The sequence below is a fragment of the Schistocerca serialis genome, chromosome 4 (genome assembly GCF_023864345.2).
Source record: "Schistocerca serialis cubense isolate TAMUIC-IGC-003099 chromosome 4, iqSchSeri2.2, whole genome shotgun sequence".
NCBI classification, from domain to species: domain Eukaryota; kingdom Metazoa; phylum Arthropoda; class Insecta; order Orthoptera; family Acrididae; genus Schistocerca; species Schistocerca serialis.
The window spans coordinates 833,384,559-833,456,647 of NC_064641.1; the positions used below are offsets into that span (position 1 = coordinate 833,384,559).

Here is a 72,089-nt window from a genome sequence, read left to right on the forward strand (position 1 = left end):
TGATCTGTCAAAGTGCAACAGTGTGTGTCATCTGAAGAAGATGCTGCGAGGGTCTGCTATGCTGCTGGATGGGCTGGAGTGACTGCATTCTTGGTGAATCAATATACTGCTAGCAAAATCCTGTAGAAGTTGGAAATGACAAAGGAAATCAATGCAGAGTGCAGATTCACTGAAATCTGCTACGAGGAAGTTCCATGTGATCACACCTCCAAGACCTAAACTCAGTAAGCGAGACTAAGAGCAATAAATGGTGATCACAGAGTCATTTGGTAAAAGGAGCTGTATAGCAAAACTGCCTTGTGACGAAAGAGGAAGGGCTGGAGATGCAGTACTCATGTCAGAGCCCAAATCGCTGAGATAATATTGTTGGCATGAGTCGTGGAGGACGTAAAGTCTGCTGCTGTTCTGCAGCAATGGCATGGGAGATGATTCATTGCTGTGGTGTGGAATGAGGTGACTTGCATAGCCTCTGTGCTCCAGTGTCCCTATTTTGGACAGTGTGACTCTCTTGGGTAGTCGCAAGCTGAGCGACAGTTTTAGTGTCGCCAGACTGCATGTGAAACCAGCGAAGATGGTCACACGTGGGCATGGTGGCATGAAGGGTGTGGCTGTCAGGTGCGTGAAAGGTTCTTACGATTTTGTGAAGGTTATTTTCCCAGGGCTGAGGCCATGATGTCACAATTGCCAGAGAATTGTTGGGGTTGAGCAGGCTCAGAAGCAGCAAGTGGAAGGGCATGACAAGGCTGGCGCTGCTCCCCATGTGTGTTGGTATTATTGACAATGGCACATGGATTTTTGGTGTTCAGCAAAGATTCTGTCTGCTAATTTGAACCTGTTACCAATGATTCAAGTTCAAAGGTGATCATGGCAAGTTGCATTTGCAACAGAAATTTGACCACCCGTAAAGTCCAGAGCATGTGGTCTGGTATCAGTTGATGATGAACTAGTATGTGTAACCCACACCAGAGCTGTGACATAGTTCTGTTCTCTGTTGTTCATGATACACAGCTCAGTCACATTAACGTGAACACCAACATCAGTGAGCAATGACCACTTGCAGACGGCAGGTGGCACCACTAGCAGTGGAAGGAATATGAAGCGTGTGTCGGAGATGTGGAAAACAGTGCAGTCGTCATTGTAATGTGGAAACTAAGAGATTTATCTGATAGCCAAAAGGGCATGATCACTGGCTTTTGAGCCAAGGGTGACAGCACTTCTGAAATGGCTAAGTTTGTAAACTGTTAGCATGTTGCCTGGCTAAAGTATACTGTCGATAGGCAAATGGTGCTATCCACAACTGGCACTGAGTTAACTGTTGTGCCCCACGTGAATGACAGGAATCAATGATGGCAGCAGAGATGTGTACGGGCAGACAGATGTGCAACTATTGAGCAACTGGCCGCTCAGATGAACCAAGGAGCCACAAACACTGTCTCCTCAATAACTGTTCAACAACAATTTCTGTGTATGGGCCTCTGCAGTTTGACTGGTTCATACATCCATGCTGACTGTTGTTCATCCATGATGAAGACTGGGATTTGCATGCCAATACCGAGACTAGATGCAGATTAACCACTTTTCATGCTCCATGGGACAGATGGCTGTTGACACATACAGCATGAAACGTCTGTAAGCAAACATCCTGTAACCATGAGGGAGTGCTATGGTCTGGGTAACGTTTTTGTAGCATTCCCTTGGTGACCTCATCATTCTGGAAGACACTATAGATCAACACAAGCATGCATCTATCCTTGGGAACCATGTTTGCCTCCACATGTATTTTTTTTCCCTCGATGACATCTATGAGCAGGACAATGCAACATGTCACACAGCTTGCAACATATGTGAATGGTTTCAAGAGCACCATGATGAGTATACCATGCCCCCTAGCCACCAAACTACCCAGATTTAAACCCAATTGAGAACTTGTGGTACAATCTCAATCAGTCTGTTCACGCCTTGGATCCTCAACTGAGAAACCTAGCATAGCTGGCCACGGCACTGGAGTTGACGTGGCCCCACAGCCCTGTCAGTATCTTCCAGAACCTCACGGACTCTCTTCCTACATATCTCGCAGCACTCCGCACTGCAAAAGGTGGTTATTCGAGCTTCTGACAAGTGGTCACATTAATGTGACTGGACCTATGAGATTGTTCCAGAAGGCAGACTTTCTGTCTGAGTGGAACATTCATTCCATGCTTTCATGGGATCTCAGTGGAATCTACAACAAAAAGATCAAATTTCCCAGTATTTGGATGGAAGTTGCAGGGCTCTATGAGAAGATTGTGGGTGCCCTCCTTATGACTAATTATGTGACTAGTAATATATTACAAACAGAGTAAAACGAGTTTGTACTTATGATAGCTGCTTCAAAACAACAAATATAAATGGAGGATAAGCAGCTACTCATTTCCAGATGGGAGGTATATAAGCACACAACTCATCATATGTGAGGTCATGGTTATAAAGAGAAAAGACAAGACACTCAAAAGTCTTGCCTCTTCAATGAAAATGATGATGTGAGATAGTCACAGGAAACTTAGTCCCTAAAATGTCTTTGTAATAGCAGCCTTATAGCAGAAAGATTAACAACACATCAATCTTCCTACATTCATAACAATAAAGGTCTTGTAGAACATGGTGTTAAATATGGATTACTAACTTCTCTTAGTTCTATAAAAATTGTAGTACTTTTTAGGGAAATAATGGAAACAAATGTTAAAAAGGTCCAGAATACTTAGAAAAAAGAAGATATGACAAAGTAAAGACATTACATAAAGAATCAGTAGTGTTCTGGAAAGAAGTCCAGCCTTCACTGTAATTTTTAATTCACTGCACAGTGACCATCCACCTCAAAAATGCTGCAGTAATCAGAAGGAATCTACTAACAACAAACCTCAAGAACTAAATATGGTAATGCATGGGTTGAAGGCTGCATTGAATGACAAGACAGTATTCATAATATGATCATATTGGTTATATCACACAACCAGATGTCAAAACGTCCACACCAAAGTCACTTAGCAAACTGGAAGTAGTGATGGGCTTCAGTGTGGCTGGAGATTTCTCAAGGAAACAGTAAAACTGCTGCTGTCCTCTCAGAACATATGTGAGACACAACTACACGTAAATGACTCTCGCGGTAAGATAAATTTAAGCTTATGAAATATAGTTTTAAAGAATTTACTTTGAGTGCAGGGTCTTTTAAAGTGAATATCCACACAGTTCAATCAATATTAAGGAGAGACTGTGAGTCTTATGCTCCCAGTGTTAAATTATCAAACATTGTGACTCTTGTCTCAGCAAGTTATCAAGGTATCAACTTCCACTTTTCATTAGACAATTAGTGTACTTTTGTGAGTATATTGAACTAGAATTGGAGTAAGAATTTTGTTATGACGTTCGTTAGAATTTGTTTCTGGCAGCATTTTGGGAATAATTAAACACATAAAGTAAATTACATGTAATTTTTTGATAATTCTAGCTCCATGCATGTGGAATATTTTCTTGTCATGCTCTGAAAGTCTGATGTTTTTATATTCAGTACTTTCTGAGAATGCAGGATATTTACAGAAATAAAACATTTCTAATAATTTGAGGACCAAAGTTTCTGTAACATCAAACCACTCTACAGTCTTCTAATTCTTTCATACACTAGATTGTGCTAGACCACAAATTGTATCCTCTTGCACGTTACAAGCACCCAATGCTTACCTTTTCTTCCTTGCTTCTACTATAATTTTCTGAGAAGAAAACTCTGTTCGGCATGCGCAAATTACATCCAGTTGCCCCAGCCTTCTAGCTATGTCCTCCCCTAATCTCATCCTCCAGAATGTTCATTCTTTTTCTTTTATTGTTTCTATTGCAAGTCTGCTTCTTCAACAACACAGTTTTTACTAAGCACAAATTATTTATAAAAAATCATAGAAAGCAATAGCTCCTAACTTCTCTGGAAATACACAAAATGAAAAGCTTCCAGAGGTGGATATCACTTGACTGATACAGTACTCTGGAAGTCTGTTCAGTAATGCAAGCATTAGCACTGTAGAACACTGTAGGTTTGACAGGGAAGCTCTCGAATGTGAACCATGCTCTCTGTGCACCCATATGCCGCTGGTTGTTCACTGAAAACACAACTGTCAGTTGAATAGTGAGCAAAGACAATACTGCATTAAGTTGACAGGCAAGTCCTTCTGCTAGCTAAATGTCAGTGGTAGGTATGAACAAAGTCCAAATCACAGGTCAGGAGAAAACTATATAGCACAGGATCATTGACAAAAGGTGCACCAGGGAGTTTGCTGTAAACATTGGTTGGTTGTGACAATCAAGGCCATGGCAGTCCACAATAGCCCTTAAATCTGCTGTGTCTGTTTTGATATGTGATCTAGCTCTGGTGGATGGATCATTCTAGACCACACCTAGCAACCCCATCATTCATAAGCATAATTATATGGACTGATCCATCAATATGACCAGAGGGATTACAACAGTTTCCTTCTTTAAAAGTTATTATGCCATCAGACACTGCTAACTTCCAAGTACTGGTGGAACAAAACATTTTTACAAACATGTTACCAAACAACATTGTTAAAGGATTCATTCGTATTCTGGTTTCTTCCCATACAAACATTTCTTTCATGTTGAACGGAGGATAGATTGCCTCCATTAATACCAGGCAGAACATTTATGCATAAATGCATATATCTTACCAGAAAATCAGCTTTCCTGGACTTCACCATGTGTTTGGTGGAGGTCAACACAAAGCATGATGTGGCCTTTCATCAGCTGGCTTGCAATGAAGGAAAGTGCTCCACATAGCTCTTTTCATATTCTTTAAATTATCACAGTTTGCTCTACCAGCCTACCAATAATACTCCTGTAAGACATCAACTGCCTTATCCATTAGCCTTCCACGATGTTTTATTGCCTCACCATCAGATAGTTTTGTGGAAGCTTTTTTGTAGGAGCATCATATGGTTTGCTGTTCTGCACTGCAATGAATACCTTGTTATGTCCATCATGAAAATGACCCTCTCTTCTTCTCCGAACATTGATAAATGATAACTGCCACTCTTACTTCCATATTTCCACCTCTCCACAATGATCTTCTATACACTCATCAAGAAGGGGTGTGCTCTCTTGGTTTACTGCATAATCTTGACATACTTACTGAGAACTTCAAAATCCAAAAGTTATGGTGTGGAAATATGATTGTACTTGCATTAACTTCAGTGCTAAAACTAAAGTTTGATGGGAACACCAAAAGTGTTCTGATATTTGTATCACCATAATTCTGAGGAAGAAGTAACCATAAACTCTTTGGCTGCACTATTCGCACAATCTCCTATGGTTTTTTCATAGTTGTTTTGTCAAGAAGGAGGGCTTGGTAAATTCAACAGACCCCAGAGAACTTAAACCAGCATTTGCACCTTTATAGTTTTGCACCTTTATAGTTCCTTTAACGTCATCGAAGAGTGCCACAATAGTGTTACAGATTTCATTACCTGAATTTTTTGATGAAGTATGAAATGATTTTTCACTTTTTGAAAGTTGATACATTAATTTACACACCACAGCTTTGCTTGTTCCCACACCTTCATAGAGTTTAACTTCACCACCATGAAGAGAAAAAGATACAGTATAAGAAAGGACTTGTGAAAGAGCTTCAGCATTGTCTAAAATATCATTGCTTTCGTTACTGTCAATTATTTCTAATTTCAGTTTTCTTTTAAACGCACGATGGGGACATGGACAACTCAGAAACATTCTGGCTATTTACTCTTGCCCCACTTTTTCTGTATGTTTTTGTTGTTTGGCACAAAACAGTACACACGGTATATCCACACAGCAGCTTAGAAACATATTTTAAATGTTTAAAGATGGACTTGGTGAAGTTCACAGACAATGGCAACTATAAAGATAGACATATATATACAAATGCTTAAAATGTTTGGTGATTCAGGCCAAATGTCGACAATGGCTCACCATAATTAGCCAGTAAGACACAATTAAGTCTGGCCAGTTGATGTTAATGCTATAAAAAATAGTGTTAAATGAAAGCAAAGTCATATTACAGCTTCCAAGCAGCCATGATCTCCTGTCTCAAACACTTAGAATGAGTAGAAAGCCACCGACAACAGATATGTATGCAGGACATTTCATAAATAGTGCACAACTTTCTTTTTTATGAACATGTTTTTTTTCCCCAGTACCTCTCTACAGTCTTTAGACATAGCCTCCCTGCTTCTCTAGGACTGAATCCCAACATTTCGGAACCTCTTCTGTTCATCTGTCAAATGGGTCAGGTAACGGTGACAGAAAATTCTTCGAGAGAAAGATAGTGACGTCCACACATAGGTTTTTTCAACTTTGAGAACAAGTAAAAGTCTGGTGGAATCATGTCCAGGCAGTAGGGAGGATACAGAAACACTTCCCATCCATATTCACAGAGTTTTTGCACAGCAACATTGCCAATACGTGGGCAAGCATTTTGGTGGAGAATGAGTGGTGCAGCCTCCAGCAATTAAGGTCAGGTTTTGTGGATTTCTCTGTGCAGGTTTTGCATTAAGTTACAATAATACACTGCTTTGGCACTTGTTCCACATGGGACTATCTCTTATGATGATTCCTTGGTGATCATCATCATCATTTGCTTGAGCTTTGATTGAGTGCGTCGAAATTTTTTTGGACTTGGAGAATCTGAAGCTCTCCACTCATCAGCCGGTGATTTAAACTCCGGTTCAAAGTCTCTAAGCCACATTTCTTCAATCACAACAATTCAATACAAGAATCCTTGACTTTCACAGTTGAATTGTTGTCTGAGCAAGGTTGCAATGTCCAGGCATTTCTGCTTCTCTTCAACAGTCAAACAGCGTGGAAACCATCTCACACAAATTTTTCTCTTCTTCAAATCATTTCTCAGATTATGGAATACTGATGTTTCGGGAATTCCCAAAGCTTGAGAGAGTTCCTCACAAGTTTCACTGTGATCTTCTTCAAGAGCATCAGCCACAAGTTTCACACTTCGTTCATCTGTTGATTTTTTGGCCTTCTAGATCTTGGATTATCATCTATACTCATATGACTATCATGAAAACTATTAAACCAACATAAACGTGTACTATGGTCCACTGTAAACTCACCACAAACTTCACTTAATGCACTGTGGATTTCTATTAAGTTTTTGCCACATAAAGTTTCCTTGATTTATGAGCTCTGGTCTTCAAAAGCCACAGTACTCAATACCCCTGTAGCATACATTTCTACCTCTCACCAATTTTATGTTAGAGTCACAGTCAAAAGACAAAAACATATTCTTTTTCCTCAAGCTCCCAACTACATCTGACGTAATTTTCATTGTTGTTGCATTAAACAATCCACAGTAATACCAATCTGTGCATTATTTATGAAATGTCCCTCATATTATTTAATTATTACCAGTGTGTATTTTATCTCTTCAGCTGTGTAAACATTTTAAGAAATCTTGCAAAGAGTGTTTTCTATCCTACTCAGTATAGGCAGAACATGCTTTATGATCACTTGACCAGAGGCTGATGGAAAAAAGCAAGCAGTTCCAGTGGTTGGTGGCAGTGGAGATAACGACATGAATGGCTAGCCAGAAGCAAAGTCCAGAATGAAGCCAAAGTTATCATAAGTGTGCACAAAGAGTCCAGGGAGCTATACAAGTCAATACACATAAAAACAGCCAAAATCAGTACTCCACTATCAATAGTGTACATCATAGGCTTCTCACAACAGCAACTTCCAGACAAGTGCAGGACCTCAGTACTTATGGACATAGTCACTTTCGTGGACATGCCCACGGTGGTCAGGATGCCCTCTGTGGAAGCAAGCTGCACTCATAGTACGTAACCTGAGTATCTCTGATCTTTCCTCCATATTGATACCAGGGCTGTGTGGGAAATTGAAATCACTGTCAGATAAGAAACCCCTCCCCCTTTTAATTGGCAAATAGGGCCAGAAATGGCCTCACCCTTGCCAACTTCTATTGCCAGGATGAAAAAAAGAGATGCTGGAATCCCTTCCACAAACTCCTATGGTATTTCTTTGTCACAAAAAGGTCAGGATGGCTGGTGGAACTGTCCGTGGAGTTGGCAGCCCATTGACAGTTTCTAGGTAACCGTTTTGTCCTGCCTGCAGGGAGAGCTTGTGCCAGCCACAGTTCAGATGGGGAATATAGTTCAGCCTCCAAGGGCACCTCAGCCCGAGAATGCTCAACCTCCACTGATCCTTTAGTGAAGGAGTCTGGTGTTGGTGGAAGCTGGACATGGCACAGGGGATGGAAGTGGCTCCACCTCTGTCGGCTTCCATCACTGGTCACTATTTATCTGTTGGTGTCTAAAATAAGAGCAGGTGTTGTAGTGGTGCAGGCAGGTTGTTGAGCAGGCTTCTCCCTGGTGTGGTTGCATCAGTCATGCTCTGTCGACTGTTGAGGATCCGAAGGTGGCACTGTGTGTCATTGCAGTTGGAGCTGAAGTCAAAGCCTGACTTCATGCCCCTGGCCTCCAGCACCTGCCACCTTCTATTGCCAACAATGGTGCCTTGTGTCCACTCAGTGTTTCAGTCAACAGTGTGAGCTCATACATAAGGCTCAGGTAGTAATATGGCTGTGTGGATGTACAATGGGTCTGTCAAGTTGGGCACAGCAGGTTGATGAGGTGTGTGGTCTGCACTCAGGCAAAGTGTTGGCCAAACTATATGCATTTACTGGGATGGGAAGGCAGGTTGCGAGAAATCAGTGAGTGCTTTCCCAAAGTCAGTTGTCATCATTATCTTGTGCATCTACATTTTGAAGGTCCTTACCATCAGTTTGGTTGTTGAACTAGATACTGGATGGAAAGGGACATTAGTCATGTGCTCAATAATGTTGCATTTACAAAAATCCTGAGATGTTGATGCCATGAACTGAGGGCCATTGTTGGAAACCAGGAAGGAAGGTGGCCCTTCTATTGAAAATGTGATGGAGAGGGCACAGATAGTTGCTACTGTGGTGGTAATTGCCATCCCTGCCACATATGGAAAGCCAGAATTGGCATCAACAACTAGCAACCACACTGCTCCTCAGAATCATCCAGCTAAATAATGTACTCTTGGTCAGGGTGTGGTCAAACGCTGAAAGGCCGCACCAGGCTGACTGACTGTGGAAGCAGGCCTGGCAGTTACGGAGTATGTTCTACAGTGGCATGAATACCGGGCCAGTACACATGACATCACTCTATCGCCTTAATTCTGCACATTCCTCAGTGTACATGTGGAGCAACTTCAGCATGTGGGGATGGTGCATAGGCAAAATTACCACCCGGAATTCAGATTCAGTTATGGCTAAAAACAGGACACCACCAATTGCATTAAGTTGGTGTCGTAATGAAAAATGTGTACAATGTTGGAGCTGCACCCTTAGGCAGGTGCAGGTGTGTCACTGGTTGATGTCTAAGGCAAAATACAGCACTCTGCAGCTGTCAAACTCTGCATCTGTACCATAGGAGCAAGAAGGAAACTCTGTCCACATTTTAGTGCTGTATGATGGGCCTATAATGGATCTCATAGTTATAATTACTAAGAAACAATGCCTACTGTTGTGATTGCTACACTTTCTTACTGGAAAGTTTTGAGTGAGGACTGAATATCGAAATGCCACACGGAAAACAGTTATCATATGATGAACAAGCAATAATGGACAAGTACAAGGAAATGGATAACTCTAATCGTCAGATTGTCAAGAAGTTGAAGTGTTCAAGTACAGTTATTGATAATTTTGTCACGCTGGGTGCACGATATGGACAGAACGGAAAATTATTATCAAATTAGAAAATTATCTGAGGCATAGGAAGGGTTACTTTCGATCAAAGGAAGGGCCACAAGCCGTTGTTCTTCTCATCTTGTTGCTTATTTACAGTTGCCAGTAACTGCCATGCATGTGCGACAAATTTTGTCACATGACAGACTTGTTGCTTTAAATAACGACTGCACAAACCCGCCCTAACAGCTTAACATAAAACATGCTAGACTGGAATTTTCTGAAAAAAAAATGTGTCATGGACTCCAGAATGGAATAATGTGATTTTCAGTGATGAGAAGAAGTTTAATTTAAATGGGCAGGATAGAACTCAGTATTATTTTCAAGATCTGAGAACAGAGCAGCATGTAACATCGAGCATAAATTTTGATGGTGGAATTTGGGCCTGAAGTCACTCAAACATCTGCAGATTTTGCAGGTGCTGCTCCCACATTTGCCCAGTAGTCATTTAAATAATTAACACAACTGGGGATAATAGATATAAAGTTCTTCGAATGGAACATGGTTGAAATTAGATTGACTTAGTCTTGAATTTGGAAATCACAATGCATGAAAACAGTTAAGCCAAAAATGTTAGTTGACATCCAAGAGTCTATTCTCAACTGGGTTAGTTGTCAAGCTATATTTTTATACTTATCTAGGACTATGATCTGATCCCACAAAAGGAAAAACTTCCCATTTTATATCATCAAGCTACCACTTGCTTTGAGACATATCAATGGCAAACAAAGTGCTTCTGTTTGTGAGCATCTACCAATAATGAGGGTGGTGGATCTGGAACTATTGCTCGAACTACTGAATCCTGCTTCCCTGCACTACCAAACAATTGGGTACTTGGTGAATCAGATGAAGACTTTGTTTGGTTGCCATCCATTGATTGTTCTACTGCTACTGCTGCTGCTACTAAGAAACTTGACACTAGCCGTATTGTGGAACACAGCTTGCACTGATGTTGTTACTTTGTGAGCTTTGGAAATTTTTAGCTCATCACTCAAGGTTAGGTCAGATGACTCTAAAGCATTTGCATTAACTGCTCTATCAGGAAATGGATGTATAATCACATCACAGATTAATGATTCAGCATACACTGCACCACACTGTTTATAGGTTGGTAAGCCTTACAAGTAAGCAGCCTATGCTGTAAGTGGTTGCTTAACAAATTGATTAAATTTGAGCCTAGTTGTGACTAAATGGGTTTGGTGGCTGCCATAAAACCACAAACATCTGAAAAGCTCAAAACAGCTGGGGTCTAAGAGTGGTTGTGGTTTCTGCACAAATTTCAAACAATTTATTACTAAAAGACAATAAGAGTGCACTCTGAAATTCTTGGTCAGCTATGTGATAAGCCATGTACAGAAGAACTGAACTCTGCCAATTGATCTCACAATGCTCATTTTCCTCATCAAAGCAAGCAAAGGGCTGAGGGGAGATGATGATGATGCTGCTGTAGCTGCAGGTAGTTGGAACAGCAAGTCCTTCTGTTGCTGCTGCTGGAATTCTTTCTACAGCTGCTGCTGCTGCTGCCACAACTTTAGAAACTCAGGATCCATGCTTCACATTGGATAGTTGCAATGTAATAAAATCCTTGCCACTACTCTTCTATCATATCTGGCATAGGCAGAACACAATTTATGATCACAAACACTGGCAGTGATGCGGTGACTGGTGGAAAAGACAGACAGTTCTTGTGGCTGATGACAGCAGACTTCACAAAGTAAACAATTAGCCAGACTCAAAGTTTAGGGCATAGTGAAAGTCACTGTAAGCACAGGCAAACAGTTCAAGGACCAATTCGAATTGAAAAATGCAAACACAGGCAAGGCCAAGAGAATGGTGAGAACTGTGTGACAAGTGCAAAGCCGCTATGTTGACAGACACTCTTACATCAGTGGATGGGTCCATGTGACATGCTTATGAAGGCATTCTCTGCAAGAGCTAGCTGTGGCCAAGGTATGAAGCTCAAATGGAGTAATGCATGTGCGTACCAGAGGGTGCCTCACACACTCTCTCTCTCTGTGTGTGTGTGTGTGTGTGTGTGTGTGTGTGTGTGTGTGTGTGTGTGTGTTACAGTTCTTTTTGTATTTAATTGGTTCCTTCTGAATGTTACTTAAATACTGTGTTCAAGTTGTTAATGCTTCAATGGAATAAAGCTGTATTCAGTCTGTTGTACTTATAACTAAATACAACAACAAGCACCTTTGACTTTTTCTCCATATAGATATGTGGACTGGGCAGGGAACCTAAAACACTGTCAAGACACTGAGGATTGCATAATTTTATCTCTGTTGTTATTTTTTCACCTGGCATCTTAATTGATGAAATGTGTGTCTACCCAACACAAACTTCTATTTTGTTTTCTTCATGCCATAATTATTTGCAGTTATTCTCTTGCCAAATTTTCATTGTGTCTTCTCACATCCAATTTTGTTTCATTCAGCATATTCTATCATGTTACTGTGTGCTAGAAACTCTTACCTTCTCTTCAGTAGCTGCCTTGTTCCACTTGAAAACATTTCTTTTGCTTTCTTCATATCTGAAAAATTGATTGTGTACACTACTGGTAATCTTAATTGTGTTTTTTTACCTATTTATAATCCACTCTTCTGCTTTAAAATTTTCAAATCAGCTTTCTGTGAATTATTTGCCCCATGGCCCCACAGCTTTGGTTTACACTGCTCTCCAGTTCCTGCTAAACTGAAATTACAATTAAAACTTATGTCACTAATGTTCAGTACCTGAGGAAGATGCTGAGAGCCTGCACAGGTTCTGTACATTGGTTCCTTGACTTAATTTGTTAAATACTGACTCTTTTTCATTCTGCACAATAAATACATTATCAACATATTTACCACTGAGTGCTGGCTGTAACAACAAAACTTGTATCAATTTATAACTGAAATGTATGTACAATATATTCTTGATACTATTTCAAATTTGCTTCCATGTGACATTCTCTGTCGACTCCTCGTTGCACCGTCTCTTAATAACTGCATATCATCGCAAGGGTGTCATTACTATGTTGGAGAAGGTGGTCGTGGGTGTCCCTCAAGTTATACCAGATGAGAGTAATATTGACTGACTGAAATTTAAGTTAGTTTTAATTAGCCACAAATCACTGATTACAAGAATATATAAATTTTAAAAACAGCAGTGCAATTGAAAATATACTTCTTGCTGTTTTCGACTTTACAGTTCCTGAACACTACCTCAAGACAAGCATTATGAAGATTATTCCATCAATTCCATGGAATCCAATAATTACTTCATCTCATTTACACAGTAATGATAAGCATCTGATGTCACTAGCAGCCTATTGGCAAGTACATCCTATTTCTCAACTGTCCTCCTGAATCTTCTGAAACCCTTAAATCTTTGTACCCCTTTATCATAATCAGTAAATTAAAAAGAAACCGATATTCCTGGGAATCACAATCATGGTCTATGACAGTATTCTTCATATCTGCAGAAAACTAAAGTGAAAAAGGTCTTACTGAAGGTTCCTTCAGCATCTGACTACCTAGTTTGATCCTGATCAGAATCTTTCCAAATCCCAAATAAATGCAACTGCTTAAGCCACAGAGCCAACTGCTTCATGTTTGACTGATAAGCTTTCCTCTACTGACTTTTATATAAATGATACTAAATTAATTTTCAGAAGACAATCACTAAAACTGAAGCAGGGGCCACATTACAATAAAAAGTCATTTAGGGTGGTATATTTTAAGTTGAAAAAAAAAAGCCCAGCTTATTCCTGTAAAATATCACTTTACTATATTACAAATAATTACACATCAGATACAAATTCTGCACTATTAATCTAGGTAATAGGTTTAACAACAAGAGAGAAGTGACAATGGACAACAAAATAATCACTTTTCTAACTTTAGGAGACTACCCTTTGGTTTGAGTTTACTGTTTATAATATTTTTCCTATATTCTTCCTCCTCCCTCTTCAATCTTTCATGACGTTCTACAGCAAAATCCATTTCTTGGGTCAGCTTCACAATTTTTTCCTGAAAAGTGAAAACATCAAAAGTGCAGTAACGCTCATCCTTTTCAGTGAAAAGTTAAGGCAAAATTGTTAGTAAGATGTGAGGAACAACAGACAATGTAACAACACAATAAACAAATTCTTGTCCAGAATAGCCCTGGTAGTGTTTGCATGATATGCTTGTGCATTAATTATTTCTATTTACTGTAAACAATAATACATTATCTCTCTGCAATACAAATCATCTTCTTACCTGAACAGAAACGATAAAAATGTTTCAAATCTAAAACAGAAAAACTAGCAAAAAGATTGATAAGTATGTATACTGTATCAAAAGGAAAATTAACTTGAGAATCTATAAAAGTATGAGATAGAATTGCTGACCATTACCTACCTATAGGGGGTGAAATATTTAGTTCTATTAATGTGTATATATAAGCATACATAAAACTCTCCTAACTTTTGGAACTATTAGTTCCTCCCTTGGGATGAGAAGAGGTACAGGCCAGGGATGATTAACAGGACACAGTCACATCATTTAAATATATGGGCATAACATTGCCACATGACATGAAATGGAACGAGCATCTAAGGGTTTTGGTAGGGAAGATGAATGGTCAACTTCAGTTCATTGTGAGAATTCTGGGAAAGTGTGATTCATCTATAAAGGAGACTGCATACAGGACACTAGTGCGACCTATTCTTGAATACTGCTCAAGTTTTTGGGATCTGTATCAGGTCGGATTAAAGGAAGAGGCAGTTAGAGGCGGGCTGCTGGATTTGCTGCCAGTTGGTCTGAACGACAAGCAAGTGTTAGAGAGATGCTTCGGGAACTCAAATGGGAAACTGTGGAGGGAAGGTGACATTCTTTTCAAGGAACACTGCAAAGTAGTGAGAAAATTTAGAGAACTGGCACTTGAAGCTGAATGCAGAAGGGTTCTACTGTCTCCAACATGCATCGCACATAAGGACCACAAAGATGAGATACAAGAAATTAGGGCTAATTAGAGGCATATAGATAGTCATTTTTCCCTCATTCTATTTTCGAGTGGAACAGGAAAGGAAATGACTAGTAGTGTTATTGGGTACCATCCACCATGCACCAAATGGTGGATTGCAGAGTAGTGATGTAAATGTAGAAGGGCAGGTCATTCAGGTCCCAAAATGAAACGGATCTCATGTGGGTCAAATTGACTTACCCTTCCTTTTAATCTTACTCAACCCATACCATTCTCCTCCTCAAGGAAGGAACTAATATTTCTAATAGAGCTACAGCGATGAATGTAATACAGAAGCCACAACTGTTGAGTAACATAGAGGACAAATGCCACTGTGATGATTTGGGACAGTATACGACATAACTTGTAATCTCAACACCTATGTACTGAGGGCAACTGGAACAGCAATTGCTACACGCCGTTCAAGGTGGCTAGTGGAGTGTAGATGTAGATGTATGGATGTCAACAACAACAACAGGCAGTTTTTAGAGTCAGAAGTACCACTTCTCGTTCAAGGTGACCGACATGGAATGTTTCAGCAGTAAAATATGTATTGACATTTGGGGCGGAATGTGTAAGCATTTTCTGAAGTCTGACAGCTATTGCTATCAACCTGGTCTGCCTCTCAGCTGACCCACAATCCACTGGATGCCTCTGTGATTTGGTTGGTTGTTGTATGTCACAGTCATCTGGTAAATATTGGCTTTCTTTTGTGGACACACACACACACACACACACACACACACACACACACACACACTGCCTCTTCCCACAATATGGAGAGCAAAGAGCTTGCAGTAGAAGAGGTCCACTTTCAGAGATATCAGAATGATTTTCGCTTACAACTTTCAACTCGGTCATTTCCACACCAGAGTCCCTTCCCTTCTCTATCATTCCCAAAAGCTTATATCATCATCATAGAATCACACTGTATCAATCACTTTCAGCTGCAATCACACCACTAAATCTTAATATCTGGAAGCACAATGTGAGAAAAAGGTTCTCTTGATGAGGGTCTCACTGATAGGACTGATGCTGGATGAATATATTAGTGTTATTACGCATTTTATCTAGAAGCAGATAGTACTGGCATGAAAGATGACAAGAGAATCAAGCTGCTGAGATACAGTTTGTACAGCTCATGACTGGTAAGACAAGAATTAAGAATGAAATAGTGAGAAAATCTAGTACAATTCAAAAGTAGGAAATATGTGGGAGTAAAATCGAATTTTACACGATACAGTACAACTGTTCACAACTTCACATCATATGGGTATATGTCATAAATGAATGTTGACTGACTTTCTAGAATACTGCAGTTGGACAATCATAGACCAAGAAGATGACCATGGCTGTGATTTAGTGACATAATGATGAATAATGAGCAAATGAGAGGGAGCAAAACTGGAAAAAACATGGAAGGAATGAAGGAAGGAAAGACAATGAAGATTTACTGTTTCTTCAACATTATGGTTATTATGTAGAGACATAGCACAAGGTTGGATGAGCAAGGAAATTGCCACCCACATGAAGTGAATTAAGGAATACTTGGAGGAAACCTCAATATGGATGACTGAATGGGGATTTGAACTGTCCCCCCGAAAATTTGAACTGTCCCCCCGAAAATCTGAAGTATCCTCCCAACTACGAGGCCAGTGTCTTACCACTGCCCCACTTTGCTCAATAGATGGAAAATAAAGACACAGAGGTAAAAGTCACTAGACAAGCTTCATTTGCCACTCTCTTGAATATTGAATGAATGGTCTGACCCAGAAAAATAGTATTTATTCTTTCACTTATAACTCCAACTGGTATTTCATCCTGACAATAAATGCAATCAACCTTCCAATGTAATACACTACTTAGGATTTCACCTGAAAAATTTTCACCCTTCATATCAGCATTAATTATTTTCAGCTTGATATACTCACTCCTTACATACTTCCCAAGATTCCTCATCTTTAATGTCCTTCAACAACAGTCTTCAAACACAATAATACCACAAGACTAAAACTTACGTGAGAATGATAATCATAAGTGTAGTGCCACCACCAAATGTTACAATGTAAACAAAGTAGCTGGCAGAACATTACTAGTAACCACTATAGCACCACTACATAGATGGGACTGATCCTCAGGCATGCTCTCTGATGGGCTCTAACCACACTCTGGCACGCAAGCCAGTGCAGGGCTGGAAGGATACTCTTCTATGTGTGTTATGATGTGAGCAGTAGTGCGCACGCCATGAGTGTTATTGAATTGGCTACTGTGTTATTCTGGTAGACTCTGTCTGTAATATCCAGAACTCTATAAGGCTTGGACTAGACTCTGCTTGGGAATACGGACTTAAGGTTTCTGAATAGTATCTTGTATAAATATCAACTGCTGTCAATAAACTGTGGTAGACTGCCATTTTACAAAAGTGGCAACGACTTGGGACCTGTGATACATGCAAATCGGACCTTGAACAATTTTGTAATTGGTGAGAGTGCAGATTTTCAACCATGGAACATTTACAACATCAACAAATGCCATTTGTGCAGGGTTATCAGGAGCTAATGACAGCTATATTACAGGCACTGTAAGTGTTACCGACTAGGCAGGAGTGTGATGACTGCAGTTATAATTTTCATTTTGTCAAATTTCCAATATAGAAGGACAAAAAGTCATATTCTTGACAGGAAACTCCAAACTGTATCATCCACTGAAACTTCCAGGCAGATTACAACTGCCTGCTGGACCAACACTCAAACTCGGGACCTTTGCCTTTCACAGATGGGGTACTGGCGGAATTGAAGCTGTGAGGGCATGTCATGAGTCATGCTTGGGTAGGTCAGATGGTAGAGCACTTGGCCGTGAAAGAAGTAGGTCCCAGATTCGAGTCCTGCTCTGGCACACAGTTTTAATCTGCCAGGAAGTTTCATATCAAAGCAAACTCCACTGCAGAGTGAAAATTTCATTCTGTGTCATCCACTATAAGACATACAACCATTAATAAATCCAGCATAACATATGTTGCCTTGAAGGCGTTTTTTTAATTGCAAGAACATTTCTCAATGAAGATGTACGCTGAAGCACAAAAGAAACTGGTATAGGCATGCGTATTCAAGTACAGATATATGTAAACAGGAAGAATACAGCGCTGCAGTCAGCAAAACCTATATAAGACGACAAGTGTCTGGGCAGTTCTTAGAGCAGTTACTGCTGCTACAATGGCACATTATCAAGATTTAAGTGAGTTTGAATGTGGTGTTATAATCGGTGCATGAGCGATGGGACACAGCATCTCAGAGGTAATGATGAAGCGGGTATTTTCCCGTACGACCATTTCACGAGTGTACTGTGAATGTCAGGAATCCAGTAAAACATCAAATCTCCAGCATCGCTGTGACTAGAAAAAGATCCTGCAAGAATGGGACCAATGACAACTGAAGAGAATCGTTCAACGTGACAGAAGTGTAACCCTTCCGCAAATTGCTGCTGATTCCAATGCTGGGTCATTAACAAGTGTCAGCATGCAAACCATTCAATGAAACATCATCAATATGGGCTTTCGAAGCTGAAGGCCCACTCGTGTACCCTAGATGACTGCATGACACAAAACTTTACACTTCGCCTGGGCCTGTGAACACCAACATTGGACTGTTGATGACTGGAAAGATGTTGCCTGGTTGGACAAGTCTCGCTTCAACAGCAGGGGACTGTTCAAGCTGGTGGAGACTCTGTAATGGTGTGAGGTATGTGCAATTGGAGTGACATGGGAGCCCTGATACATCTAGATATGACTCTTGACAGGTGACACATGTGGAAGCATCCTGTTTGATCACCTGCATCCATTCATGTCCAATGTGCATTCCAATAGACTTGGGCAATTCCAGCAGGACAATGCGATACCCTACACGTCCAGAATTGCTACAGAGTCGCTCCGGTACACTCTTCTGAATTTAAACACTTGTGCTGGCCACCAAACCTCCCAGACATCAGCATTATTGAGCATATCTTGGATGCCTTGCAACATGCTGTTCAGAAGAGATATTCACCTCCTCGTACTCTTAGAGATTTATGGACGGCCCTGCTGGATTCAGGGCATCAATTGCCTCCAGCACTATTTCAAACATTAGTCGAGTCCATAGCACGTCATTTCGCGGCACTTCTGCATGCTCACAGGGGCCCTACATGATATTAGGTAGATGTAACAGTTTCATTGACTCTTTAGTGTAAATTATTGCAGCCAGGACAGAATTTTGCCAGCAAAGAAGGAGCCCAAGCAACCACACTCAGACTGGGCTGCTGACCTACACAGATTAAGTAGAAATTGCAATTTTACATGTTTGTGTGGTCACAATTATGTGGACACACTAATCAGGGATGTGTTAGCACATTTAACTCTGATCTGAAACGCAGGGACCACTAGTTGAGGTAATCACATCCATCCCCAAGGGAATGTAAGTGAATAACTCAAGCCTATGAAACTGGCAACATGGGCCTGAGTTATTTTATGATGGAGAAAGACACTGAGACAGTCAGCTCTCTGACAACAGTCACACAGTATGTCATGCCAACTCTGTCGGGGGCCCCAGCTGTCCCACAGCCCCGATGACTTCGTAAACAACCACACCAGTGATGGGCCACATCAGCAGCGGAGCCACGTCCACCTGTAAACACTGTTTAATTCACCACACATTGTAATAAAACTTGCTGTGTTGAAATAAATGTACTAACCAATCTTTGATCACATGAAATGACCGATTCCCAAGTTGAAGACTCAATATCCAAAAATAGACAACCATATAGCTATACAAAAATTTATAAATGTCAACATACATAACACTTAGTGTAATTATTATGATGATTATGGACTTCTTAAAAAGAAAAGTAATGATAAAAAATTATTTGTACTTTATTTTTGAAATGTATATCACAAAGATAATTAGTACTTTCTTTGTTATATGTTGTTAGAGGTAAATCTTTGCCTTTGGGCAGTTAGTAAAGCGAGTTTGAAGTACGAGGACAGAGTGCAAGTTATGTGTGTTGTGTTAGCATCATGGTTGATGTTGATTTCTACTGTGAAGTGAAATGATTGAAAATATATGTGTTCAACATCAAAAAGTCCACCAGCATTCATATATTTAACAAAATGAAGCTGAACACCCTCTTGACCAGCCTAAAAAGTTAAATTTCAGAATGGACTCTGAGCTTACAACTTACGACAAAGAAGAAGAACAAAAGATGAGTCTTAAGAAAATCGTTTATGCAAATTTTAGCATTGTTTCCTCTCTCTGCAGTGTGTCACTATCTCAGCATGCCAAGTGCTATAAAAATGTGACCTGCCACCCAGATTATTAACTTAGTTCAAAATTACTAAATCAGCTTTGGGCTACAAGAATGTGGTGACAGTCAGAACACACAACACGTGCCCCCACTGTGTGCAACATACCACTGGCTTGGCAAACAAAAGGACACTCGCAAGCTAATGGAGATACTAGCTCTGCAGATGAATAGATTGAAAGAACGAATGATGAAATAAAAGAAATTATTCACAGAGTTAAAGGACAGGAAAATTTAATTGTGATGGGTGACTGGTATTCCATAGCAGGAAGAGGAAGACAAAAATGGTAGGGGTATATGTACTAGGGGAAAAGAAGAAGTCACCTGGTAGAATTCTGCACACAGTGTAATTTAATCATTGTCAGTGCTTTGGTTTAAGGATCATGAAATAACTTGTATATCTGGAAGAGACCTGGAGACACTGGATGATTTCAGATTATATAATGCAAAGACAGAGATTTCGGAACAAGATTTTAAACTGTAAGACATTTCCAGGGGCAGATGGGGATTCTGATCCTAATTTATTGGTTATAAGTTGTAGATTAAAACTGAAGAAATTGGAAAAATGTGGCTAATTAAGGAGACAAGATTTGAATAAGCTGGAATAACTACAGTTATTTAGAGTTTCAAACACAGCATTACGCCATGACTGACTGAAACAGAGAAATGAATACAGTAGACAATGAAGGGATAGCTCTGAGAGATGAAATAGTGAAAGCAGCAGAGGATCAAATAGGTAAAAAATCAGTGCCTAGCAGGAATCCTTGGATATTACAGGAGATACTTAATTTAATTGATGAAAAGAGAAAATACAAAAATGCATCAAAAGAAGCTGGTGAAAGGGGATAGAAATGTCTAAAAAATAAGACTGACAGAAAGTGTACAATAGTTAAGAAGAAGTAACTAGAGTAAAAATGCAAATCTATAGAAGCATGTACATGTTGGCAAAAGATACTGCCTATGGTAAAGTTAAAGAGGCCTTTGGAGAAACAAGAAGCCAATGCATGAATATCAAGAGCACAGCTGGAAAACCAATATTAAGCGAAGCAGTGAAAGCTGAAAGGCAGAAGATATATATAGAGGGGCTATACAAGTACAATGAAATTGAGAAGTCAGTATTTTAGAAATGGCAGAAGAAAGATAAGACAGAAGATATAATACTGTGGAAAGAATTTGACAAACTAATGAAAGATCTAACTCAAAACAAGGCACTTGAAGCAGACTACATGCCGTCATAATTATTGAGATGCTTTGGAGAGCCAGTTGTGAGAAAATCATTCCACCTGGTGTGCAAGATATATGAAACAGGCAAAACACCATGAAGAATGTAAGAAAAAAAAATGGTGGTGACAGGAGTGAATATTACCGAACTATCAGTTTAATATGTCAAGACTGCAAAATACTGACAAGAATTATTTACAGAAGAATGGAAAAAATGGTAGGAACTAACCTTGGGGATGGTTAGAATGGGTTCTGGAGAAATGTTTGAACACACAAGACAATACTGATACTATGACTTATCTTAGAAGATAGGTTGCTGAAAGTCAAACCTATGTTTATAGCATTTGTAGATATCTTTTGACAATATTGACTTTAGCAGATTCTTTTGAATTTCTGAAGGTAGCAGAAACCAGACAGCAGTTGTAAGAGTCAAAGGGCATGAAATGAAGGCGGTGATTGAGAAGGGAGTGAGACACGGTTGCAGCCAATCCCCAATGCTATTCAGTCCACTCACTGAAAAGGTGTAAAAGAAAGCAAGGAGAAATTTGGAAAGGAAGTTAATGTTCATAGAGAAGAAATAAAATGGCATTGCAATTATGTCAGAAGCAATACATCTACATCTACATCTACATCTACATTTATACTCCGCAAGCCACCCAACGGTGTGTGGCGGAGGGCACTTCACGTGTCACTGTCATTACCTCCCTTTTCTGTTCCAGTCGCGTATGGTTCGCGGGAAGAACAACTGTCTGAAAGCCTCCGTGCGTGATCGAATCTCTCTAATTTTACATTCGTGATCTCCTCAGGAGGTATAAGTAGGGGGAAGCAATATATTCGATACCTCATCCAGAAACGCACCCTCTCGAAACCTGGCGAGCAAGCTACACCACGATGCAGAGCGCCTCTCTTGCAGAGTCTGCCACTTGAGTTTGCTAAACATCTCCGTTACGCTATCACAGTTACCAAATAACCCTGTGACGAAACGCGCGGCTCTTCTTTGGATCTTCTCTATCAACCTGATCTGGTATGGATCTCACACTGTTGAGCAATACTCAAGTATAGGTCGAACGAGTGTTTTGTAAGCCATCTCCGTTGTTGATGGACTACATTTTGTAAGGACTCTCCCAATGAATCTTAACCTGGTACCCGCCTTACCAACAAATAATTTTATATGATCATTCCACTTCAAATCGTTCCGCATGCATACTCCCAGATATTTTACAGAAGTAACTGCTACCAGTTACAATAAAGGATCCTTCTTTCTATGTATTCGCAATACATTACATTTGTCTATGTTAAGGGTCAGTTGCCACTCCCTGCACCAAGTGCCTATCCGCTGCAGATCTTCCTGCATTTCGCTACAATTTTCTAATGCTGCAACTTCTCTGTAAACTACAGCATCATCCGCGAAAAGCCGAATGGAACTTCCGACACTATCTACTAGGTCATTTATATATATTGTGAAATCACTTGGAAGAGCAATTCAATAGAATGGACAGTATCTTGAAAGGGGGATATAACATGAACATTAACAAAAAACAAAAAAAGAGTAATGGAATGTAGTCATGCTAAATCAGGTAATCCTGAGGGAATTAGATTAGGAAATAGGACAATAAAACTGTACATGAGTTTTTGCGGTTTGGGCAGTAAAATAATTTAGGATGGCTGAAGTAAAGAGGATATAAAATGCAGAATGGTAATGGCAAAAGAAGCGTTTCTGAAGAAGAGAAATTTGTTAACATTGAATATAAATGTAAGTGTTAGGAAGTCTTTCCTGTAGGCATTATCTGGAGTGCAACTTTGTATGGAAGAGCAACAAGGGCAATAAACAACTCACACTAGAAAAAAAATAGAAGCTTTTGAAATGTAGTGTTACAGAGGAATGCTGATGATCAGATGGGTAGATCACATGACTAATGAGGAGGTACTGAATAGTATGGGGAGAAAATAAATTTTTGGCATAATTTGACTGAAATAAGGAATCAGTTGACTGGACATATTCTGGGACACCAAGGAATCGTCTGTTTAGTATTGGAGGAAATTGGGAGTGGAGGGTAAAATACACATAGGGAGACCAATAGAGGAGCATACAAAGTATGTTCAAATGGATGTAAATTGCAATAGCTATTCAGATATACGAGGCTTGCACAGGATAGACAGTCTTTGGACTGAAGAAGAACACGACAAGAACAATGCAGATACATCCCAACCTAAGGAAGTGTACCAAGTGCGATAAATCTATGAAAGTGCAGACTTTTCATAGTGCAAAAAAGAAAATGTAAGCTTTTTGAAACAGATGCTTTTCACCCTTTTGGATTTATAATCCACAAAAAGCAAAAGGATTAAAATGATCTTTGTGCAAGTGCCCTTTCAGGCAACTGCCAGTGACAGATTTGGGATTCAGCCTCTCAGCAAATGGACTGAACAAGCAGAAGATTATGTCACAGCTGCCGCCTACAAGGAAGTGATGTCCAATTACGGCACTAGCATACCCTGCGATCTTCTAGTAACTTGCACGGCTACACTGTCTGAAACTTGAAGCCCGGTGGAGAGCTCAACGGCTGCACGTCACCCCATCCTCTTGGATGTTTTGCATCTACCAATGGTGCACGTCATCACTGAGGCTTCTCCCTTCAAGGTGGCACCCTACTGTGAGCCCATAAGCCCGGGCACCTTAAGGTGGCAGTGTGAACTCTATCTACAACAGGCCCATGATGTATCCTGTGACATCTGTCCACAGACTTCTCCAGTGCCATTGAAACCAATTTTGCCTCAGTCATTCTGGGCAGCAGCCACCTGCTTCTCCTCCAATCCTGTGGATACTCTAGCATTTCCCACTGAGCCTCATCCCACTTCTGTAATGCCAGTGAATGTTGATCCACAGGCTTCCTCTTTATGGCTCCTCTGGACCACACACCACATGGATGAAGGGAAACAGTAGGGGGAGGGGGGGGGGGGGGATTTTGTGCTGCTACCCAACTTTACCATGGTAACCAATTAACTGGCACAACATGACTACTGACCACTGCAGTGCCATTACTCAGATAGAACTTATCCTCAGTTGTGGCCTCTGATGGAATCATACCAGACTCCATCATATAAACCACCACAGAGCTAGTCTCACACTCTTCTCTGTATGTTATGATGTGAGCTGTGAAATGCATGACCCGAAAGTCATTGTACTGGCTACAGTATTATTCTGGTGGACTCTATTTGTAACAAAACTTTGTACAAAACTTTGATACATCACCATTTCCGAATAGTATCTTGCATATGTATCACTTCCTGGGAATGAACTCCAGTTCTAGTGTGAATAGATTGCCTTTTTACAAAAATAACAGCATCCACAAGAGTATCAAACACATTCAAAAAAATAAGAGAAGTCACGGCACTTCTTTTGCCAGACCTGATATTCAGATTTCCTTGTTGTAAAAACTCTGTTTCTGGACTGTGAGGACGGAAACAAGTTCTCTAAAATAGACTAAGTCTATACTTTTACTGACCGCATATTCCTGTTGTTTAAGTAGTCGCTTCTTCTGTCTTACACCCAGTGGAGTTGTTCTTCCATCAAGGAATGTGTAGTCGGGAGAGTTGATTAATGAGAGCTCTTTATTTGGATTTTCAGGTAATCCATTTCTGAAAGCAAAATAGAATGTTTCCACCTTATTCAGAACTTCAATGTGACAACTGAAAAATGGTACTAATATAAACACAGCATGGATATGGATTTAGCTACAAAACTATACAACTGGGTGTAAATTTTAACATCTACATCAACATTAACATCTGAGCTTCAAATGAAAAGAAGTATCACTAGAACTATTCTTTCCATCTATGTTTTTTTGTTTAGTTGAAAACAAGAATGTAACAAACAAAATCAAGCAACCAAGTTATGACTGCACTGTCAATCACATGGAGAGAAAAATGTTACTGAGACAGAAATAAATGTTGAAAGGAAAAACTCATGGTTAGAAATAATTTATAGAATTTGTCAACATATCACTATTTTTATACATTAAAAAATCTGCTGTTCAGTTATTAGGATTGATCTAGAACAGAATTGAGTTATTTGTTATCTGAGAAGCCAATACACAATGAAATCTAACATATTAGGTAACAGAGTGATTTGAAAAGAAATGTCGAAATTCAGAGCAAGCATCCATGCAAGCTATTGTACTATTAGCAGGAAATCAAAATGGATAAACAGGATAAGAAAACAGCAAAACAGAAAGCAGGAATTATGGAAAATGTAGATCAAGGACACCAAATGAATGTCATATCAGGAACCAATACTGGGACAAGAAGAAGTGAAAAAAGGAAGAGGACGATATTGGTGCACGTGATGGATGTCAAAATTATCAGATATCATATCATGGTGTGTCTGCCAAAAAACTGTTGTACATACAAGTCTTATTTCAACAACTCCTGAAGGCAATAAAAACAAAAACTGACATCCTGAAATCATAAATAGGATGTACTGTAAATACTGTGTCTTAAAAACAAAGTTAGAACCATTAAAAATACGAGGGCTGTTCAATAAAGAATGATCACAATTTTTTATGCTCATAATTTCTCACACTAAAATTTAATCTTATGATTTTCTGTTAGCTTAATGTGCAACAAACACACCATAGTAGTTTCATTATTGGGACTCCCGGTTCCCACCTGTGAGAGGCAGGCAAGGTCAGACATGTTCAGTACTGCCTACCGCTGCAATGGAGGTAACACGTGAGGAACAATATGCGGCTTTGAAATTCTGCTTTCGTTTCAACAAATCTTCAACTGAGGCCTATACAATGTTACAGGAGGCCTATGAAAAATGTTCTTCCCTACAGCACAGCTCGAAGGTGGTTTAAAATGTTTAAAGAGGAGAGACAATCAATTTCAAAGGAAGGTGGACCCATTGCTCCAGTTACTGCTCCTACGGAAGAAAACATAAACACTGCTGCTGTCACTGTGAGATAGGATTGACGAATTACCTTAAGATCACTTTCTGAAATACTGAACATTTCACTGGGTGCCACCCACATATTGGTGACTGACAAATTATACATGACACGTGCTTTGGCGCAATGGGTTCCCAAGGCTGTTCATTCCCGAACAAAAGGACATTCGCGTGCAGGTCTTTATGCAGTTAAAGTTGATGTTAGAGGAAGATCCGGAGTTTTTTTCAAGTGTAATCACTGCTGATGAAACTTGGCTACATCATTTTGATCCTGAGAGCAAACAGCAAAGCTCAGTGTGGAATCCCCTTAATTACCAACCCCCAAAACAGCAAAAGTGCTTGATTCTGCTGGGAAAGTTATGGTCACCTCATCTTTTGATATTCATGGTATGGTTTATCAGCATGTTGTACCTGCACACACATCAGTAACGGGACAATATGACAGGGAGTTCTGAAAACATTGTAGGTCCATATCAGACACAAAAGACCACATTTCCATGAAGCAGGCTGGATGCTGCACCACAATAATGCGCGGCCACATATTGCCAATGCTGTTGCTGAATATATTGCAAAAATCAATGTGAAGTGCTTCCCTCATCCTCCCTATAATCCAGATTTAGCCCCATGTGACATTTTTGCTATTCCCTAACATGAAGAAATGCCTTCGTGGGAGCGTTATCAATCATCAGAAGCAGTGGTGAAGGCTGTGGAGGTGATTTTGAAGGACATCTCAAAAAATAGTTTTGAGCATGTATTTGAAGACTGGCAGAAACACTGGGACAAGTGCATCACATTCAAGGGAGACTACTTTGAGAAGGACCATCAAAATTATGAGGATGAGTAAAGGTAGCTTGTCAAAAAAGAAATTAACATCATTCTTTATTGAACAGCTCTGCATAGTTCTAACAAAGTCCATGAAAAAGGATCAAGAATCTTTATAGGAAGATCTAATGCAGTAAATGAAAACTGGCCTAGATTTCTTGAAAGCAATCAATAAATCTTTAAAAGAGGGTCGTAGAGCCTTGAAAACTACTTTGAGAAGGACATCAAAATTATGAGGATGAGTAAAGGTAGCTTGTCAAAAAAGAAATTATCATCATTCTTTATTGAACAGCTCTGCATAGTTCTAACAAAGTCCATGAAAAAGGATCAAGAATCTTTATAGGAAGATCTAATGCAGTAAATGAAAACCGGCCTAGATTTCTTGAAAGCAATCAATAAATCTTTAAAAGAGGGTCTTAGAGCCTTGAAAACTACTTCGGATTCAAAATAGCACCAGGTGAGAATGAACGAAATTAAAACACTCGAAAGTGAATTTACGGAAGGCATTGATGCTTCTACGAGTGAACTGCAATTCAGAAATTAGTGAATAAGGAAGTAAACAAAACATAATAAAATATTAGTAAAAAAGTAGACAAAATAAATAGCAAATGCACTTTCAAGAATTCCTGGAGGACAGAAGGCACTCATGAGAGTCATTAAATGAATATTGTGTAAGTACTTGAGTATGTGGATAGGCTACTTCATATACCACTGTCACTTCTCCCTGCCCCTGGTAACCCACCGCGTGAGTTCATATTTCTATTCAACATTACCTACCTGGTCTTTTCAAGAGATATATGTACAAAGAAGTAGTTATTGGTTGACTTTCTAGGAATGCATGCATTCAGAATTTCAATAGTAAACTACACAAAAGTACCCTTGTGGCACCTGGCAATGGAGCTGTACAAGCATCTCTCTGACACTTTCATGCTTGTTACACAAACCTGGGATTAAATACACTGTTCTTCTTTGTCTTTTCTTTCATTCCTCTATCAATACTACCTGTTAATGGTCCCAGATAGAGAAGTAATACTCAAGTATCACTCTAACGTGGGTTTTGTAAGCTACCTTCTTTTTGGATGGACTACACTTCCTGACGATTCTTCCAATGAATCTCAGTGACAACCGCCTTTCCTATGATCAGTTTTTTCTTGTTTTTCCATCCATACCACAAGTGTATTATCCCCGTAGTCATGCACACAGAGAAAAATTTTTTAATACAAAGAGATGTTTACATGTGAGTGTAGCTCCAAGAAAAATGCACGAACTAAAAATAAAAAAAAAAAAGGTGTCTCACAAGACGAAATGTAGGCAATGATTAAGGAAAATGCATGGGGGAAGTAGGAGGTCAGCAATGAAATGTTAGTAAGTGATGTGACATTTTCACTTAAGTGATGCCCAAAAAGAATAATAGAATAAGAAGTAAAGATCGATTAGAAGAAGAGAAGAAAGTGGTACGTGGGTAGAATAATGCAAATAAAGCACAACACCAGACACAAAGGAAATGGGGGAGACAGAAAACACCACGAAAAAATAGAGGGGGGTGGGGGTGAAAGAACGAAGAGCTATTTTTGGAGGAGAAGAATAAATGAGAAAATTAATAAAAGCAAAATAAGATTAAATTAAAAAAAACATTAAGTATGTTAAAGAGGGGGAGGGGAGGGATTAGGATACTATTGTTCACTATGAAGGCATAATGAGAAGGTATGAAAGTTCTAGAGAACTGTAGAAGATTTTTTGGCCTAACTAAAGCAGCAGCCACAAGGAATATTCAATGAACAGTCTATAAAGATTAATAATCAGGATGGAACTAAGAGACAAGTAGATTATCTGCTAAGTTTAAATACAATTCCCATGAAACAACCTCGGAACTTTTGAAATGCTGGACCATGCCAGGAAATATAAACGTGTGGAAAGTTTCAAGAGTATGAATTTAACCCATTTCAGTGAGAAAGCCTAGTCTCTCAGTCATGAACTTGTCTCTTCACCAATGTCATCAAAGAAGTGTGCAGCAGTTAATGTTGAATTTATAGCAAACACCCCTGTCCCAACTTTCAGAACAACAACAGGTAAGAAATTCAGCATAAGGATCAAAAGTAAACTGCAGTCACCTGCATAAGGCAAAAGAAGCAACTTATTGAAGAAATTGCATTCACTATCACTTACTCCTTCAAGTTCAAGAAAGCTTAAACAGTGTCCACACTGGGAAGGTTGCAGGCTTTGATGGGATATTACCATAACTACTTAAACGTTGTGGTTCAAATGGCTCTGAGCACTATGCGACTTAACTTCTGAGGTCATCAGTCGCCTAGAACTTAGAACTAATTAAACCTATAAATGTTTTGGATCTGCCACTTAGCCCTGGACTGCTTTCTTTTATAGATGCACATTGGAGTCAGATAGACTAACGCCAGTCTTCAAGAACACTAAAATGCTTTCACTGTTGAAACCAGGAACTGATCCAGATCTCTCATAAGTTATAGACCAACTGCACTACACTGCCACATACAGATTACTGGAACTACTGATTCCAAGCAAAGTGACAATGATAATTAAAGTACTAATCACAGACCAGTAAGCTGGATTCTACCCAATCACAACTGCCGTGACCAGGTCCTCCCCTTAATCATCTATTTGTACACTGGCTTTGAGAAGAAAGAAAAAATTTTGACTATCTTCTTAGATTTGTTCTCGGTGCACAGCACACCCTGGAAAGAGGGCCTTTAACTCAACAGCTGCCAGGATACAGGCCACCTCATTATTTGGCAATATGCTGAATACCTGCCTGTCCCAAGTTTACTTTCGCCACATGCAGAGTAAATTTCATGAAATGGACAATAAACTGCCTCAAGGTTCAGTTCTCTCTTTTACGCTTTCAACTTATGTACCCACACAGTTGTCAAAAAAAGTGTCACAAGCTTACATATGTCTCAGAGCCAAAACAAACTATGTTTGACAACCTGTGTGTAATGGATAAGTATTTCAGTAGGCCAATGTTCAAAACAAAACCTCCACGAGTCACAAGCTCCGGCATTCCACTTGAGCAACAGATATGCAAACTGCTGTCTGCAGCTGATATTGTGATGATATATTACATCACACCAGCACTTCAAAGTGTCTCAGTGCCACTTTGCTTAGTTCATTTACCTAAAGACACCAGCTGTAAAAGTGAAAAGCTATCATAATTTATTTCAAAGTCTAATTGGAACTTCATGGGTAGCTGATGCATACACTCTGAGAATGACAGCATTGGCCTTAGATTTTTCATCTGTACTGTTCAACTGAATGCCTCAATATTTCCCACACTCACCTAATGGATGTTCAACTCACAAGCAGTGCACATTTTATCTGGTGTGCTTCCACCTAGATGCCAGTTTCACACCTCCCAAGGCTGAGCAATTTCACATAGGAAGAAACAAGCTTTCATTCAATTATGGACAACGAAGTGGCTGCCAGGCACCCACTTGCATCAGTGATTGTCTGGTAACCAGGCCACCTCTGCTGTCAACTGAAGGAGTAACTGACTTCAACTACCGTATTTACTTGAATCTAAGCCGCACCTGAAAAATGAGACTCGAAATAAAGGGAAAAAAAATTTCCCGAATCTAAGCCGCACCAGAAATTTGAGACTCGAAATTCAAGGGGAGAGAAAAGTTTTAGGCCGCACCTCCAAATCAAAACAAAGTTGGTCCATTGTAATATGAGACCCAATTTGGGTCGAATGAAAGACGATACAGTAGTTTGGTTCGAGTCGTAATCTTAGCAGTTAAGCTTTACCAGGTAGCCATTGCTAAGCGTCAGGCGCTCCATCCGTATTTATATGGGTACCCTTCCTTTTTCACGTGCTTCGTCTGGTTTGAATCGATTGCTTATTTTGCTTTGATCTGATAAGTGCCGTTTTCTTTGTTATAAGTGTTTACGTCATTCTAAGCTGAAAATACATTACTGTACTGCGTCATGCATTGTTTGTCGCATTCTGATAGTGCGTGTTTACGGCATGTCGCCGCTCGCGGCATGGCTTGCTTTTGTGCGCGCTACCGCCGCTTACAATAAAAAAAAAAAAAGAAAAAAAAGGAGAGTAATCATCTCATTAGCGAAACAATGGCAAGAGACTGCTGTTTGTTGTTACTTATACTGCTGCTTTCTTTGATAGTGATCAACAAGAACCAAATAATAGACTGCGTATGATAGAACATGTTCTGAACGAGAGGTAGGCGAAAATTTTTCTCCGTTTGAAAATCTTTGCGGCCGCTTCTTTAGTACATCAAATGCTACACAGAAATTAGTCATCTTACATTTAACAATCTAGTCAGTTGCCGTGCTTCATTTCTGACTGCATCAATATTAGGCATAAGAATAAAACGAATATAAACATGACACGATACGTATATTCTTCCGCACTTGCTGTTGTCTCACTCAAGTTTTGTAATTTATTAGGAAGACAGTATTTAAATGAGATAGCAGCAAACACGAAAAAAGAATACACGGCAAAATGTTTATATTCGTATTATTCTTATGGTGAAGATTATTTTAGACTGTGATAATACTGCATGTGATTCACATTTCATCAGGTTCCTATTAGCAACCATCTCTTCTCACAGGTAGGAAAAAATTCAGAACGTAGAGTTGGCCATATTGACAAGCATCCCTAAAAGTCTTGCCAGTCGGATTTTCATAGTACATTGAAATTCTGCTACATTCGAAGATGAACAATACGGAATTTGTATTTACTTCGCTGGATAATGCATGAAAATGCAGTGGTCGAAACTCGGGGTGGAGAAAAAAAAAAGCTCGTCTTCCACCTTTTTTTTTTAATTTATTTACTGACGCAGAGGTTGTGGCGCCAGTATTTATCTCTGAGCCTACAAAGCATGCCTGTGTAGCGCTACATATATTCGACGGCAGAAGTTAGTTGTGGCGGCACCTACCAATATTTTTCAGAACTTCCGGTTTTTTGCACTCGATTCTAAGCTGCAGGCGGTTTTTTAGATTACAAAGACCGGAAAAAAAGTGCAGCTTAGATTCAAGTAAATACGGTAGTCAGGGACCTTAGCTCCACCAGCTTCTGATTATAAATGTATCAAATATGTTAAGATGAAGTTTTACTAGCTGCAGGCTCTGTCTGAGAGCACTTTAAACCCTTCCCAATGCTGTAGCACTGCAATGGTGGTGCCAACAGAGAATAATCTAATGAACCCATTTTTATACTGGGTAACTAAAAGGCCAGCCAGGCATCAGACCTTTATTGGCTATCTTCACCAGTAGTGATACCTGGAGGCACAGTGGCCAATATCCATGTGTTGCTGTCACAAGTGGTGTCAGAGGTTGGGTGTCAGTAGTGTCAGCCTGTTGACAGTCGCGTCAATGGCTGGCCTGTGCCTGTTCACCATAGAACAAAATTTGGTAACAGGAAGGCAGTTTCTTCAGCAGCAACCAAGCACTAGACTTCCCTGCATTCTAATGAGTAAGTGGTACCTTAGGCATATTGTAACCACTTGTGGATTTCTTATTTTCTTTGTTTGGGCTTTCGTGTGTACATGTTTCCCTTTCCAAAATAGTTTCCCATGGCAAGAATGCCATTGGGTACTGCAGGTGAGATGGTGACTACCCACAACATAGTTCAACATTTATTGGCAGAGGATGCACAGATGTGAGCAAATAATCTTGCTACACATTAAGAGTTAGAAAGATCAAGACAAGAGTGAAGTGTGGGAGTTCCCCCACCCCTCCTTCCTCCTGTGTTTCCTCATCTGCCTTAGGTTCCAGTGCTCCCAGGCTAATTACTCCCTTTCAGGTGAATCAGAGGAGGATGTGATAGCTTTTCTTGTAACCCTACAAACAACCACAACTTTGAACAGCTGGGACTAGGAGCCATTACTCAGTGTGGGTTTTCTGTGACTAGCAGGACAAGAAAGGATATTTGTAATGATTTATTAGAAGTTATGAGAGGCTTGTACTTTGAAGGATCTATTGAAAGTTCTGTTGGAGCCCTCTTAGGGGAAAATACAGTGAGGTATTACTAACAGCAGCTTAATGGCATTATCCAAAGGTGTAGGAAACAACAGAAAAACTTGTGGAGAGAATCAGGAAGTTGAACATAATATTTATGAGCTAATGGACAGCAATAGTTCATAAAGGACCCTCATTCACAATGCAGAACAGATGGCACTGAACACATTCTTATGGAGCTTGCCAGTGGAAATCCTCTGTGAATGTTGTATAACTGTGACAGCCTTGGAAGATATCATTGTGGCAAAAAAGCCTGTACGAAAGGAGGGGAATATTCAGTACATATAAGACAAGTTACCAGTTTGGGTGGTCACACTGAATGTGACTGCAGAGATTCTCAATGTAGAAGTAGTTAAGGTACTAGAAGTGAAAATGCCATAGGCAATCTTCACAAAGGCAAGGCAGTAAAACATGAGGAGGGTTTCACACTAACATTCCATTGTTAAACAGAAACACGAAAGACACAGCATGGCATTCTCTGGAAATGTAAACATGAGAAATCCATATGCAGACTCAAGGTTAGGTCACTGTGTGATTGGTGAATTGAGGGGGACAGCTAGACAGAGGATTCTGGTATCTGCAATATGACAGATGGTACTTGGAGAGGGGATAGATTTGTCACATTAAAACTTACATGGAGCAGTAGAAAGTCAAGTGAATTTTCTTTGTTCAGAATGGGTTACTTTCTGGGTAGGAATGTGCACTCTGCAGGCTTGGATGAAAGCGCTTCCCTAATTGGCAGTAGCTACATTTTTGAGCTTGAGATTTCCTAGTTACACAACATATTAAATTCAATCTAAAATGGCATACAGGGAAGATAGATGGGATATTTTTCTGTTTTGGTAATATTTTTCTGCATTGGTACACTGTTAAAAGTACCAAACCAAGACACCACAAGGTATACTGGAGGTAGACTGAATGAATTTCAGAGCTGAGTTGTCAGTTAATACGTGGTTGAATCAGATATACACAGGAATTTTTCTAAGCAGATAGGCAGTTTCTTGAATCTGTTTTCATGAAATGAATGTGGCAATGACAGGAGATAGTTGTGCACGAATGCTTTGACAGCACTGTCATTGTCAAATGTGTCCTCCGACTGCTTACTTTAGTGGTCCACACAAATGAAAATCGCAGGGTGATAAGTTCGGACTGTAGGCAGGGCATTCTAGTGTGGTCCTGTGGACAGAAAGTTTCTAGCTTTGACAGGTACATGTAACCACTTTTCATTGCAGTTCACAGTCCAGTGCTGTTCGGTTTGGTAGCATGTCAGTGGCCATTTGTATACTTCGAGATGATGAAATTTGTGCTCTGTTGTGAGAAGACAAGGCACTCAGCCTGTGGACATTTTCTGAAATCCGAGGTTCTCAGGAATGTTTGACTGAGCACTACCGTAGCTTACGCCAACCCACAGTAGCAATTTCAGCAGCTGTTATTCGGTAATCATATTCAACAAGCTGACTAACAATGTGAATCTCTCTTCAGTCATGCTGGTCCTCAGATGATGGTAAACTGCATTCTCAACTGTTTCTGGGCCTCATAAAAACTGTTTGTGCCATGCATACATTTGAGTCTGAACTGTGTTGCAAGCCTTTTCAAAATTTTGAATGGTTTAACATCCTCTACTGTGTGAAACTAGATTATAGTTCATTGTGCAACAGATGACGGTAGCTCCTGCTCTGACATTACAACTCTGACTAAAGAAACAAGACAATGTTCTTGCTGTGGAGAATAATCATTGAAAATGAAAGCAACAATAAACAAAGATTGCACAATTCTCCATTTACAGTACGGCGCACAAAACAAAAACTCTTATTTATATTTGATTCATCCTCATACATTTTGTGTGGTGGATAGTTAACCTGGAAATAAGGAGTTTGGTCAGGGTGGTTTAGGCACCAGGGGATATTGTATGTGCAAAGAAGGGATATGTTTGTTCTTTTTGCATTTATTCCAGTTATAGACCACATTTTACATCACATTGTTTATTTAGGTCTATAACGACCATCTCCAGACCTGAGTACAAAAAAATTTTAATACTCAGATCTGAAGAGTATCATCATAGAGTGTAATTAGTAATTTGATGTAAGATACTGTCGTCTGTAACTGGAACAAATATGAAATAGCCATTCCTGGACCACTGTGAAGTTTTACTGTGAACAAATAGCAACTAATAAAAAAAGCCTTAAGGTGTTTGTTAGCACAGCTAAACTTAGCACAACAAAGGAGAAACCACAACATGATGTATTGACAGCAAACTGGAGGTAGTGGACAGAGGAATGTATCATGGAACCCTGAGCCAGGAGGACAACTGCCAATTGAGAAGCATGGAAAGGAAAAGTGTTCCATATAAGAGTTACTGATGGGCAAGAAATGGTGAAGTTATTAGAGGAGTTACGTAACCCTCCCATACTATTAACAGCCAATCCAGGAATGCCACAACAGATTCCCACTGGAAATAAATTATCAGCATACCAGAGATAGTATCCGATTCTGCACTTCCTCCAGCCAGTAATGGAAGAATTCTTAGACCAGCAGCTCAATTATGTAATCACAGAAGAGAATACCAACACTTTGGAGCCTCTCAAGTGCAGATGGAAGCTGGCCAGTGCTACTAGTTTATGATGGCCTTGAGAGGTGGATTCCATTAGTTAGAAGTATCACAAGAGGATTTACTCCAGTCCTTGTTTACTGTTCCCTAGTGGCATCAACAGAACCACAAAATACCATTGGATTAAAGAACATACCAGTGACACGTCTGCATCAGCTGGATGGGATTCCAAGAGGCCTAAAATCAAGGCAGCATATGGTGTACTTGGATGAAATCATTACGTTTTTGAATGACGTTGAGAATATGTGATGCAATCACAAAATATGATGAGTCAACTGAAAATAGTGTGCTTGACAATGAATAGGGAAAAATGACAATTTGTGCTACTTCACGTCCACTATTTAGGTCATACCTGTATTACTGGCCAAGGTAGTGTGCAAATGGAATCCTGGCTTGTGGTGATATCCATACATGAAAAGTCAGTGTGCAACCCCTATTATAGAAAAATAATTGCAATTCTTCTTAGCAGTGGCAAACTTCTATCAGAAATCTGTGTCTGTATTTGTGGGAATAGTGATATCCTTCACGTATCTTCTTAAAAAAAGGAGGGCGGGGGGGGGGGGGGGGGGGGGGGGGGGGGAGTTCTACTGGACCTTGGAGTGAAAAGAAGCCCTAAGTATTGAAGGACTTGACCAGTGATTGTAACTTAGAGTACCAAAATCTGATACCAGCAATCACATCCTAGAATGCATCCTCAGTCAAAAACCTGAGTGGACAGAATGGAGCACCCAACAGCTGATGGTTCCAAGTTGATGAAAGAACCCAAAATAATTATGCAACAATGGAAAGAGAGACATTACAGACACTAAGTGTAACCTATGGCATCACCTAATTATGATGCTACATATACAGCAAGCTTTTTACAGTGGGGAATGGTCATGCCACATTAAAACAGCTTCTAGGCCTAAAAGATTCAACCAGCTGACTTACATACTGGATGTTATGCCTTAGTGAAATTGATTATGAAGTTATGCACTGCACTGGCAGAACACATAGTAATGCCAATGGATTGAGTTGCAAGGTTAACACAACAGAATGCATGAGCATCTATGCTGATGAATGGCAAGCAGTAAAGAGTGCCAACCCCATTGTTAGCAATTCGCTATTCAAGAGCAGTTCTGTGCTTGCAACAAGATTCCTTATAAACATCTGGAACAGTCAATGTACTGTCCTGCCATCCAGTTTGTGCAATAAAGTGTTGAGGCAGCCCCATGGGGCGATACTGGTGGGGCATGGAGGGTAAAATGTTATGGACCAGTGGATTGTGGGACATTACTGTTGAAGTATCCATAAACAAAAATTGGAGCAATAAAAGGAACTAATTGCCTTGTATGCAAAGAGCAGGGCCCAGCTCGAGTGAACACCTTTTCCAAGGTTCAAGATGATTGGTTCAGATACAATAATGCCTGAGTGAACACCATCACGAAATCGCTGTGCCCTTACAATTACTGACCATTTCTCGCAGTAGCTTATGATAGTTATCAACTGGCTGTTTAAATTTGGTACACTTGAGTCATCTATAACAGGTCAAGGATCTAAAACTTATTGGCAGAATTTATGAAGCAATTGTGCTGACTCCTACAATCCAGAAATTATGTACTAGTGAGCTGCAGCAGGGAATGGAAGAGCCAAGTGTGTTTGTGGAATGATAGGCAGAATGTTAAGTCACTAAGTAAACAGCTACCATAATTATTCATGCAAGTTGTTGCCATATATTGTAACAACATTAACTCCAAAGTTCATGAAAGGAAATGACTCACTTAATGAAGTAGTGCACAGGCAACAAATACCCTCATTTTCTACAAACCACCTCCAGGGGAATATATTTCATCGAGGCAAGAAATGCTCTCATCTTTTGAGCCAGTGTTACCATCCTCAGAGAAGGCATTCCACCAGCTTATAATTTTGCAAAAAGAATAAGAGCAGTTCAAAGATCGACCAAGAAGGCAAACATTAAGGCTTTAGAGCAATGGGTGGGAACAATGTGGGGTAAGCTCACACTACCAAAATTTCACACTTGCCTATGGGTGACACTAATAAATATATTTGAAACTAAGTGCAAGATACAGAAATTCATTACACGGTATAAAGGTCCGTATGAAGTAGATGAAATGGCATCATCTGTAAATAAGAAACTTCAGCAGTATATATTGTGTGTGTACAGTATGTCAGGCCATCTAGGGGTGCTCAGGAAGCGCTTCGGCTGTGACAAGCAGCTATAGTAAAGAAAAGGTAGCTTGTTGCCTCCTTTTAGTTCGCATAGCAATCACCAACCTGAACATGGATTACTTGCAGCTGTGACTGTCAAGTCTTGACACCACTCACATGTCTTGAAGGCCAATATGGGTGGTGTGTGTTTCACCCCTTTGTGGTCATGTTGGTAACATTGCATCAATATGTGCTAATACATACAGAATATCATGTTCATAGCACAAAATACACGACAGGAAAGCTCCTACAGTGATGACAGCTGCTGAGCTTGTTTATTGCCATTCAAATTGAATCACATTATACCTCTCGAAGCTAATTCATACCACACCAAGGAATGCATGCATATTAACACAGGTGTTGAGGATAAAACTAGTAATAACTTCCCAAATAGTATGAATACTTTTGGCTTGGCACAAATGATAAACACTGCCATGAGGGGGTCAAAAATTTCAGCTTCAATTTTAGACCATTTACTTACAGATACTGACAGGAAAAATTGTAAAGCATTTATAATAGATCTTGGCATTTTGGATCATTACTGCAAGATAATGAAGCTAAAGATAAGCTTGGTAAAGTTTACAAAACTGCAAGCCTATAGAAGTATTTTTTTGGTACATAAGATATGCACTTGTTATAGGGCATTGGCAAATCAAACCTGGGACGAAATGTACATGGAAAACAATTTAGATGCTAAGGTCTCTAGATTCTGCACATTATTTAAATCAATTTTTGAGAAGACATTCCCACAACTAGCTGCTTCTCTCTCGAAGCGGTTCAATTTTGGAACACAGCCTGCAACCAGTTTACATTAAAAAGCGGTGACATTTTTTGAAAGACCCGAACATCATTTTGCAGGACAATGCTTGGGCATATATGGCACAACTGTGACTGATTTGTTCAATTAAATAGGCTGAGAAGTGCTGTACCTACCACCATACTCCCTGGACTTCAGCTCTTGTGAATTCAGCATGATGCCTAAACTGAAGGAAGCCCTTCACAGCATTCAGTTCAGAACTGTTACAGAGATTCATCAGGCAACAGACTAGGGCTGCTATGACTTTCATATTTCTGGCAACAGGTGAATACTTTGACAGTACAACTTTGAAAAATGTATCTAATTTTATAAGTTGTAAATGAATTAATCAAGAAAGATAAACTAATAAATTACATGAATAAATACAACCTTTTTACAAAAGCACAGCACAGTTTCAAGTGAGGGAGAAGTACAACATCATCCATTACAGGATGACTGTGTTACATGCATTTTCTTGGGCTTGTCCATGGCTTTTGACATTTTTGACCACAAAATACTATGAAGAAAGCTAGAAGTGCTAAGCATAAGAAGAATAGCAAATGATGATTCCAGTCTTATTTAGAAAACAGGGTGCAAAAGTTAGAGGTAGTTTTCACGTCTGCTGAAGATACATTTTTAGTACAACAATTGTCACACATGAAACATATAACCACAGGTGTTACTCACTGTAGTGCATCGGGTTCAATTCTCTTCTTAATCTATATCAATGACTTCCCAGACATTAAAAAACATGGAGAAAAAGTTCTATTTTCCGATTTCAGAAAAGATATAGTCACTGATAAAACACAAGAACTCCTGTTACAGAAAGCAAATGAAATCCTCAAGGATCTTTATGAATGGGAAGTATGTAGTAGATTAACCTTGAACATAAAGAAAACAAACAGTATGCACTTCAGCATAAAGAGGTGAAAAACTCCGTCTCATTAAGCACAGATGAGAAATATATATACAAGCAATGAACACAAAATTTTTAGGGATGGTAAAAGAAAAATACTGATGTCAGCTGTATTAGGTCACTGAAATATTTCAGTGGTGACAAGTGAAAATTTGTGCTGGACTGGGGATCAAACCTGGATTGTTGGTCACCTTAACCACTTCAACTATCCTAACATGCTTCATGTCCAGCTCGAATTCTCAACTTGACACACACTATTTCCGTTGTGCATCCCTGCTAGCCTGGTTTTTAGGCATGAATGCTGATTGTCAGCTGACATGGAATGAAGACACAAAGATACTGTCAAAAAGAATGCCACAGCATGTTATGCTCTTAGGGGTTAGTGTCAGTTTGTAACACTCCATGTCTTGTGACAATATACTACGTACACTCAGTTCTTAGCTATGGGCTTACTTTTTGGGGATGAAGCCAAAAACCATGGACACAGTTTTCCAACTGCAGAAAAAGACCCCAAGAATAATAACTGGATGTAGTATTTGGGCTCATTGTAAAGAACTATTTTAAAAATTGGGCATCCTTACTGAACCAAGTGAGTACACACATCAACCTGTGCTGAATATCAGGGAAAACATTACTAAATCCATCACTAATAGTTATACACATAATCACAGAACAACAACCAGTTTTTAATCACATTTTCCCAGAAGAAACAAACAAAAAACACAAAACAGCTTCCCTCATCAGGGGATAAAATTGTATAATAAAAATTTTCAAATGAAATGAAAAAGGTTACTAAAATACACCTGTTTAAAAAGGCAACTAAAATATTCTTCATAAATAATGTGTAGCACACAATTAAAGTTTACTTAGCTGACTTAGAGCAGTGGGTAGTAATGAAAGGGGATAGCTACAACACCTTGTAGCATTTTAATACATTGTTTACTATTTTCATAAAGAAATTATGTGTCAGGGTGTAAAATGCTTGATCGTAAGATTTCCCGACTTCAGTTATTCAGGTGTACTGAGGTTCATAGTTGAACGCGGTGGGAATGGAGTCTGGAGTTTGTGCAACGGGCACAGCAGAAGTATCCTTAGCATGAACGCATGCCAATTAAGAGCAGAACTATGTTTTATACTACAAGTTACTGGAAAAATCCAGGAGTCATCAGCAGGTCTCCTTAGTGTGTGCAATAATGAAGAAGGGAACTATGTTTTATATTACAAGTTACTGGAAGCAGTTCTGGAGTCCTCAGTAGGTGTTCTTAGCATGTATGACAATGAAGAATGAAATCGTGTTCATATTACAAGTTACTTGACACAAACTGTGAGTAAATCTAGGAACATTATACAACAGAGACTTACTGAATGAAGCAGTGTAGCTGTTATGACATTAGCTTCATATCCAGGAGGATGGAGTTGCTCTCTCTAGCCATCCTGATTTGGATTTTCCATGATTTTCCTACTTGGCAAAGGTAAATACCAGGATGGTTCCTTAATTAAGACCACACCTGACTACCTATCCAATGCTCATAAAGCATGTTACATATGCTGAATGTTGTATATTTTAACCAACTGATTTACTGATTTGCATTGTATTATCTTGACAAATTCTATACCACTGTGAGTTGATCCTTGGATGAATAAAGGTAAGTAAATAAATAACCAAAATAGGAGTTTAGCTTATTTATTGTGGAAAGACTAGTGGACCATTGTACTAGTAAGTTAGAGTCAATAAGCCCTATTATTGTCAAAGGGTGACTCTACATTGGCTGTATATGGTAACTGACACAGTAGTAGTACTTATTATTGCTTTTTAGATCAGCGTATAGAACTGCAGGATAGTGGACTGCTGCTCAATGGGGTCTACTGTGATTTAAATGGCCCCTCTTCCTGCAGCATAACAGGGACCATGCCATTGAACATCTACACTCTTATCAATCTGACCCATCTACTATTCAAAATCCTGCCTGCTGAACATTTGTCTTGCCTGAATGCCACTCTAGACTGTTCTCTTCTTGCTTCGTCTGATAGCAGCTCAGCAGAACTGGATCAGTTTAGAGCACTTACTGCAACATGTACAGCAACAGAGATACAAAGTATCAATGCCAGGTTACTGTTCAGGGTACCACCGCCTCAACAACTGCCATGAGTCCGCTTGTTGCTGATGCCACTTACTACTGCTAAAAATGGTAAATATTTCAAATCTGCGCCCCACCGCTCTTTGATTGCCAGACACCGGCTGCCAGTTTCAGCCAGGACAAGTACAACAATACTGCTAGAGCTGTGGTTCTGTGCTACCTAATGTCAATAGCAGGCTGGTTGGCTCTGACATACCTAGGTCTGATGGTCTTTCTGCAAGAAATAAACTTAGCTCACATGTCCCAGCATGGTATGTATGAGTTTCAAGCAACACCATATAACTGCATAAGTTCTGCAGCTGTCATCACCGTATGAGATTTTCTGTCTCAGGCTACGAGTCAAGTATGTGGTGTGCACATATTTGTGCAGTGTTCCATACAATGCCTTGCAAGGGTGTTCATGTAGTACTCATATTAGCATTCCAGATAGGCAAGTGGTATCCGGATCCGCAACCACAGTCACATGCCATTCACTTCCATAACTACAGTTACTATGTCATAGAAAGTTTATTCTCCAAAGTTGCAAGAAACTACAGAGGCCAATAAGCTCCTTTGTATATACAAGGAATTGTTCCTGAGGCAGTGATAGGACTACTTTCAACCTGTCAACATAATGGATTACTTCTCGCAGCAGAGAAATCTGCACTGGACAACACAGCCTGCTGCATGTAATGCCGTCTAGATTTTGGCCCAACTGAGCCTCCAGGTGCTAGTTATTACAGGTGAGGGATGGTAATGTGGATGTACTGTTAGGACGGCCTTTCATCTACCCAGTAGGTGAAAGGAGGTTTGGAAAATTTTTCTCCAGTGACGACACCAGAGTAATACTATACCATCACAAGGATGGTAGGTGCCAGTCTTTCTTAGCGTGCCAGTCTTTCTTATCAAAAGTTGGTGGAGTTAAGGTCCCGGTCAGGTTGGAGCCAGGTATTCATTCCCCACATTATAAGTTGACAGCAGCTGTGACAGAGAGGGCAGTGGCACTGACATAGCACAAGTTTATACAGATGGCATGCCCAGGAATCAAAGTGGTGGTTGTTGCTGATCACATGACAGTTCCCACACCATCTTTCATGCAAGATGATTCCAGGCAGCTGCTTCCACAAGAACAAAAAACAACCATATCTCTCCCCAATATGCAATATAACTCAACAACATTCTACAATCCAACTGAAATCTTATCAATCACCCTGGTGAACCACTATGAGCCTATTCACCAGTGCTTTCAATGAAACTATTTCAGCACTCCTTGCACCATAGGGCACAAACTGAACTACATGAGATGTGGGTAACAAGAACTGCTGCTATGTTCCTTTTGCATACCACTTGACTGCCTATTTTTTCTTATTGTAATTGTTACTGCACATATTGCAATTGTTACTGTGCCAGAAATGTGCTGAGACTGACCCACTTCATCAAATGCTAAACATAGGAAACATGGTGCTGGCTTGAGTCACATTGTACAGAATACTCAGCGACTGGGTATTATACAGAGATAACCTTATTTCAGGGCAAGATCTGAGAATGTTGTAGCTCCAGAAGAGTAATCTAATGAGGTGTTTGAGGCCTGAGTGGCACTGGATAATGAAGTAAGTGCTTCCAATTTTCTGGTAACCAGGGATATGGTGACTGAAATGAGGAGGCAGATTCGATCCAAGATATCCATGTGTGTGCCAGATGCAGGAGAAGAAAGCTGGTAGAGAGTAGTGGTATAGCTATTGAAAAATTTGCTGTTGGAGCAAATACATTTACCGCAGACACCTAAGCAGTACAGAAGGGAGTGTTTAGTGCGGAAGTGATGGAAACTGTAGAAGCAGAGACATCACTGCTTGTCAGTAGGTCTAAAGTTGATCAGTTCTCAATAACCAGCGTGGCAGCAACTTTTGTCTTTGACAGGATACTCCAGGTGATATGTTGGAGCTACTGATCTACCACAGCTGAGATATGATCTGTTGAGACTATGTATCCTTCCAGAAGGGGAAGGTATTCTGTATTTTATACAGTAGACAGAAAGCACACATGCGCAAATCAGAAAGAGTACGATGTTCTATGGAGAGATACGTCACACCTTTTGGGGGTTTAGAGTTTATGATATCCTGCAGTTCTCTGTGTGTAAAAAGAAATGTGGTCTTTAGAAATAGCTTTATATGACAAAACCCCTATGCAACTATCAAGGAGCATGGTAAGAAAATCTATATCCACAGGGGTGATTATGATATACTAGTATACCCTCTGATCATTTATGGCTTTGGAGTCACCTAGACTAATGGTTATGGTGTTACTTGATATTTTCAGAAGATGACTTTGGGGGCGAGGGGGGAGGATTATTTGGGGTTCACAGTCTGAACTGTTCCTCGTTCTGTCGATGGTCTCTCTGTTGCTTATGGGTTAGAACTGAGTAGTAAATTGCTATTTCCAGTTTTTGTATCTGTACAGGTGTCACAATGCTGGGAAACCATCCTATCAGCACAAATGTCACTACACTAGCTGACAGCAGGTATGCGATCTGGGAGTCAGGGAGCTGGATCTTGCAAGTGGAAAGAAAAAAAAGGAAACACGATTTGTTGGCCAATGTATGGAGGAGCAGAGAATCCGAACACTGCATACAGACTGGCACATAGAAAAGCACAAGACACAAACATAAGGAATAACCAAAATGACTAGCACATGAACCCAAGGGCTTGGTGTGATGCAAACGACCAGGTCTGTGTTAACCACCTCAGCATAAGAACTGCCTGGCCTGGCCTGTTACTGCTGGCAAGAAAACACTTGTGTTAGTGGTTCTGTCTATACAACACTCTGTGTTCACTGTCTGTGATAACTTTCTGCATTACTCTGTCTCAAGACTCATGCCATCTCACCTGTTTCTTTATGTATATCCCCCAGAAAAGGCCACTAGGACCTAAAATGGCCTGATTTCTGCACACAACCTTTGTTGCAAAACCAGAGAGGACATGAGATTCCTTGGCAGTGGGTCGACCACCAAAGTTGGCACCGATGACCTGACTTTGCTGGAATGACAGAAGATTTCAGAAGCTGGCATAACAGCAGGTCCACCTGATCCAGTAGGGGTGAGGACCCATTTACAGGCAGTAGGGAAAGAACAGCACAGGTTCCATCTCTATGAGCTCAGCATCAGGAGTCGCAGAAGCAACTGCTGGAAGTGCCCTATTCTGTGGGTGACAGTAGGTTGGTGCAGAGCATTCCATCTCTATGAGCTCAGCATCAGGAGTCGCAGAAGCAACTTCCATCTCTATGAGCTCAGCATCAGGAGTCGCAGAAGCAACTGCTGGAAGTGCCCTATTCTGTGGGTGACAGTAGGTTGGTGGAGAGCATGTGTTGACGGCAGCAGGTGTGGAAGCTGCAGCATTTGGAAGCGTCCTACTAGGAAAATGCCACATCTGACCCTATCGTAAGGCTGGTATAGAGAGCAACAGGTCGCAAACGAAACTGATTTGAATGATGGGTCAGGAGCTCCCGACCGACATTCACCATGAATATGTCGGCCATTACTGCCCAGCAATACACTCAGCAGCCAGCCCTGTTGCCAGCAAAAAACTGGGCTCAAATGGCACCCCATGAGGGAAATACAGTAGGCCACTATACCAGACTGCACTCATTAAGCAGCGCCACCTGCTATGAGGCTAGGAAGCGAGACAGTGCATCATTGTAGGACGAGGCAGTCATGGACTTCAGCATTTGGATCTTGAAGGTTCGCACAAACCATTCTACTTCTGAATGTAATGGGGCAGTAGCCAGATGTTGGATGCAACTGTGAATGTAAAAATTCCCAAACTCCTGTGACACACATTGCCAACCATCATCAGAGATTAAGGTCTATGAGGAGCCCTCAATGGCAAAAATGATGAACAACATACAAATAGTTGCTCACAGTGTGGCAGGTGATGGATACATACAAGAAATTAGACAATGCATTTACTGCTAATAACAACATGCTTCCCAGAAAGTGACCTGTAAAGGCAACGTGCAGCTTGTCCAAAGTAGGCTCTGGGACTAGCCAAGGGAAAAACTGATGTGGTGGTGCGGCATAGTTCTGCCCACAGGCAACAAAAGCCCATACAAGATATTCACTGCCATAATCAATTAACAGCTAGCAGATGTGCTGCCATGACACAGCCTTCACACAAGACATACTCCACAATGATGCATGCAGCAGCAGAAGTATGCGAGAACACAACGCCAGAGAGACGATGACTCGACAGCTTTGCTCCTCCATGGCAAGCATGATGACCCCCTGGACAACACTGAATCAACTGTGTAGCAGGAGAAACAAACATCATGTCAAATCTGTTCCCAAAGGAGTGCACTTGGGCCATCCCATCTGGATTGCTTAACTTATTTTCTGGGAAAGCGTGTCAGCAGCTGTGGCAGCCACAACCTCCAGTGCTGTCAAAAAAGATTTAGCAATGTCTGCTGCAAGGTTATCATTCAATTTGGAAACAAGAGCCTCCTGTTGACTGAACTACAGATTGGGTCCCATTGGCAGTCACGACAGTGCACATGCATTAGTGTGCTGGGTGATGGACCAGTAACAAATATCATTGCAATAATTGCTGAGAAAAAGTGCCCAACTCTGCAAACAGTGTGCAGTTCTCCGCACGAGTTTAGAACCAGGGTCAAATAACAAAATATGTGCTCATGGTCAGTGATGGATACAAAATTTTCTCTATATAATTAAAAAAATAGATATGCTGAAAATGATAGCTAGTGCCTCCTTTTCCATCTACGAACAGTTACATTGTGCTGTTGAAATATCTTTGATGTGTACTGGGACAAATCAGTGGCCAGGGTTAATGGGTTAGAAACAGTGCCTAAGAGACTGAAAAGCCCGCTGACAGTCCACAGACCACATGAATTTCATGGCCTTTTGATACAGCCAGTTAAGAGGATTGCAGATATGCGCAGATGGTGAAGGGGATCGGGTGATGGTGACAAAAGTATGCAATTGCTGATGACTTACATAGGCCACGAAATTTTTTGCCTGACCCAAGCTATTCTCAGACAGGTGGTCACATGACCAGTAAAGAGTCCAGACCTTGAAATAGGATCAGCCGGGACACTACACTGACTTTGTCAGTGATCTGGAACCCAAAAACAGAAAGTATCCAGCCCAGAAATATTTTGTGCCAAAGGTGAATTTACCAGTAATAACATAAACTGTCTTTCCACCTTCTTGTAATGAGCTGAGATGGAAAACTGCCAACACAATGAGATATGTTGTTTACTATAAGATACCACTTACGTAGAAGTCACTGCAACACTAAACAGCCCAAGAGCCCATACATCTATAAATTAATGAGACTGACCTTTGCCCATATGTTGACCTGTAACTCAATTGGCTGCCCGTCCACAACCAATGACAGGAAAATATGCTGGGGTGATGCCTGTGGGGTGCCAGAGACAGTCTCCAAGTCCAGGGAAAATACTGGGGCTTCTAACAACCAGCCTGTGGCTCACTGACTGCCACAAAATGATGCCAGCTGGCTGACTTCTCGGCATACCCCACACACGGCATCAATATACAGGCAATCCTGTCAAGCATGCACCAAATGACAATTTGGGCAGGACCACTGACTTGCCCATTGAGTGCAGAAGAAGAGCAATGTCAAGAGCCCAAAAAACATTGCAAGTAAGGGATCCCAACTTCTCGATTTACTTGGGCCTACAGAACTCACAGCAGGTGAAGACAGGCAGCACAGTGACATAAGGGTGCATTCAGATCATTAATGGTGTCCTCACATGGTGGCTCAGTGGAAGGCAAGGTCAACCAGCCAATCCCACCGGGCAACAAGCACTGTTTACCATGCTTATCTAGCTTTGCCACCTGCCAACTGTCAGAAAGCATGTCCCTCGCCGCTGCTGTAATTTCATGTTATTAAGCAATCTGGGCAGATTCAGCTAATGAAGGGTTATACGGGACCAATGCCCTGATTTACCTCAGATTTTGGTGCTAATCAAATAAACACATCCCTAATTAGTGAGTTGACATACATTGGGGACACTCAAACTGACACTGGTGCAAGAGAGCCTGCAGATTGGTAATCCAGACAGCACACAACTGCCCAGGGCACTTGTGGTGCTTGTTAAATTGCAACTGTGCCACCAACACATAGAATTAATTTCCAGAATACTGTGTGAGCAACTGACAAAATTCTGCAAAGGTAAGTTTGTCAGCCTCAGCAAGGACGATAACTTGGCGGCCTTATCAGATGGACTGATAATACACCTGGCAGTGCAGTAAGAACTAGTGAAGGCAATTCTCCCATGTTCCTGCAGACTTGGCAAAACTGGCAAATGGAGTAGGGAGTAACAGGGGAGAAGGTTCCTCTGGAGGTACCTGACTTCCACCAGTGTGGTGTGAGAGCAGATCAAATATGCATTCTGTTTGAGCAGCTGTTGTTGCTTCTTCTAGAGGCACAACTGTTCCTGCCAGCATTGCATACATGCCGGGTTTATTGTGGCCACAAATTAACACCATGAAACAAATAAAAGTGTCACACTTATAAAGACGTCCTCTATCGCCACTTTTGTTTCTGTACAAGAATAACAATGTTGTAAAACCATCCTGTTGGCACAAATGTCACTACATTAGGGGGGTACATGGCCCAGAAGTTGGGTGCTGGACCCCAGAAGACGAAAAAAACATAGGAGGAGAGAGTCTGGACACCATACAGAGCCTGGCATGAAGAAAAGCACAAGACATGGTCAGTGAAAATAACAATACAGACTAGATGTGGAACCAATAGCAGGCTATGATGTGAAAGGCCAGGTGCATGTTAGTAGATCTCAGCGTAAGAACTGACCCACCTGGCATATTGCCATCTGCAAGCAAACACCTGGGTCACTAGTTCTGCCCATACAATTGTCTGCTGCACCGTCCATGATAGGTTTCCACACTACTTTGCTGTGACACACACGCCAGATATCCTGTGTCCAGAGGGAACATGTATGGAACAAGCCCTGCATCTTTGTCTATTGTAGGACTATAGACAAGGGGTTGGGAGCAGCAGTGGAATGGGGATGGGTTGGGGACAGGGGTGGAATAGGGACGGGCAAGAATATCGCATAGGATGGGGCGGGGGGGCGGGCCGGGGGGGGGGGGGGGGGGGGGCAGTGGCATATCACAGGGCACAATGAGATAATGTGATTCAGTTACTCCAGTCCTGTGGAATAATGACAAGGGAACTTTCCCTATTGTCAATGAAAGATCTTGATGAAACTTGGAAGAAGTGTAGAGGAGACAAAATAATGCAATACATATATATATTTGTGCCCTGTTTCACTTTTAAGTGGTAAAATGCGCCCTGAAAGGTAATTTGGCGTATTAGGTTTAGAGGGAATGGTCTTGAAACCATGAAACATAAAAATTATGTTTCACATAAAAGCTGAAATGTAACTAACATTCTACAAAACTGTATAATCAATTTTTGAAAAAAAAATTGGAATTTTGAAATTTACACCACCACCATTACTGAATTTTGCAAAATGGAAACTTTTGCTACAACAAAAATTAAAGAAGCTTTCATGGCACCTACATTCGAGTTTAATAAAGCTAGTTTCTGTAATACCATTTTTGGAAAATAAGTTGTATACAATGTGCTATCAGAGTATGTGTAACACATCAAATTAAAATATCTAAGTGTTCATTTGTATTCTAATTACATGTTTTACTTATTTTGGTTTATGTTTAAATTGGTATATTATGCTGCAAATTAATTTTTTTCATTTTTTTAGTTTACTGTTTCACATATGTGTATTTGCTTAATTGAAATAATAAGTAACCCATTATTATGATCTAAAATCATTACAATAACAATAATCACTAAAGAAATGCTTACACCATTACATTTTTTACACCACACACACAAAGTAAATGGATTTCTCCTGTGCTGGGAAAGACATCTGTTTCACTTGTTCAGATGTTAGCTTACCAGATTTTGACATAGTCACAAGAACTTTTGGGGCTTCATAAAGAGATGCTCGAATTCTTGATACAAACTCTCCATCGGTTTCTTTTAAAATTATGTACAGGGTGGTAAACAACTTTCCAGCTACAGAGACTAATGGGTGAATCGTTTAAGTGAAGTTCTCTTCATGGTGTATCTCCAAAGGCTGTTGAAGAGAAGATCTCACACGCAGTCAAACAGTGCATGTACCACCAGCAAACCCCGATCTGTTAGGGCGATGCTTTTGAGTATGTACTGCTCGGCACACTACCTGCCAAATACCATTGCTGTGACAAATTCTTCACGACACAATGAAAGTGATTTCAGAGCTAGTTTCATACATTAATAGCTGCTTCTAAAGACCATTAGTTGAAGATTATAAAGGATTGCCACATGTGGCAACACAGCCTGTTACCATCTCAAGGAACCGGCCCTCTCTGGCACAACTCCTCACTAGCTACATCTCAAAGATGCTGTAGTTTGTGGCCTGCAGAATAACGAGGTTCACCAATTAGCAGCCCATGGGGTACAAGGCTACACTGCTAGTTGGCAACATCATAGACAACATCACGAATCAGCCTAGAACTGTGCATGCTGGTGTCTGCTCACTGGTGGTTCCTGTTATATAAGCAAGTGCTGCGAGTTCCATATCAGTCTCATCTGCTGCCTGATACTACTACAGAACTGTACATCACTGCACGACTTCTGGACCTCGCTGCATTCTTCAGGACCTCTCTTTCAAGGAACGGTTTTTGATTACTATGCATTACACATATTTCTGAACATGGTCATCGACGCGGATGTCTCTTCAAATTCTTCTTAAGACTGACTGTACTTGTCAGTATTCACTGAACCTGTGGTGTTGAACAAACTTGTTTCTGCACTGAGGTGAGATTTTGTACTGTGTGCAAAGTACATCAGTTGGCAAATATGAGAGATGCCAATCATTAACCCAGTTAAAATTTTCTGAAGTCTAAATGATCATTCCAACAGCCTGGAATTCCCTGAGAGTTTCGCCAATTCACAGGAAATGGAACCAAAAGGCACCATTGCAGCATTCATTTGTGAAAGAATAGATGGACATTTGACTGTAATAGAACAAGATAATGGGCTATGGTTTGATGGGTCACAGCTCCATGACATAGCAATGATTGTGTATCTGATTGTGAAACATATGAAGAGTCCTTCACCCAGGCAATGTCCCATCTTCAGAAAGCAAATTAAATATCAAATATAAGAAATCTGCGGTTGAATTTTTGAAAAACAGAAAGAGGGGGAAAAGGCTGCTTCCATCCACACAGCATAAATATCACAAAGTTATGTTAGTGAAACAGCTGTATTGCTGGGAAAAGTATGTTCTTGATAATGACTCAAAAGAAAGTACTTCAGGTTATGTGTCATCAGCTGGTTACGCATGATATTGACCTACGAAAGTGGGGCTTGCAGATAAGCAGGGAAGTTAAGTTACATAATTTCAAGGCAAGCTCCAAATGGCTATTGCATTTTAAATGGTACACAGGCTTGAATCTCAGAAAATAACAATGTTTTTAACTAGACACTATATAAATGATAAAAATGATTTCGAAGAGGTCATTTTATGATTTGTAGTGCAAGTTAAGGAGCATAACAGTATTTGGAGTTGCACTCTGGACATACTTTGTTCCATAAGAGTGCAAAGAAAGTTTAATCAAAGGTGCAGTCATTGTCTTCAATTACTCACTGTTACATGATTCAGCCTACAGTCTCTGCAGCAGGCAAATTGCTGACCCCTCTTTTTGTAGTTTTAAAAGAAACTAACATAAAGATTGGACGGAGAATTAGAGAATGTCGTTCTAAAGCCCCAAATATTTTTGTGGTGACATTGAAATCTCATAAACTAATGTCTGGCCATGTCAAAAGATATTAGACAGAAGTTTTCTTTCTCAGTTTGGGAGAAAAACCTGTAACATTGTATTCCTGGGGTGGTCAGTGATAAAGAACTGTTCTGAGTGTTGTACCTGAGGACAAGGACCTTGTTCATCTGGTGATCCCAAAAGGCTCAATGGGGTAGGTAGAGCCGTTGGACATATACGGTTCTCGATGTTGGGAGAAATTTGTGAGAAGATTTTCAAATCTAGTTCTGCTGCATGATTATGATGTCAATCTCTACTTGAGAAACAAAATAAACAATCTGCATTCACTAATACACAATCAACAATCTTCACCGATGCTTTCCAATGTACTGAAATATGCGTGGCACAAATTAGGATATTTAGAAGATCAGCCACCACTATTTGTAGCACTTGATGAACATTGTTTTTTATTGACCTGTCCACTGTGTGAAGAACTGTTGTTCATTGCGTGTGCATATTGTACAAAAACATTATGTTTTAGCATTTCTTTCCTGATTATCGTTACTGTAACGATTTTGCTTCATAATAATGAGATAAGTATGATTTTCAATTAACATAATAGACATGACGTGAAATGTTTAAAAAAAGTAGAAGAAAGGACATTAGTTGCAAATATAAAATAACAACTTACATAATACAATAAAAATATGTACAGTATAACAAATAATTGGAACAATAATGCACTTTTAGATATTTTAATTAAGTATGTTGCACATACTATGACAGCACATTTTGTGCTACTCACTTTCCAGAAATGGTATTACAGAAACCAGGTTTATTACACACGGATGTATGTGGCATAAAACTTTATGGTGTAACAAAAGTTTCCATTTTGCAAAATTCATTAATGGTAGTTGGGTAATTTGCAAATTTTCTGACAGTTAATTATATAGTTTTCAAGAAGATTAATTACATGTAAATTTTTATTTTATTTTATATTTTAATTTCGTGGTTTTGAAGCGATTTCCTCCACACCTAATATGCCAATTTAACTTTCAGAGTGTGCTTTACCCCTTAGAAGTGAAATTGGGCACAAACAAAAAAGTATGCATTGCATTAATTTGCCTCCTCTACACACCCATCAAGGTTCATCAAGGCCATTCATTGATATATGGGAATGTTCCTTTGTAAGTCATGAGGAAGCTGCTCCTTTGTGGCCAACCAATGGGTATGGGTAGGGAGGGGAGGGGGGGGCAGACTTGCAGGTGGCTGGGGAGACAAGGTGTGGAAGATCTGTTTCTGGACAAGGTGGGGAGGATAATTTCAGTTTGTGATGCCTTCAGTGAGATCCCTGGCATATTTGATAAGGGACTGCTCGTCACTACCAGTAGCTAGGCTGTATGGAAAGGACTTTGTGTTGTATAATACATGGCAGCTGTCAAAGCAGAGGAATCATTAGTAGTTGGTAGGTTTTATGTGGACAGAGGTACTGATGTACACATCCTTGAGGGTGGAAATTAACATTCAGAAAGATGGCTTATTGAGCTGTGGAAAACCAGGTGAAGTGCATGGAGGAGAAGGTGCGAAGGTTCCAGATCATGACGATGTCATCAGTGAATCTGAACATGGTGAGGGGTTTTGCATTCTGGGTGTCTAGGAAGGAGTCCTCTAAATGGCCAATGAATATGTTGGTGTAGAATGGTGCCATTTGGGTGCCCATAACTGTACCATGGATTTCTTTGTACATGATGTTCCAGAGGAGAAGTACTTGTGGGTGATGATATAGTTGGTCATGGTGACCAGGGAGGAGGCTGTGGGTTTGGAGTCAGTCAGGCACTGGAATAGGTAGTGTTCATAGGCAGCAAGTCCTGGCCTTAGGTCTTATGTTGAGGGAGGTTGCAATGTGTCATGTGATAACGGTACAGGAACTGTGGGAAGTTGGTAGAGGAAATGGTCAATGTCTTTTATATAGTAGAGTAGGTTATCAGTAATAGGCTGAAGGTGGTGGTCACAAGAGCACAGATTCCCTCTGTGGAGGCACATGAACCATACACAATGGGGCAGACAGCGTAAACATAAAATGAACAAAAACATGCACATGCATGTCTGCACTATCCCTGTTATCTACATTGTCTTGGTACTACATTTAATAATCATAAATATAAGGTTCTAAATGAACCTAAAAAATGCCCAATTAAGTAGAAATGTTCCACTCCACCCTTAAGCTACTAATTTCCAAATAATCCTCGCAACTGAAGTTTACTTTCATTTGAGCCCCAAGGTTCTGCCAATAATGTTCCTTATCTGCACTCACATTTTACTACTAGCAAATTAACACTCTGATTGTCATTGTAGGTTAAACATAATTCAGTTCCTGGTCTGACAGAATTTTAACTAGTCACAAATGTTTTATGCCCTATTCCAAACTTAATAACTGTGCCCAACATCCTTTTCCAGAAAAATGAAACAAAGAACAGCATTCCATCTTCACTCTTATTATTATCACTGCAGTAATTTGGCTCATAACAATGATTTTGGCTCCAGTGTCATATTTGGACATATATGATGCGTGTGCGTTACAGTTTCAGAGGATCAAGGGAAGTGTCCCAATACACCCATCTGCTCTGACTGTGACATACATGTGTTGTGTGACATCATTGTGGCACAGTGTTTTTGAGTTGAATCGAGTTTGTAGATGGAATGTCATAGCATTTGGTGGCATGCTCTTGTGACGGATGTTCATGTTTGTGTTATGTGTGGTACTTTGACCTTGTGTAATCATTCTGTGAACTGGTTGTCGAAAGTGTGTGCTGTATCCTCAGTGAGTTATTCACTGTGGGTTGCGTTGGGTGATGACATGGTGACAATGATAAGTTTTTTACAGGAGTCTGGCTTGGCTGCCAACTTTGAGAGGTGTCATGTGTGCAACGAGGGATGGATATGTGTGTGTATGCGAGTGTATATCTGTCCTTTTTTCCCCCTAAGGTAAGTCTTTCCACTCCCGGGATTGGAATAACTCCTTACCCTCTCCCTTAAAACCCACATCCTTTTGTCTTTCCCTCTCCTTCCCTCTCTCCTGATGAAGCAACTGTTGGTTGCGAAAGCTAGAATTTTGTGTGTATGTTTGTGTTTGTTTGTGTGTCTATCAACCTGCCAGCACTTTCGTTTGGTAAGTCACGTCTTCTTTGTTTTTAGATATATTTTTCCGACGACGATATGAAGTTGACTAGAGCCCTGGATTCGCGGACCAGGGACCTACATATGTGGCAACCTATCCAACAGGGAACCTGGTCCGAGAAAGCTAGGTTGGCTATCAGGGGGATTGTTTTACTTACGGATTAGTTTTGTTATTGTTCAGCTTTTTATCTTTCAGCAGCTATTATGTTTTGTTTTCTGAGGGTTGTTTTTTAAAAATGTATGAACTGTCTTTTTGTTTGTTTCTACTATTTCTACATCTACATCTACATCCATACTCCGCAAGCCACCTGACGGTGTATGGCGGAGGGTACCTTGAGTACCTCTATCAGTTCTCTCTTCTATTCCAGTCTCGTATTGTTCGTGGACAGAAGGATTGTCGGTATGCTTCTGTGTGGGCACTAATCTCTCTGATTTTATCCTCATGGTCCCTTCGTGAGATATATGTAGGAGGGAGCAATATACTACTTGACTCTTCGGTGAAGGTATGTTCTCGAAACTTCAACAAAAGCCCGTCTTTGTTGGTTTTGTGTTTAGAGGTTGGTTAATGAGGGGGGGTTGTCTGGATAATTCTGTTCTGTTTCTGTCGGTGGGTTGGTTGTGTGTGCATATATAAGTGTGTGTGGGGGGGGCAACCTAGTTGTATTCATCCAGTAGCTTTGGTTAGTAAATATTTTTTATGTTATTTGGTTTGTAATGCTTTATGTATGGTTTATTTGTTTTGGTGCATAGTTTTTCGTTGGTATTTTGATTAGCTAAGTGGACATAGGGGTTTCTGGGTTTTCAATTTGTGTGTGAGGTTTTGGTATCATTGGTTTGTTTGAGCTACATAGGCGAAGGGAATTTTGTGATTCCGCATTCTGAAATTGCTTATGTTAGTTTTTTGGTATCATTTTTATTTCATTTGTATGTAGTGACATTATAGTTACCATATTGTATATGCCAGAAGTAGGTGTATCCATCATCTTGATGACACAATGGGTCAAAGCAGACGGGTGGAATTCTACGCTTCTGCAATGCCATTCCAACTGTACCAGACTGCTCTTGTATTGTCTCATTTTTGTGTTTTTGAGAATCTATGTGATATTATTTTAAACAGTCTAAATTTCTACTATCTTTTTCTGATGTTGTGAAAAGAAACTGAAATACCTAACTTATTGCTGTTTGCCATGTTTCAATTATCACATTAGTACATAGGTAACTGACATTTTAAGTCTTGTTTTCTTCCTTCATGATAATACCTCACATTTTTCATGACGCAACAATTATTGAGTTGTACAAATAGACGTCGCCAATCCTACAAACAATTTCATCCATCCAAACCTGCACTTGCTTTAGCATCAATGTACTTACATAAATTACATGTCACTTTTAATGTGGTGTGTAGGCCTATTCAAACATTTCATCATATCAAATAACTTTCATTGTGGAACTAAGCATACATAAACTCAGTCTATCTGTGGTCTCTCTATGGACTTGTGCACCAAAACTTATCATAATTTCCATTAAAACTGACATTAATTACTGAAATTTGAGTTTTCAGTAGTGCAGGCATACTTATGTTTTCTATATGATGAGAGAGAAATGCATTGGATATTCATTTGAATTCCTTCAGAAAGACAGTGAAACAGTGAATTTGACCTTAAAGTACTTATTAACTAACAGCTTCATTAACCACAATATCATTACAAATAGCAGAGAGATTAAAAAGGAGCAATCAGTTGTTTGGATGAATGTCACAGAATGTCTAAATTCCAAGTCACAATATAATCTGGAACTGATAGATATCTATCACTAAATGTTGTTACACAATAATAGTCCTCTGCAAGCAGTTGTTAAGAATGAGAACTAGTGCTAAAACAATGTGACACTTGTATCATCTTTTTTACTCACGGATACTTGAAAACGAACTAAGAGCCAAACTCATCAGTCATCCCAAGATCTAAAGATTCTTAACCAATGTATGTTGTACGCTGGTGACAGGTAACTGCTTTATTTATCTTATTTTTCAATTACTGCACAGGACAATGAATGACTGCACTTTCGTAGCCTCTAGCCTGGTTTCTCTCCCACCCTCACTGCCACAACGCCGTTAGTCCTGTCAGGCTGGCCCTTGATTTTCATACATCTGTAATTTTTAAACTGATGTACTTATAAAGCTGTTCAAAGACAATTGTCCTTTTCAAGGATTTCCTTTAATACGCTACGGGATTGGTGTCTGACTAGATTGTATTCGAAAGTACAGATGTTTCAGCTTCACTTACTCTCGTCTCCACTTCTGTTCGAGTCCAGTTGCAGTTGAGGTACTGAATAACAACTTCGTTAAGGCATTTCGGCTTGCACAGATCTTATCTAAAATAAAATTAAAAAAAACAGCATTAAATAATACTCGTACCACGAGTAATTAGTTAGAATCAATTATTCGTGGCACCCACCGAGACGCAGTAATTTCGACATTTTTTTAAAAAAAGATATGAAGATCTTGGTTCACATTAACCAAGCAAAGCACACTTGTTTACTTCACAACTGTTTATTTATTTACATGTCTTTGAGAACCAAACATTGTCTATGGCGAAGACATTACACCGAGTCTACGCAATACCAACGAATGTTGCGTTGCGCAAACAGTATTGTGCAGAGACAGACTAGCTCTTCTGGACATTGCGGAGAAATGGCTTAGCCACAGGCTATAGGATTGTTTCAGAATGAGGTTTTACTCTGCAGGACCGGTAGTCCCGCACGTTTCGCAGGAGAACTACTGTGAAGTTTGAAAATAGGTACTGACGGAAATGGAACGGTGAGGGCAAGTCATGAGTCGTGCTTGGACAGCCCAATAATCGGTAGGGCACTTACCCACGTAAAGCAAAGGTTCCACATTCGAGTATCGTTCCGGCACACAGTTTTAACCTGCCAGGAAGTTTCAAATCGCTGCAAAGTAAAATTCATTCTGTAAACAATTCCCTAGTCTATGGCTAAACCATTTATCAATTCCCATCACCACACCAGCACTCCACCTTATTTCTGAACAAAGGGAGTGGGTGCAACAGTAAAGTCAGCTCACTGCATGAGTAACATGAAAGCAGTGACAACCACGAGTTCCCACTTCAGTGACTTAGTCTGCGAGGTGTCTCCATAATGAATTTTCCACTCTGCAGTGAAGTGTGTGCTGGTATGACACTTACAGGCAGATTAAAACTGTGTGCAAGACCGAGATTCGAACTCCACACCATTCTCTACCTCATGTCCCACATTCCAAACTGCACAGTTCTCCTGCGAAACTTACAGGAAAAGCAGTCTTGGAAGAAAGGGTATTGTGAAGGGAAAAAAATGAAATGATCGTATGGCATTGTTGGCTGGGAGGCCCCATTCAGGGGAGTTCGCCCACCATATTGCAAGTCCTTTTTAGGTGACGCCACATCGGTGACTTGCGAGTCAGTGGTGATGAAGGACACATAACACCCAGTCCCCTGTCTGGAATCGAACCCAGGCCCCCTGTGTGATAGGCGATAACGCTACCGCTAGGCTATGGAGGCGAACGGGTATTGTGGAGACTTGCTGTAGTCACAGCCGTGGGGATATATCCCGAAAGAATTTTTCACCCTGGAGTGGACTGTGCGCTGATATGAAACTTCCTGACCGATTAAAACTGTGTGCGGCACCGAGACTGTATATCAGGATCTCTGCCTTTCGCGGTAAAGTCTTCTAACATCTGAGATACCCAACCTCGACGCACTACCCATCCTCACAGCCTTACTTTCGCCAGTACATCATCTCCTACTTTCCAAACTTCACAAAAGTTCTCCAGCGTGATCTGCAGGACTAGCACTACTGGAAGAAAGGAAATAGCAGAAAATGGCTTAGCCACAGCGAGTAGGACGTTCCCAGAATGAATTTTTCACTCTGCAGCTGATTGTATACCAGAACGATACTTTCGGGCAGATTCCAACTGTGTCCTGGGCTGAGACTCGAACTCAGAATCTTTGCCTTTTGCAGGCAAGTACTCTTACCATCCTACAGGCTGTGGCTAAGTCATGTGTCTGCCATATCCTTTCTTTTAGAAGTGCTAGTTCTGCAGATTTTACAGGAGAATTCTGTGAAGTTTGAGAGTTGGTAGATGAGGTACTGGTGATATTAAGGTCGTGAGGATATGTTGTAAGTTGTGCATCAGTAGCTCAGTTGATACAGTACTTGCCTGCAAAATGCAAAGGTTTCTGGTTTGTGTCTTAGTGTAGCACACATTTTTAACCCTTAGCTACATGTGCCACTGAAAGTTACGCCAGTACACGCGCGCAGCACTCCGTGCTGCAGTTCCATTTTGCGGCAATCATACCACATAGTATTTTTAAAATATTTATTGAGCAATTTAAGTAGTACAGCTGTTACAGATGACTCATGATGGCAAATATAATACTTTAGTAAATATTTCAAATATAACTCATTACTTATGACTAACTAGGAACAAGGTTGCATAAAAAACATAGCGATGAACAAATATTTAGAAAAAATTAATACTAAGGTGCCACTCTTCGTTGAATGAAATGTTGCAGACACTGCAAATAGCTTTGCGGGTGAAATACTTTTTGCATACAAATCGCATGCACTCTGAGCATGTTCTTGTAGTTTTATTGTTGCGATGTTTACCGCACTCATGGCATGGAGCAGATCTTGGTCGCTGTCCTGAGGCTTGAGGGATTACTGGTAAATCAGAAGGCTCCTTGTATTTTAGCAAATATGCTTTTTTATCTAGGGGCAGTGATTGTATGTGACCCTGTTCTTTCAGATAACCTTCAAGTAGGCTAAATCCCAATTTTTCAATAAACCCTCCTCGCCTTTGCCTCTTCCTTTCCAACACTGATATGTTGTTGGCAACAAAAACAATATGGGCGTTTACAACTGTCATACCTAAAAATCTGAAAAATAATGCTAGTGGCCACCTCCTTGTCCTTCGTTTCGTAGAATAATTGGCATATTTTTGGTCATGTGAATCAACGCCACCTTTAGTAGCGTTATAATAGAGAAAAATGTCTGGTTTTCACGTTTCCTTGCGTACAGCTAGCCCATCGTGCATTGTGTACAGTAAAATGACACCAGAGTGCAACAATCTTTAAAGCCAAATAAAGTTGATCCTACTGGGCGATTTCGGTTAGGAAGGAACACAAGAGGGATGTCTGGCTTGTTCTTCTTCATGGTAGCTAGAGAAGTAAGGCCGTTTTCGAGAAGGTGTATAGCAAGCTCGCAACTTGAATAATAGTTACCAGTTGTTAAATACCTCTTTGAACCTTTCGATGGTTCTACTAATCTCTTTACGATGTCCATCGACTTATTCGATAGTACATATTGCCATGGACTCTGGACACCATAATAAATCTCAAAACGTGATATGTAATACGTTTTCGCACCACATAAGGCATACATTTTTATGCCATATTTGGCTGGGTTACCTGGCATATAGATGATGAAGCCACATTGGTCTCGAAATGGGTGGAACATTTCGTCAATGGTGACAAATGCAGATAAACAATAACTTTTCTGAAACTTTTCGTTTATTTCTGAATAAACCTCTCTAACTGGGGATAATTTATCTACCACACATCTCTGTGATCCACAGCATAGGAATTGTAGTAAAAATCGAAATCTGTTTACTCCAAAAGCAACCCTGGCCACCATAAGACCAGCACAATTATCGTCTTCTAGGCCTGTGAAGCATCGGCTCTGCAATTCTTGTTGACAGCTAAAATATATAAAAGGCCTAAAAGACCCATGATTTGGACCGAGGGATGTCCTTACAATCTGTATGTCTGGAATATACGCAACTACTTCTCTTTCTTTCTATATATAGATTAGTGTAATTAACAATTTTAACTATAATATCAATTGTAAAATAGTTCATAAATGCATCAATTTCACTTTTACCATCCCGTGAGACACGTGTGGGTCCAGGAAAAATTTTCAACAAATTCTTTGAAGACGTTTTCGAGGTTTGGGTCACTGGATTGCTAAGCCAAAATGTTTCAGATCTTTTCCCCTGCCCCAAAAATACTTGAAATTCACTTGGCACTCCCAGAATTTCTTCGCCTTCGTCCCCTGACTGTTCACTCTCGCTGGAACGGTCATCATCACTAATTCTCTCTTCTTCGTCACTTTCGTCTGAAAAATCGAAAGTATCTTCTTGTTCTAATATGCCTTCATGCTCTTCATCAGAGAGCTCTCTTAGCAGCTCCACAATCTCTCCTGTCACATTATAACGTCTAGATCTGAAGGATGAGAAATGAGGGAATAATGAAAGGAAAAGAAAAGCAACCAAACGACGAAAGTCAATAGAATAATTAGATGAATGAAGCAAAATCTAGCTTATTTTTGTAGTAGAAGTAATAATAATTATTCATTTATAAATATATAGTATTAAAAAAGCAACGAAATAGTAAAAAAATACTTACATTATCGTGTGTTATAAATATAATTGAAAAAACACAAACACACGCAAGCGGTACAGGGCGCCGCAATGAAGAAGTGTCTCAGTTAAGGGCTTGCAGACAACTAGCTGTAAATCACATAGGCACAGAGTCTTGCGAGAATCACGTGGAGACTCATGGTGGGGGAATACCTGGAAGCTCAAGCTCAAACTCCCATAATAGTTACCAAAACTCAGAAATGCGCAGTTTGTGGCACAGAGTGCCACTGACCATGTAGCTAATGGTTAATCTGCCAGAAAGTTTCATAACAGTGAACACTCCATTGTAGACTGAAAAATTCATTCTGGAAACATCCCCACACCTGTGGCTAAGCCATGTCTCTGTTATATCTTTTTTCCAGGAGTGCTAGCCCTGCAAGTTTCGCAAGAGAACATCTGGGAAGTATGGTAGGTAGGAGATGAAGTGCTGGCAGCATTATGGGTGTGAGGATGGGTCATGCACTGTGGGTCGGTAGCTCACTTGATAGAACAGTTACCTATCAAAGGCAGTGGTTCCAAGCCTGAGTCTTGGTCTGGCACATAGTTTTAATCTTGTAGAAAGTTTCAGTATTACTATTGTCTGGCAGATCATTAATATAAAACATGAACAAACTTCCCTGCATCATGCTTGAAGCTACTTCTACTTCTGTCGATAATTATCCATCCAAGATAACTTATTGAATCCTTTTATCAAGGGGTGCTCGATCCAATCACAAATTGCCCTTGATACACACTACAGCCCTATATTTGATAATTGGTACAGACGCAGTATCTAGCCAACTGCATTTCAAAAGGCGAGATACACTATATCTACCTGAGTGCTTTAATTCATGATGGTTAGGACGCCATGTGAGAAAAGTGCAAATTGGGCGTTTCATGGCCAATGTTTTCAGAAACAAGATTGGCATGAGGGAGACGATTCTGTTCAAGATGCCTCATTATTTGGATTTGTCCTTTATTTCACCACCGTTGTGGTTTCTCTCATTAAGACTAAGTTGCCAATAGCGATATCTCAGTATGTATCAACTCAATATGCACAATAATTTTACAGCAGATGGAAGTTTATTTATTTATATCTAATTATTTGTTTGTTTGTCTGTGTGTCATTTTAAGATCAAATGGTTCAAATGGCTCTGAGCGCTATGGGACTTAATATCTGAGGTCATCAGTCCCCTAGACTTAGAACTACTTAAATCTAACTAACCTAAGGACATCACAAACATCCATGTCCAAGGCATATTCGAACCTACAACTGTAGCAGTAGCGCTGTTACGGACTGAAGCACCTAGAAACGGCCGGCTTTTAGGATCAGTATGAATCACATCAAAAATAGATTACAAAAACTGTAACTGCATATAAATGTAAAGAAAATTAATCCGGGTTCACAATGAAACTATAGTGACATATACACTCCTGGAAATTGAAATAAGAACACCGTGAATTCATTGTCCCAGGAAGGGGAAACTTTATTGACACATTCCTGGGGTCAGATACATCACATGATCACACTGCAGAACCACAGGCACATAGACACAGGCAACAGAGCATGCACAATGTCGGCACTAGTACAGTGTATATCCACCTTTCGCAGCAATGCAGGCTGCTATTCTCCCATGGAGACGATCGTAGAGATGCTGGATGTAGTCCTGCGGAACGGCTTGCCATGCCATTTCCACCTGGCGCCTCAGTTGGACCAGCGTTCGTGCTGGACGTGCAGACCGCGTGAGACGACGCTTCATCCAGTCCCAAACATGCTCAATGGGGGACAGATCCGGAGATCTTGCTGGCCAGGGTAGTTGACTTACACCTTCTAGAGCACGTTGGGTGGCACGGGATACATGCGGACGTGCATTGTCCTGTTGGAACAGCAAGTTCCCTTGCCGGTCTAGGAATGGTAGAACGATGGGTTCGATGACGGTTTGGATGTACCGTGCACTATTCAGTGTCCCCTCGACGATCACCAGTGGTGTACGGCCAGTGTAGGAGACCGCTCCCGACACCATGATGCCGGGTGTTGGCCCTGTGTGCCTCGGTCGTATGCAGTCCTGATTGTGGCGCTCACCTGCACGGCGCCAAACACGCATACGACCATCATTGGCACCAAGGCAGAAGCGACTCTCATCGCTGAAGACGACACGTCTCCATTCGTCCCTCCATTCACGCCTGTCGCGACACCACTGGAGGCGGGCTGCACGATGTTGGGGCGTGAGCGGAAGATGGCCTAACGGTGTGCGGGACCGTAGCCCAGCTTCATGGAGACGGTTGCGAATGGTCCTCGCCGATACCCCAGGAGCCACAGTGTCCCTAATTTGCTGGGAAGTGGCGGTGCGGTCCCCTACGGCACTGCGTAGGATCCTACGGTCTTGGCGTGCATCCGTGCGTCGCTGCGGTCCGGTCCCAGGTCGACGGGCACGTGCACCTTCCGCCGACCACTGGCGACAACATCGATGTACTGTGGAGACCCCACGCCCCACGTGTTGAGCAATTCGGCGGTACGTCCACCCGGCCTCCTGCATGCCCACTATATGCCCTCGCTCAAAGTCCGTCAACTGCACATACGGTTCACGTCCACGCTGTCGCGGCATGCTACCAGTGTTAAAGACTGTGATGGAGCTCCGTATGCCACGGCAAACTGGCTGACACTGACGGCGGCGGTGCACAAATGCTGCGCAGCTAGCGCCATTCGACGGCCAACACCGCGGTTCCTGGTGTGTCCGCTGTGCCGTGCGTGTGATCATTGCTTGTACAGCCCTCTCGCAGTGTCCGGAGCAAGTATGGTGGGTCTGACACACCGGTGTCAATGTGTTCTTTTTTCCATTTCCAGGAGTGTAGTATCATACCGCAGTTGCATGCGTGAACACAACATTTTCAGTGGTGTCACTGAAATGATGCCACTTTTGTCATACTACAAAATGTGCACCTCAGTTGTGCTTTGTGATGCCACTTTCCTTCCCCTGCCACCAAATAGTGTCATTCGACTATTACCTCTTGGTTGAATTTCTGTGCTTCTCTCATAGTAAAAAAATCTTGCTAATCGTACTAGTAAAGAGATATGTAGACATTACTCTTGTTAATGGCACTCTTGTTGAAATGAAAGTATGCTTTTACAATTTAATTATGTGCATCCAAATACTGTTTTCAGTAAAAACAACAGTTTATTATTAATTTTATTAATTTTTTTAGATTTGATAAAGAATGACAATGGTGCCCATAAATTTGGAATATTCTGAAACCAACTTGCATTGACAGTATAATCCATAACAATTTGTGCTACACAGAAACACATAAGAAAGCCATTTTTCACTCCATGACTCACAGAATCATTAAGCTTCTGTGAGAACAGAATAAAATTACCGAACAGTTGTATGTACTACAATATATAGCACAAAATAACAGCTACAGTACTGTTATGGCAGTCAAAGTGTATATTACAACATTACAAAGGAAAAATTTGCTGACTGAAATTACTTGAGAAGATCTCGCTGCAATGATTGCCATCCCAACTCACTTATCATTTCCCTCTATTTCACAATAGTAAAAAACGATATTTATATTTTCTTTACACAACTATAAAGCTGGATTCACACATGGGAAGGGATGCCACAGCTCATGGCATTCTGTATTGGCACTGGTGATTCAGGCTGTTATTTTCTAGTAGCACAAATTGTGGCATTAGAAATGAACCAAGAGTTAAACACAAAGAAAAGAAAAGGCACATGCTGATCTAAAACATATTTTGTGCAGGAGTAAAAGGGGGGCTACAGAGAAATGACAATATAGATAAATAATTAATATTGGCACAAGAAGCAGAACCACAAAAAAAGAAGTATGTTTCTTTACCTTATTATGGTGCCACATTATATGCAACAGCCCATAGTTTTCGTAAAACTAACGTACAAATTGGATTCTGCATGGACAACAATGTAGGGACAATAGTCAGGCATATCACCCAGGAAAAAAAACCGTTTACACAATCAGAAATTTATAAAATCAAGTATTGTGAATGTGAAAGTTTCTATGTTGGCAGATAGACGTATGTTTATCCACCAGATTCAAGGAGCACAAAAGATTAAGTGAGAACTGTATATCCTCAATCACTGCAATCGCAACATCAGCAATATTGAGGGTAGAAAAGGCCAGATTAATAGACAATCCAGAAGAAAATAAGATTTATTGCAACTTCAGACAATAACCACAATATATACTCAATAAAGAAGTGGACTTAAAAAAATAAAGGTTTTCTGGATTGTTTTAGGCATTTACTCAAATGTATTGTAAGTGCAGACTTCTGATGCGTAAACCTGTCATAATATACACAATCCACTCAGAATTACACTACTTTAAATAGAGTATCAATATCGACTATGAACTGTTGGTGGATATTATGTTGTCATCCCTGCCCAATGTCTACCTGCATCTAAAAATCTCGTAAGTATATGAATGTTAACAAACTCCAAAACTGTTTTTACTTGCTGTTACGTTCATATTACATTGATCTCAGTATGGTTATTATGCTTTTTAGATGCTTTAAAATGGCACAAATGCCGAAATTGCCATAGTAAAATAGGAACAGTAACAACTGAAAGCAAATATGGAGTCATTTTTAAATAAGTCTATAACTGGTTGTTAGCAACAGTTGTACAGTTTTCTGAACTAAGAGGAATAAACTTGTTAGTGAAAGTGGAATAATCAGTGTTACATAAACAGATGTTCAAAATCAAAGATTGCTTGGAATTGTGAATGGTATGTTGTAAAATGTCTCCAGTTGCTATTTATGTACTGTAAAAGCTAATATAAGAATCAACAAAGTGTTAAAATCTTACAAGAGTAGTGCATCAGCAGGTCCATCTGGTAATCAAAAAGACTTATTTCTGAAAATTGTACTGTTGTATATTAAATAAATTACAATTTAAAAACTTGTCACTTTCTTCTTTGTGTGTTTGGAAAAAAAATCTGCATCTTCTTTAACATGCAAGTGAGATAGTTTGAGTGAGATGGTTTGTGCAAGCTGTATAAAAATAATGTCATTACTACGCTCAACCAATACAAAACTTGATCATTTTGCACTGCATGATAAGTGTGCAGCTGTCATGACAACAAAATGATGTGGAATATGGTTTCACTCCATATGGTGAGTGCCAAGTAACTCCAGCAAATGTGCCTGTTTTTATTCTGAGTGGTATATGTCTAGAGCTATGGCAACGTGGTATTTTTCTTAATAGGAAAATATTTTAACTCTTTACATTCAAGGTTGCTGGTACTTAAAGGTTCTGCCATTGCAGTTAAGAACACACAATTGTTAATTTAAGTGTTGAAACTATAATATTTGCATACTAGACACACTGATAACATTTATTTGTGAGAAAGCAAGTATTACTGGCTCATTAATGAAGGGTGATTTATAGTTTCAAGCAGCTCACTTAATTCTCCAAGTGATTAATAGTAATGAAAAACTCGCATTATATTAAAATTCTAGTACTGGCTACTAAATGCACTTAAACACCTGTCCAGTGGATTTGAGAAATGAAATATAATTTCTGCTTGACTGTAGCTTTTAATAAAGGAACAACAATCAACTATATTATAGATTCTTTTAGTGCAGTTCTACGAAGCTTAACTCCAAAATTCGTTATAGAATAGCTTTCATATTTCGTCTTGTTTAAGTGATGCCAGGCAAAGAGTGAAAATATTAGTTTTCAAATGAGTCTTATGGGCATTGTAAACAGCACCCAACACATCACACAAAAACTGAAATTTTGCTTTGGGGGAGACATTGCATAAATATTGGAGTGGTTTCAGGTAAATGCTACATGTTAAATATCAAAGTATCACTTGTACACTTGTAGTTTCACTTGAACCAGTGTTGCACATTTAATGTATCGAATTTTTTAATGGAGTTCAATACAAAGCTCCACAAGTACTCGTAATTTGTTTTTGACACTCGGAAATCATTTACAAACGAATTTTCATATTGGATTGTCAGCTCTTTTGTAGGTGTATTTGTAGCCCCCCTTTTACTCCTGCACAAAATATGTTTTAGATCAGCATGTGCCTTTTCTTTTCTTTGTGTTTAACTCTTGGTTTATTTCTAATGCCACAATCTGTGCTACTACAAAATAACAGCCTGAATCACCAGCTTTCACCAATGCTGACACCATACTGGAAACTGTTCAGCTACATAGAATTTGTGGCGCCCTCTGTGAACTTTAGCTCATAGTGCCAATACAGAATGCCATGAGCTGTGGCATCCCTTCCCATGTGTGAATCCAGCTTTATAGTTGTGTAAAGAAAATATAAATATCGTTTTTTACTATTGTGAAATAGAGGGAAATGATAAGTGAGTTGGGATGGCAATAATTGCAGCAAGATCTTCTCAAGTAATTTCAGTCAGCAAATTTTTCCTTTGAATGTGAAAATATTTTATTTCCATCAGTCTAAGAAGGGAAAAACGATCAATATAAATCAGAGATCTTATGGAAAGATTTAAATGTTCATTTTTCCCATGTTCTGTAAGAGTGGAGTGATAGAGGAATAGTCTGAAGGTAGATTGACCATCTACTAGGCTTCTATGTTTGCACACAAACACACACACACACACACACACACACACACACACACACACACACACACACAGACGCACACATGTGCACACATATAAATACACACACATACAGGGTGTCTGTATCTCTTAATTAATCTCATTGTCCATGGATCACTTGTACAATAAATTACAATGATGTAGAATGAGTGATATTTCATTCACCTTGCAAATTAATTTGGAAATATGATTACATGCCGAATATTTGTAAGCTTTTTATTTACTTATTTATCTCCTATTCCACCAATAAATCCGTAAAACTGTTGTGTGTGTCTGTCTGTACGTCTTCTGGGAACTATAAACCACAATTGAATACTGACATCATAAATATTTCAACTTTATTACTTTAATCAACAGCGTAAATCAAGGAAAAAAAAATACTCTCGAACGAATACAGAGAGATCTTACAAAAGCAAGGAGAACACCTAAACAAAGGTGCAGTTAACTTGTCCATCATATAGGCTCAAAAATAGCCCACAATATCAATTGCTTCTTCAGCTGCTTGCATTGCCACACAGCCGCTTCCCCCCTCACCCCCCAACCCCTCCAGTAGAGCGAGGCTCCTTGAATGAAAGGATACTTGTGCTGAATCATCCTGCCCACTCTCGTGCTAACTAGAGCTGGTATTGGTGAGTACCAGTGCTTGTTGAGTGTAGAAATGCTTATCGACATTTGAGCATTTGCAGTAGCTGACTCCATTGACACTGATGACAGGGTGACAGTAGAAGCCAACAACATGGGAGCGTGGTCAGTAGGGAAAGGTCTAGGAGAGGGCATCAGCCAATGGAGAGGCTGCCATTGTGCAGGGTCATCTGACAGAAGCAGGTATGCTGTTTGGCTTGGTGTTAACTAAGAGTGTCAATCTGTAAGCATCTCTTTCTGTGTCTGGTAAGTGGCCAGTCAAAGCCGTTGCAAGGGTGGTGAAATTACATCCATGCAGAGTATGACATGTGTGCATTGAATGAAGTCTTCATGCACAAAAACGGGTGAGTTTGTATGGCGAGATGCCTTTGAATGTCGGAAATTTGCAGTGTAGTTCCTCATTTGTAGCACCAATGAGTAAAGATCCATAGGTTGTACAGCATATCTGCTGCTGAGACACTGAGGTAGGTTCTGAAAGCAGTCCACAGCCTGAGTAATAACAGTGGCAACACTGTCAACCAGGTAGACTTTGAAAGGTGGCTACACTGAGCCACTGCGCCAGAGATTGCGCCAAAGAGTATTATTAAGCCGCCTCCACAGTGCTTTGGGAGAGCTTGTAGTAGGGAGTGCCTGTCGAGGACTCGTGGTAGTCAGTTCTTGGGGAGAGCTCGTAGTAGAGTGTTTGTTGAGATGTGCTAGTAGGCAGTGCTTGCTGAGATGTGATATTGGAGAGTTCTGGTTGAGATGTGGTAGTAGCGAGTCGGTGTGGAGAGATTGTAATGTTTAGAGTGCTTTTCATCAATATAAATTAAGGTAACAAACTACTTTTCTTTTTTTTCTCATTATTTCAATGTCCTGAATAATGCGTCATTACAGGTTCAGTCAGCAAAGCATCTGGCTTGTGTTCTTGTATTAGAGTGTAATTCTGCTTTCCTTACGCAATTATAGTATTTCTATTTTTTAGTTACTTCAGTATAAATGGTATTTAAAATTTCTTGTCTTGTTGAAGAAGAACCGTGCCAGATGTGTACGTTGAGTCACACTCCCACACACAGAACAATTACACTTGTGCTTTGGTTTCGTAGGTTTCATAGTTGCTGGGGACTTAATTAATTGTGTTAACGAAAATTTTCATTTCATTCTTTGTTGTTGTTCTATGCAGTCAGATTGCGTAATAATACTAGTCAGGGCCAACCGTTTACGAGACTTGCGTAATCGGACTTACAGCTACCAAAAATATTTGCATTATTTATAATTAAGCCCCCATGCATGTGGCGACCCTGCCAGGATCGTCCCTTGGAATTCTTCTGATTGTAAAAATAGTAGACAGTAGTATTGTTGTAGTAATCTGGAGTTTAGTAATTGTAGTCTATTTTGCATATGTAGATTTGGTAATTGTCATTCTTCTAATGGTATTTTTTCTCAGAATTTGATTTGTTGTCTTGTATATGCATTTGACAATTTAGTGCAATTATTTCAATTGTTCGATTAATCGTGTTTGAGGGAAACATTTCATGTAAATGGTATTGTTGGAGATAAAGAGTCATTGTGTGTAATTTTCGTACAGTGACGAATTTTTTTATGTTTTGTAAATGATTACGCGATCGATGAAAAAGGCAAAAATGATGAATGGTGAGAATGACGAAATTGTTAACATGGCGAACTCGCCAACAGAGGAAAACAGTATGATGGATAATGAAGTGGAAAACAATTTAATAAGTAGGGAAAATAGTCCGCAAACAGTTCAAAATTTTTCTCAATCACAAAATTCACAGATTACGTGGTTAACGACAGAAGAAACGGAGCAGTTGATGAGTGCAATATTAAATTTGGGATCACGGTTAGAATCCAGGATGGAAGCAATGACAACACGGTTATGCTCAAAAATAGGAACAATGGAAACTCGGCTAGGATCTGAATTTAAAACAGAAATAGGAACAATTAAAACCGAGATGAAAGCTGAGCAGTGGGATCACAGTTACGATCTGAATTAGAAACTGATATGGGAACAATGGAAACACAGTTAGGCTCACGAACAGGGACATGTTTCAAATACATGAAAGATGAATCAAATAAAGAAATTAGAGAAGAAGTACAACTGATTTTGAAGGCTCACAATAATAGCTTAATTTCAACAGAAATTAGACAAGAGGAACAGGGCAGGGAACAGGAAGAAAAAGATCGCGTGATAGTACAGAAATTTTCAGAGTTAAATTTACAACGTGCACACGATAAGGAAGAAATAATTGAAAGAACCGAGGAATCCGTACCAAATGACAGAATAAATAACTTAACGCAACAGTGTGAACAGTTAACTACTAAATGTGACAACACCGAAACCCGAGTCGCGACATTTACAGAAGACGTAAATAAACAGAAAGCCAATTAAGTGACTCATCGGAAAGAGTTGAGGAGATCTCAGATAAATTGACAAGTGTTAGTTTAGCAGAAGGGTGTGAAGAAAGTAATTTGTTTCATTTACGGGATGCAACAATAGAGCGCCAGGCGCGCGAATTTAACAATAATCGTCATTGTGACTGGGACAGACGCGGTAGGTCTTTGTCGCCACGAGGCGAAAACTTTGACTATAAACATTTTTTGACTGTTCGGAAATTTAAGATCTTCCGCAATTCAAAGAATGACATACATCCATGTGCATGGTTAGATCAATTTATGTATGCACTTCCACCAAACTGGCCACTAAGTCACAAACTGGAAATTATGTGCAGCTATTAAAGTCCTCAGGGGATTCACTACTCTAAGTGAATATGTGCCGTAGCGTGCATAGGGCCCCGAGCTGTAGTGGTGCTATTTCTCTTTTAGTTTTCTGCACCGCTGCCTACTCTTTTACTATTCTTTGCATCTGTCAAAACAACTCTTCTACTATCAATCTATCTAGAGAGTAGATAAACAAAAACCGGATATGACTATTTACCCAAAAGTGATTTCGGAAATTACCATTTGGACTTACTGTACCTTCTGCAGCATTCATTCCTAGTTTAAATGAAATTTTACCTATTTATCTTCGTAACAATATTACTTCATATGTTGCCGATATTCTTATTGCGAAACGTTCTTGGAGTGAGCACAACATCATATATCAAACGTTAAAATTTTTGTGGAATGACATACTTCTGAGAAACTAACAGCTACATGTAAACATGCAGAGAATACAAGGATACCGCGCTGTGTTTTGGCGGCGGCACATACTCAAAGCAACAGTAAAGTCTGCGCGCCACACAAGGCAGTCGTTGACCGCGAACAATTGCTTCCTACGTCACGCGCCTACAGCTGATCGAGCGCTCAGTGGGAATGCACTGACAGCCGTAAACAAATATACAGTTTAATTTCTCCGATTAAATTCAGTATAAAGCTATAGTGATTTGATGAATTATGTTATTAACATTCAATATTTTTCAGGATACGGTTCTATAAAATATTTAAGAACTTCAGGTAAATTCTGTGCGTGTCCGACGTTAAGAGGACTTGCTATCGATAAAATTTCAGAAAGAATGTAATTTCCAAGAAGAAACTAATAAACTAAAAAAGGTAACTATTAATTGAGTTCATTTTTCAGGTAACATATTTTCACTTAGGTATGTACTTT

At 40.1% G+C, this 72,089-nt stretch overlaps 1 protein-coding gene across 1 annotated transcript; it reads right to left on the minus strand.

The window, feature by feature from the left end:
* Positions 1-13,562: 13,562 nt before the first annotated feature.
* Positions 13,563-57,356, minus strand: LOC126475005 (39S ribosomal protein L52, mitochondrial). Its single transcript, XM_050102544.1, has 4 exons — positions 57,227-57,356; positions 57,056-57,143; positions 24,859-24,991; positions 13,563-13,830 (listed from the first exon to the last, which is right to left on the minus strand). Exons 1-4 carry the CDS (start codon positions 57,246-57,248, stop codon positions 13,687-13,689), a joined length of 387 nt encoding a protein of 128 aa, XP_049958501.1. The 5' UTR covers positions 57,249-57,356; the 3' UTR covers positions 13,563-13,686.
* Positions 57,357-72,089: the final 14,733 nt, after the last annotated feature.

Bases quoted from the DNA above. Each gene is read 5' to 3' on its own strand.
- LOC126475005 (XM_050102544.1), bottom strand. From the start codon at position 57,248: ATGTCGAAATTACTGCGTCTCG. The intron at 57,144-57,226 runs GTGGGTGCCACG...ATTTTATTTTAG, and splicing joins GTCGAAATTACTGCGTCTCG to ATAAGATCTGTGCAAGCCGA. The intron at 24,992-57,055 runs GTAAGTGAAGCT...TTTTGCTTTCAG, and splicing joins GAACAGAAGTGGAGACGAGA to AAATGGATTACCTGAAAATC.